Here is a 72,089-nt window from a genome sequence, read left to right on the forward strand (position 1 = left end):
GTTCACATACAATGTTCAGCCAGAGGTGCTTGGCTGAGAACAGTTGATGAACCAGATTCCTAAGAAAAAACCAGAACATTCAAATACAGATTTAGGTATAGATGGCAGTGATATGAGCTTCCTTACATATCCTAGTGTGTTGAAAAATAAGGTTCCTACCCATAATCTCAGTACTTTTAGACATTAAGCTAATGCCTGTCTTGTTCAATGTTACTTGTTTTGATTTGGGATTTTTTTCTTAAAGACACAAAGAACTAAGTAATTAAGAATGCAGTTCCAATACAATTTTAAACATTGAATTATCTGTGTTAGACAAATATGGTAATACAAAGCCTGGCTAGAAGCCAGGTTTGCTGAAATTGAGCTATTTTACACCAAATGAACTATGAACAACGCTTCGTATTACAACAACCTGTCATATTAAAAAAAAAAAAGACTATAAATGTTTGCAGGTTGTTTTTTTTTTTTTAAAGCAAAGAAATTCCAGGTTTCTTCTGATTGTAAACATTCTTAAAGAGGTCACTACATCGCTGATTTTGAAATAGAGAGGTAGAAATCCATTATCAGATATTACTTGTTCACATCACTTATAATAAGGGCTCCGTCTGCTAAAATATTTCAAAATGAGGAATTCAATGCTTTCTCTATAAGACTGACATAAAATATCACAAAAACAGAACCAGATAAGTTCAGCTTCCATATTGGTAGAAATTCTAACCTTAGGTACACGATGCTTTGGAGCAAACTCCAGTAAGGGAGCAGACAGGTTTTGTGGTTTCATATTGAAGCCTGGGAACTTCTCTACATCTAAAAGTTTTTACATTATAATGGTGAAAAAACCCTATTTCAACAGAAGTTGCTTTGCAATGCTGGGTTGTTCAGCCATAACATTTAAATGGGAATTAGAGGCAATTGAAAGTAAATTCAAGAACAAATCCCGGGAAAACTATCCAAATGAGTGAGAAGAGAGGTAACCCTTCGCAAAAAGCTAAGTTTTGGATGGCATGTGTCCTGACAACAAATACGGTGTTGTGGTTTGGGCCAGACTGGCCACTGAGATAAATGACAGATGCTCTCCTCCACCTCTATGTCCAAGGAGAAGAGAGAGAGAGAGAAAGAGACTTATGAGTTTAGAAGAAACTAAACTACTTTAATGAAAATATCAATAAAATAATAAAAAGGAAATAATGAAATATATACAATACGTACAAAACTGTATCGGGCTCCCAGGATGACAATCACATCACCAGCAGGTACTGGGAAAGTGCCAGACTAGACTCAGCAACAGACGGGAACTGGATTCCAGATCTGGATTCAGGAATGCACAAGTTGGGATCAAAGGCAGATGAACAGACCAAGTCCTCCTCAGACGCCAGCCATCGAAGAAAGAGATCTGACCCTTTGATAGCTCAGCTTGTATATTGAGCATGGGGCAGATGGGATGGAATATGCTGTTGGTCAGTTTTAGGTCACCTGTCCTGTCCGCTCTGCCCCACAGGTGCAACGCCTCTACACTTTTCTGCTTACGACCCTCCAACAGGGAAAATAAAGTTAGCTGACCTTCGTTGTTATAGCAATAAGTATAAGCAAGAGCCTCTCTGCATACCATTCCTTGGCATAAGTTACAATTAATCAGGTCTTATCACTCTGAGAATGAACAGGGTCTCCACAATACGCTGTTAATTTCACAGAGTTCGATTAGTTAGAAAAGGCTTAGCTGCAAGGTAAAACTACTGAACAGAAAATTGGTTCTGTTTTACCTCAAATTAGGACATACAGAAAATTCCTGAACTCAGCAGTAGCAGAAAGAAGGATTTTTCTCTTTTGATGTAATATTCTTAAAAGGATATATTAGCTTCATACATCTTATAGTCTGTCCAATGTTCTTCTCAGTGAATTACTATTATCCCACGGTTTTATTGCTGCAGCAATCCAGAACTTTGTTATGCTTAGTGCTGTGCAAGCACAAAACAGAAGGAGAGCTCCTGCTCCAAAAGGTTTAGTTACCATGCAGATGGAGTCTCTGATGGAAGTCAGTTGGCCTTAGGAAAATAAATTTATAATCCTTCAAAACCAGGGTCATTTTCCTTCTTTAAAGAACAGTGAGGATTTTCCCTCCCACCCCAAAGACCCTCTGAGAATTAAAGCAATGACTCACTACTGGAGATGAGTGGTTATTGCTGTTAAATATATCTCCGAAAACACATATCTCTGTCCTATTTTAACAATTTATAGCCCTGCTACTTCATGTGGAATAACCCTGTAAACTGCTTCTAAATGAAGGACTTCTTCAATTATCTTATTGCTATCTGCATGTAAGTCGCATTTAAATTAATGAGAATGGCATTCATTAAAACAGCTTAAGGACATGTCTGGGAACATGTAGTGTGCAAACTCCAACTTTTATCACAGTTATTGTACTAGGTAAAGAAGGTCTCACTTAAACCCCCATCTCTACATATCTTACAGATGACCTTTCTATACATTTTCTATGGAATTAGGCGACAAATCTCTTCTGGGAGTTCTGGTGTGTTTTTTAATTTTAGGTAATTTTTTTGTTTCTGCCTTAGACATACCTTCCTTAAGGTCAATTGAAAAAGACTGCGTGCTAGGCAGGTTTTTCCAAGTTTTGTATCTCAGGCTAAAATTTACCCAACTCAGCCTCCAGCAGGGCTTGAATTCTAATTCTAATTAATCATTGGAGAATTCATTTTATAGAGATAAATTGCAAGAATATTTCATTAGGACATATATTGCTATATCACCATAGCTGGTTTTAAAGGATGAGATACTAACCCCAAAAAAATTGACTTTTGCATTTCTATTCTAAACCATATTAGAGGTGACATCTACTTTCACCCCTTCAAATTTAGACTGTGTGTTTCAGGGGTAAATGTTAACAAGGGTTTCACAGGAAAGAATATCCTGTGCAGCATTTTCTGATACTTATTCCCCGAAAAATAAATACCAGTGTCTTCTGACATGATACAGTCACTGTGATTAGGAAGAAGCGTCTTTCAGCAGTGACACGTTGAGGCAATAAATAATTTATCATTAATGAGTTACAACATTCATTCTTAAAAAAAAAGACCCCCATTACAGTAAAACACAATTCATTAATCAAAATATACAGTGTATATTTCATCAAATCCAGGCTGCTAAACAGGTAGCCCTTGCTTATTGCCCACGGAGTAGAGAAGGGCAATCTGTTTTAATGCCCTGCCTGGGGAGTCAGGCAGTCTGGATTCTGTTTCTAGCTCAGACCTAAACCATTAGGCAAGTCACTTCATTGCTCTGCTCTTCATCCCACATTCTTAAATGAGATAATAACATTTCTCTTATTATTTGGTCCCTTTAAAATATATATCCTTCATGGCAGAAGCACTTTCTTACTATATAAGTCTAGCTCCTCTGTGGCTTAGATTTTGTTTGGGTTTTCTAAATCATTGCTTGTTTGACTAATAACAATGGAAATATTCATCACTGTATCCATTTTTAAGGCTAAAATCTACAGCATATAAAGTTCCTAAATCCTTATTGAACCACCTAGATAAGGAAGAAGTAGAGACCCATATAAGAGGTAAGCAAAGAAGAAGACAATTCAAAATTAGAGGAAAATTACCCTCTCATCATCAAAATAAATCACTGCCAGTTGCAACTTGACAGTTAGAAGCATCAAAGAGGAGGGGAGTAAATCAGTCTAAATTATATTCTGGTTCTTCAGAACAATAAGGAAACAGAGATTTACTTTTAAATCGCTATTATTAAATTTTAAAACGTTTAAACAAACTTAATTTTTTTCTTTTTCCAAGTTCTGCACCTGCTTACCCTTTGTTTCTTAGTTTGTTTTAGTTCTTTAGTTGTTTTTTCCTATTCTGCAGTGAGTTTTGCTTTTCTGAACAATAGTTCTCATTCAGGCACTCCCTTTTATCCCTTCATGTTTACACATATTGCAAACAAACATTGAATCAAATTGACTCAAGAATGCATCTCAGAATTGTCTTCATTATTTGCTTTTCTTCAGAGCATGTCTACTTTTGCTTCATGTGAGCCCTAGACAAGACCTTCCTGCCTACACTGAAAACCTGTAAAGGATTATGGACACCTCAGACTTACTATTGATACATAGGAATCCTGCTTGCTGTTAACATATTTACATTACGGATCCAGTCAGTAGCCTTAAGAAACGTTAGAATGAGTGCATTAAAAATATGTCTTCTGGGGCAAGCACTCCCAAAGCATTAAAATTAATGGACTTTCCAATTAACATCTTTCATTAAATACTTGCTCAGGAAATTAATAGAGGTGTAAACACCACTTTTTCTTACAATTGACATACTATTTGCAACAAAAGCCAAAGCAGTGGAGTGTTACCTAATATTTTCTCTGGCCCAGATATTCCCATTAAGGACTAGCCTTGCAGAGGTTCAGCACAAAGCCACTTCTGCCTTGGAAGTACTTTGGCTTTCAGGCAGGAGGCTCATTTTGGTCCCTCTGTATTAATAGAATGTTGACTCAATTTTCTTAGACTGCAAAAGCATGAAGGCAAGAGTTTTTCTTTTATGCTGACTCAGAGACAAAGAAAATAGGGTCAATCCTCATTCACAACAGGGATTCTCAGGTTGCAGTTAGACTAATCTTTGCATCACTTCCCCAGTCCTACTCACCACACCGTTCCAGATACAGGCCAGGATGCTCTAGGCCTTCCTGGCCACCTGGGCACACTGTTGGCTCTTATTCAGCCAGCAGTTGACCAACACCCCCAGGTCTTTTTATGCCAGGCAGCTCTAGAGCCACTCCTCCCTAATCAAGCGCGCCCTCAGTCAGTTTGCAGATAGCACCAAGTTGGGTGAGAGTGTTGACCTGCCTGAGGGTAGGAAGGCTCTGCAGAGGGATCTGGACAGGCTGGATCCATGGGCCAAGGCCAATTGTATGAGGTTCAACAAGGCCAAGCGCCGGGTCCTGCACTTGAGTCACAACAACCCCATGCAATGCTACACGCTTGGGGAAGAGTGGCTGGAAAACTGCCTGGCAGAAAAGGACCCAGGACTATTGGTTGACAATCAGCTGAATATGAACCAGCAGTGTGCCCAGGTGGCCAAGAAGGCCAATAGCATCCTGGCTTGTACCATAAATAGTGTGGCCAGCAGGACTAGGGAAGTGATTGTGCCCTTGTACTCAGCACCGGTGAGGCCGCACCTTGAGTACTGTGTCCAGTTTTGGACCCCTCACTACAAGACAGACATTGAGGTGCTGGACCGTGTCCAATGAGGGGCAACAAAGCTGGTGAGGGGTTTCAAGCATAAGTCTTATGAGGAGCGGCTGAGGGAATTGGGGTTGTTTAGCCTGGAAAAAAAAGGAAGCTGAGAGGAGACCTTATTGCTCTCTACAACTAACTTAGAGGAGGTTGTAGAGAAGTGGGTGTTGGACTCTTCTCCCAAGTAACAAGCCATAGGACAAGAAGAAATGGCCTCAAGTTGTGCCAGGGGAGGTTTAGGTTTGGATATTAGAAAAGATTTCTTCACCAAAAGGGTTATTAAGCATTGGAACAGGCTGCCCAGAGAAGTGGTGGACTCGCCATCTCAGGAGGTATTTAAAAGACATGTAGATGTGATGCTTAGGGACATGATTTAGTGGTGGACTTTGTCAGTGCTAGGCTAAAGGTTGGACTTCATGATCTTAAAGGTCTTTTTCAACCTAAACGACTCTATGATTTTATGTTTTAATGGAACATTACAGTATCTTAATGTGAAACACATTATGTTATTTTTAAGGCTGTAGGACACGGTAAACACACTTAATTCACTGACAATAAAACAACATAATACAAAATTCTGAATGAAACAGATTTCCTTTTGTTTTAGTCACAGTCAACCTAAACCTGCATCCTATGAAAGCTGTATTTATTTTGAGTAAGTTCATTAATATCAAGAAATTTTACTCAAATACTAGTATTTTCAAAATAGGAAAAACACTGTCAAATATTGCTATACTTTCACATAGTTTCCTGCCATAAATATGTTTGTTTAGCCACATTTTTTCATGATTATTAATATCCACAATGCCTTCAACATTGAAATGACACAAAGACTCAAATGAAGTCCTAATAAACCTATGGAAACTTTATATTGCTAATAAGTAACTTATAACAATAGAAAAAAGAGGTTTTCTAAAACAAGAGTTCAAAGTAATTCTCTGTAGATCAATGGAGTTTTGTGGGAGAAATATTTCTTCCCCTTTTTTTAGCACAAGCTGTCTACCTACTTTGGACAATCTCAAAAATTATTCTTTGACAATAATTTATGGTAAAGTAGTAGCAGCATGGAAAACTATGCTTCTTTTTATGTATGAATTAAAAAAAAAGATAATAAGCATTTTAAGCAGGGGCAAATCATGTATGGAGGAGGTGGAAAAAGAGGGAGCATGGAGCAGGTACAGAAGAACGTTGCTTGAGGAATTACTTGAAAAATAAGTTTTTAACTAAAGAAACTCAGTATATTTCAAACTCACGCATGTCCTGAATCAAATGTACCTGAGCTTAACAAGAAGCCAGATTTAAGTCCAGATTTAATAACAAATGCTAGAAACAGAGGAATAAAAAATCCCGGGAAGCGGCTATGAAAAATCCTAATGGTGGTGCAATCCAGTAAACACAGGGAATTGTTAATACCACTGAAAGAGTACTGAAAGAGAAATACAACTGAAACTTCAGGAAAGGAATTGGCACATGATGAAAATAAATCAAAGGCTAAACAAAACCTCTACATAAAAAAAAAAATTAATCTAGAAGCTGTCAAGGAACTTGGAGAGTGTAATGTACTGAATGAGGCAATGCCACAAGGAAACAAATGTGTAAAGAGATAAGAAAAGTGATGAGAATGCAATAGGAAAAGCGTCAAAGAATGACATAACTGATGAGGTAAAACAAGAACACATGGGCAATAGGATAAGACATATGTCACTTGTGAGATCATCAGTGAAGGCTACAGATCCTTTATATATCGATGTGGAACCCGTCAAAACAAAAGCCCAAAACCTTATAATCAAAAGCAAAGAACATTTCCATTGCTTTGCAACTCAATGTTAGATAGTCACATGCATTTTATCTATTTGACAAAATATCTGAAAAGTGGTGTTCCTCAGTTCCGTGACAATCGTAGGCTCTTTATGGAAGTCTCCGCATTCTGAATAAACAGATAAGTTAATTAGAATCAGAAATAACAAGGGGGAGGAAAGGTTTAGGATCTGATTTGGGATAAAGAGGTGATATGAAAGTATTATAAAGCTGGGAACAAATCAAATAATGATGCAGAATATTATAGTTTCTTTGCCATTTAAAGATTAATATTTATCAGCATATGAAAGGATTGTGATGGGAGGAGACAGAGGAATCTGTTCAAGGAATTATTTAAAAGTGAAGTACTCCATTGTCCTGAATTGTACCTGTCCCTGGAATTAAGTATCCCTCATACGACGTCTTTGCCTTTTTAGGACTGTATGATTACTTGGATGGAAAGCAAAAATTAATAAATAACTAAAGTGTTCTAGAGTCATACAAAGGATTAAGGCTGAGATCACAAAGGCTTAATGAACCCTGTAGAAGAACTGCGTGAAACGGAATGATTCAAATTTCTGACTGACATAACAAACACTCACTTTTGCTGCTGAAACTAGAGTGATTTGTGCATTGACACATGACAAATGTCTGTATCTGTCCAGCTCCAGAACATCCACAGTTCAGAGTAGCTTCCTGTTCGCTTCCAATGCAGTGCTCACCTAAACCCAATAAGGAATCAGAAATTAAATGCTTGTCCTCTACGTTTTGACATTTGATTCAGTCATTGGATTCAGAACATTGTCTAACATACACTAACAAGATACAAATCCTGCAAAATATGATTATTGCAACTTCTGTTTTCAATGAAGGAAATATGGAGGCGATCAAATATAGAGTTTGTGTAATAATCAACTCTCTCCTCCAACCACAGGAGCTCAAATATGCATCTCTTCCTTTCAGCTTTTAAAGCAGCTAGCACGTCTCTACCTCTCTTTCTGAGTACAAAAAATAGCAAGCAGGCCAAGGGTGGTCATCCTCCCCCTCTGCTCTGCCCTGGTGAGGCCGCACCTGGAGTACTGTGTCCAGTTCTGGGCTCCCCGGTTCAAGAGGGACAGGGAACTGCTGGAGAGGGTGCAGCAAAGGGCCACAAAGATGCTGAGGGGACTGGAACACCTCTCTTATGAGGAAAGGCTGAGGGATTTGAGTCTCTTCAGTCTGGAAAAAAGACGGCTGAGGGGGGATCTTATCAACACTTATAAATGCTTAAAGGGTGGGTGTCAGGAGGATGGGGCCAGGCTCTTTTCAGTGGTGCCCGGGGACAGGACAAGAGGTAACGGGCACAAACTTGAGCGTAGGAAGTTCCACCTAAACGTGAGGAGGAACTTCTTTACTTTGAGGGTGGCAGAGCCCTGGCACAGGTTGCCCAGAGAGGTGGTGGAGTCTCCAACTCTGGAGACATTCAAAACCCGCCTGGACGCGTTCCTGTGCAACCTGCTCGAGGTGACCCTGCTCGGGCAGGGGGGTTGGACTAGATGATCTCCAGAGGTCCCTCCCATCGCCTATCATTCTGTGATTCTCTGTTTCACATGGTGGAATAAGATGATAGCCAATTGGTTGCTACAGCCTACTTAAATAAACCTTTCATTCTGACCCTTCTTCAAGATGTGTGTATTTTAAGGTAAATTATCCTTATGTCTAGAGTCTACTTTGAAGACTTAATTCTTAGACAAAACTAGATCAGTCTAGCCCTTACACATGTAGCTAACATTAAAAGGGAAAAAACCTAAATATTTTATACCTTCTCAGAAATACCAATGTAAATTTTTGCTTTGAGCTGTACAGACTGATGTAGAGATGGGAATACTTGCATTTGGGGCTTTTATTTCCAGTAGGATTAACTTTGCTGTGCATATGCATATATATAATCCTGCAGGATATAACTTCAGGTTAAGTTTGAAGCTTTCCTACTGCATACAAGAAATATACTGATACAATTTTGGTAGCCGAAAGGCTACCGCTTGGCTTTGTTTAAAAGTTAGAATTAATACCAGACAATTGCCATTGTCTCTAAAGCAAGGAAAGTCCCTTCAGGCAAAAAAGAAAGTTATGAATAGTAGATAATAAAGACAGATGAATTGAAAATCAGTAAAAAATGCAAAATAATGAAAAAAGTATTTAAAATGTGCAAGGCAGGTACAACAGCAAATCCTTTCATATCACAGAAAACATTTTTTTGGTAATTATTATTTTATACATTAAGTATAAAAATAATAGTCTGAACTGAATTCAGTAAAGTATACTATTTTTTTTTAGTGCATGGAACTGCCTTGAAATTGTCTTGACAACATGTGCCAGTGACACAGACATTCAAGTTGTGTGGTTTACTGGTGAAAACAACACAGCTTTTATCCCATGACTGCTAACCCTGCAAACACCACTAGATACAAATTTTGAGCCGTGTCCTGTCTCACTTGTTTTGGCAGGAGTAAAGGTGCTGAAGGTAAAAGTCTTTCTCCTAGTCTCTCCAGTGTGTTCTGATTATCCCGTGACTTGAAAACACGGTAGATTTCAATGAAAACAGCAAAACCACAAAAGCAACTGTCAGCTAAAATTTGGCATTAGAGTAAGATACACTGGATCAAAGATCACATTTGCTCCACCTTGTATTACCTTGGATATACAGGACAGACATCTCCGGATGAAACCAAGGAAAAGCCACGACACAGACGACACAGGCAAAGGTTTGATTTTTCATGCTTGTGCAACATCATTATTTTGCGTAGGTTACAGTAGAGAAGGCATAATGGGTAAATCTGAAGGTCTGAGATGTCAAGTTAAATAAGTCTTTTAAAAGTATAATTACTCTTATTCTGTGATCTTCAAGGGATGTGGGAGGAGGTCCTAGTGTTAGATTACCAGAGGATGTCATCTTAGATATTTCCACTGATTTACACCAGCAGAGAATCTATCACATAGACTTTGAAGCACTGGTCTGACAAATAAGCCTTATAGAAATGTCTTTATGCAAGAAACATACTCTAAGTATGTGTCTTTGGAATAGAATATATCTTAACTAATGATTAAAAGAAAAACCAAGTATTTTACTACATATATCATAATTTATGCTAGAGAATAAATAATTACACAGCATCTAAGGGAACGTGTGATACTGGTGAAGAGACCAACAAAGTTAAAACTGACAAACCTTAGTAAAGATTTTTAGTAAAGTTTAAAGAAAGGGGCTTGAAAGCTTCACATTCAGTGACTCATTTAAATGCCAGCATAATTTGCTTCAAGTTAAATGTACAAACAATCAATATGATCTGAAAGTTACTGGATAGAAGTAGATACAAAAAATGAAAGTAATATTCTCATATTCACTCCCACACACTTCAATACCTTTCTGAACTGAAATAACATTAAAAATATTTTATATTTGCAAATTGAATCAGATACAGATTTAATTGTATTACAATGGGCATAATAACTAAAATCCATATATTATCTAATTTTATAGTAAGCTTAAGTGTGCAATAATGAAATAAAATGCTAAGATGACCAAAGAAATCTGTAAGAAATCCAATTCCAAGATTCCCATCAGCAATTTTAGTACCATTTCCTGTTCCTTGTCTGAGCAAGAACTATTATTCCTGTAACAGTAGCTCTAAGCGTTGTACTGGGTAAGTTACAAAGTTACAAAGCATATATTTCTACATGCCATTTCTATCTTCAAAGCTTCACAGGGTTCAAAATGGGTTTTATTAAGTCATAACCAAGTGCATGATTATGCAGACTTGCCAGTGCTTCACTTCTTGCTGTCTGAAACTATAGTCTGGCAGAACAGCTGTGTGTCAGAGGCCTGTAAAACACACATCCTCTTAGCTATCTAGTCGCATAAAGACTTAACAAAAGGTTATACAACTTTTCTTTTTCAAAAACAGTAAGTACATCTTACTGCCTGAATAAATTTAGTCTTTTTTATTTCAGTACAAAGCCACAAAGCCAATGGAATTGTCATTAAGGACATGGGAAGAGTATCTGACCACTATATATTAAGGACAGTATCCTTTTTTTTCACTGCATAGATGCAATAAAACAAAATGGAACTAAATAATCAGGGGATAGAATAACTATTCTGACTAGAACCAAAGCATATTTCAATAAGGCAAGATTTTTAAAAAAGATGTACCACCTACAAGAAACTTGAAGGACATACTTTTCTGTAACGCATGCAATAATATCATTTGCATTTAGTTCATAGAAACAATGAATTATTTTTGATCTCCAACGGTACTCAAATGAACTCTCTCTGCATTTTCTAGGAAAAATAACTGTGCCAGTAGCGAGAGACCAAATTTCAAATACTTGGTCAGCTTTCCACTTTAAGAATGTTTTGCGATTAGTGTCAGACGTTTTAAGACTCCTTTTTGTCTATATGTCTGAACTTCTAAATGTGGCTGCCACAAATTAACAGGTTACCTAGTAATGATATTATATTAACCTCTTTGGTGAGTCTAAGATTTAGGACAGGGATAGTGTATTAGTAGCTCTGAGTTTTAGGCCATAAAATATTACTTTTTCAACAGAAATGTAATCTATACGTCTAGTTAAAAAGAAATATGGCTGAATCTTGTGAATGGGAACTGGTTGCAAACAAAATCTGCAATTTCATCTTCATCAAAAAAATAAGTATACTACAATATTTACTAGGTGTGTCCCACAGGGAAAACAGAGCAATACAATACATTCCTTCCTCATCCTTAAGTTTACATCTGAAAACATAAAAATGTTCTTGCATTCATTGTCCCATTGTATCTCTACTAGATCAGATAAAGCGGGTGTGTTCTTGCTCTCTTTGAAGTTGTATCGCTCACTTCAGTGATAGTGAGATTTGAGCTGTGTATTTAAACAGCATGTAAACAAAAAGATTGAAAGGCATTGTATGTAGTTTATGCAGTAATATCCACCCATCTTTTATAAGTACAAGATATCTTGTTCTGTTACGAAAGTACGTGAAGTATTGGAATGATCACTGAAAAGCTCACAATCATAAGATCTTTACCATTAGACTACATTGTTTCTTATCAGTACTTTTTTCCTGTCCCATGGAAACACTGTTTAAATTTAAACAACTAGCCATTGAATAGCAGGAGTAGTTTTTGGGTTTTTTGAGATACGCTAGAATTCCGTTTCTTCCTAAACATGGTAAAATTTTTCTGAGACACAGCACCCTGGAAAACAAATCTGAATTATTTTATTAAAGAAAAGGCAAGATTTCAGTGGCTCAATGAGTTACCTATCCCTAGTATCAACTGGTTCTCAAGGTTTCTTCAAAAAATATAACACAATTATGGTCAAAAATAATGTGTGGGAACTCACTCATTTCATAAATATAAGGAAATGAACTATTTTGTTGTGTACTTCCTAGAGTTTCCCCTTTCTTTCTCCATTTCATTTGTGCCTCCACCTCTTGCACCACCGCCTAAAATAACTTTCCTATCTCTCCACATGCATTATGTTGAAAGTCCAATGATGGAAAAATTGTAGGGCTCAAGCACCAGGTGTTGATGCTATCAGGACATGAAAAAAAATAAATATTGCACATCCAGGTGAAGAACAGCGGGAGAACTGTTCCTTGATTAACACAAATTTGGACATTCTGTCAAATCTACTTCTGAACAGTGCAAAGAGCCTTGGTGTACAAGAAGTGATCTCGCAAAGTCCTCACCAAATTCTGATTTTTTTAATAAAAATTTAAGTGAAAGACCTAAGGATTTAGAATGTGCCTGTTGCCTAAATTACACTCCTGGATTTCTTGTATTTCAGACAAGCTTGTACATACTAATGGGAAGTTTAAAAAATAGAAATGATAAAATGATCAGTATAACTGCTGATATACTCTATCCTGTCATGAAATGCATGAGGGGATAATTATGTTTCTTCTCTTTAATAATGTTTATCATTCTAGCTTGAAATAGGTTTGGGCTCCCAAAGCATTTGAAATGCTGAATTTTGACTGTGTGCTTGTTAAGTACATTCCAAATATAACTCTATATTGCTGTTAAAGGAGGGAGGAGGGGAGAGGAAAGCTTACAACATAAACCAATAAAAACAATTAAAAAAAAATTAGTACATTATAACCTACTTTGAAAAGCTAAGCTATCCAACAAAACCATCCACAAAAATTGAAGAAAAATCTCCGCATAGTCTGAGATAATATGAAATGCACCTGTATCCATTTTTAAGGATGTGTTTATTGTCACTATAAGAATGGCTATGTTCATTATAAGCAGTCTAAGGAAACTGTACGGAAACTAAAACTAGCTCTCTGGATTTGGTCCTCATCTGACTTGGACTTGTATAAACAGAAAAAACTGTAATACATCTCTACTATCTTAGGATTGTAAAGTCTTTAAATCACACGTTCCTCTTGCCTTAGACTAAGGATTCTAATTTAACAAAAAATAAGATTTCTCTTATTTTACATGGAGGTCTCGGGAGAGGGAGCATTGGGAAAAAAATATAATCTCTCTTTCCTCCCGTTTCCTTTGAAATATTGGAAAATAATGGTATAATTTGAGTGAAATTGGCATGCCTTGCTATCAAGGACTATCTATACTTTCATCTTTATGAGTAAAGCAATTTACAGTAATAAATGAGAAAGTGTAGACCGTAACCTAAAAAAAATGGAAGAAAACTTGGAGACACGCTTTAGGAATCCTGACATCTGGCAACAGTTTGTGTAACCTAATTTTATCCTGTGTGAATAAGTACCCTTCCTTTAAAGTATTAACAAACAAAACCATTCTCAAATATGAATTTTTGAAGAACATGGGTTAGAAGGCAGTTGTCAGGAGACATTTTCGTTGTTCAGTTGTGCATTTCAGAAAATGCTACACCATTATAAACATATATCCTGGTTACACCCATTGCAGTTCTATATTTAAAAGCATCTTTAAGTTCTGGTTTTGTGTCTCTGAGCTTTGCTTGTGAATAGGACATCTGTGATGGCCTATATGTGTCACTGTATAACTACAGTGAATATACAGAATTTGGTCTCTGTGCTAGCTTTGTACAATCCACTCTGTACATTATTTTGGTTTCTTTTCACCCTTCACAGTTTTACATGGAATAGGAACATAACGACCCACTCCACCCGAGCCAAGTATTTCCTGGTAATTAATTAATGGCAGTTAAGGGATTTTAGATTTGCTGTTGGCACTCAACTCAATGAATTGTCAACCATCAGGAAATACCCTCCCTACTTGTCATATCTGCCAAATTACTAATTAAGCATCTAATACCGAAAAGCAAGCAACATTTTAATGTTATTAGTTTCATCCATTTCAATGAAATTAATCAATTAAATCTTGTACTGCCTAAAATCTGAAAAATAGGCAATTTGCATTGTATACCAGTGACTATTTTTATTGATGGAAATTGACTATAAAATAATAAAACAAAATAAAGAAAAAAATATAAATGAAGTAATAAAAGAGATAGGCAACTCTGCCTATAAACCCTATCCTCCTTAAATCAATATAACTATTGGGTATGGGTATGTATAATATACCCATAAGTGTTGCTTATATCCAGATTCTCATGGTAATTTTATAACTGAGCACAAATGTTGGAAAGCAAAAAATTTAACTGAAAATAATAATGTATTTGATCTTTATTTGCTAAATGGGAAGAAAGATGTAGATAAAAGCGGTGAAAAGGAAGAAAGGAGGAGAGGAGAGGAGAGGAGAGGAGAGGAGAGGAGAGGAGAGGAGAGGAGAGGAGAGGAGAGGAGAGGAGAGGAGAGGAGAGGAGAGGAGAGGAGAGGAGAGGAGAGGAGAGGAGAGGAGAGGAGAGGAGAGGAGAGGAGAGGAGAGGAGAGGAGGAGTGGGGGCAAAGTGTTGAAATAGGTCTTACTTTGAAGGACTAAATTCAGAAAACCAGTTAATAATAATAATAAAAAAGCAAAGTGTTGCTGTTCACTTTCCACCTTATAATTCAGAGCTCAAATGGCACGGCCGGGATATTTGGGAATTAGGGTCAATGACTATCTGTGCATGAATCAGAAAAAATATTTCAATCAAATGGTCCTCTTGATTCCATGGTCTCCTACGGGACATTCTTATACTCTACAGTACCTATAAAAAAGCAATCCCTCCTGCAGAAATTATTCTATTTTAGATAAAATAGAAAAGCATTAATTACACCAAAGAATGAAAGCGTGAGTTCTAACAAAGGCACTGAATCTTAGGTGCCCCAACCATCCCATCACCTGCTTATTTGCAATGTTGCAGACAAAAGGAAATGCCCCTGCCTGGTTGGTTTCGAGTAACCTCTTCATTTTTATTACAGCTGGCTGAAACTGGCATTAAGAAAAATATAAAAGTTGAACAAATCATTAAGATTTGACCAGAAACAAATTTGCCTCTTTTGTTGCATATTAAAGTAAATTGTTTTCATATCGACTGTTAAGGAAAGAAATCAGTCTGTGTATGAGCTGAATAAATAAATCATATTCATACAGCCCACTCACTTAAAGGAAATTACTCTCAGGTTCTGCTGTTGTAAATGTCCAGCCCACTTTTCTTAGACTGTGTATTTATGTCTTCTGCAGAGATCAACCATAGTTTTAATTCTTAAAATTCTCACACAGGAGATGTGCTCAGCCATGCTCAGGGATTGGGTAAGAAGATACTCAAAACTTTTTTTGACTTTCTTCTTGCCTTTCAGTCTGTTTCACAAATGTAGGACTCGGAAACATTTAGCATGAGAAGCATTACTGCCCATTATTACCTTACATCATCAGAAGCAGTCAGAACAAGAACAATGGGAACTGTTTCCAGGAATGGTGAGGAAGGCTTTGTTTGGATTATCCCTTGGTACAGAGATTACCATTGGATAGCATCATAAGCAGTAAGTAATTACTCATTTTTTAGCCTCTTCTGTAATACCATTACAAGAAGTGAAGCTTTCATCTCCTTAAAACAGATACTGTCTCTTGCTCCGGCATAAACTTGACTTACACCAAATCATGTTTTAAAAGAAGTTAAAGAAAGAGGTGTATTTTTCACATTCGTTTTGCAAAAATGAAAAAAGAATAAGATTTATCAAACATGACTTATTTCCCTTAGTTACCTAGCACTTCAAAAAGTAAGATCTCCTGCTAGAAAAATTACACATTTTTATTAGATTGCTGTAATTAATCATAAGAAAATACTTTCTAAGCACAAATCATGTGTTCTTTGCATGCTTAATTAGTAGGAACCTGCATCAGTGCCTAAGGGAATCAGTGGAAGACCTTGAACAGATAGCAGTTAATGAGACATGTTTGTTGTTGTTAGTCAGGTTTAATAGGTTTTTCAAGTTGCAAAGGAAGCAACGAAGTGTTGACAGAACATACAATTCCATTTCTTTTAAATAATTTTCTTTTCATCTTTTCAGAGATGTTTTCAAAAGCTGTTGACAAGGCACTTGCTGTGTTTCAGCTGAAATAGAAGACAAACTTCTCCTTAACTTTAGTAGCAGCATATTTTTATAAATCCTAAGTTCTCTTCAAAATTCTTCTGGCAATTTTATATTTGTGCTTTAGCTATAAGGTGAAAGATTGTTTCACCACTGAGGTAATTAAACCTCTGAGTCAGTGGAATTGAATCTGGAATTGAATATTTTGGGGACAGAAGGTACTTAACACATGTACTCTAATAAAAGCCAACATTATTTTAAGAAAAATGGTTGAAAAATACAATATACTAATATTTAACAATTTGTCAGTGTAAAGGCTGACAAGCATAAATGTTAGGTCTGACTGCAGTTCCTTATCCTGTTAGCATGAATCCTCTGAGAAACTTAAAAACCATGTTTCGTTCCAAAGTAATTGACCACAGAACAATCCTTCTCACAGCCCTAGTTATTAGCATCAAAAGCCTGCATTCATCTACTTCTTCTAAGAAAGAGAAGACACATGTCCCTCTAGAAAAGAAGTATTACTTTTCCAACCACCACATGAAAGTCAAGGTACAATTAACAGAAGCGATATTTTAAATTACGCTGGAGTTCCACATGCTTTCATATATACTTGAATTCACGGCAGGGGCGGGGGGGGAGGAACATACCTTTTTTTACAAACACTGAGCAGCAAGGGTTTATTCAAAGGAATTTTATGATTACGTACTCTAATATTCATGTTATTATGATTCAAAGTATTGTTGCCAATAGAAAGCCACACAGAATAAACAAATGTTTGCATCCCTGTACCTTGTGGCCACCGTCCTTCTACTTCAACCCCAAGACTGTTCTGATTTACAGCAGCAGTCACTGGCTCCAAAGAACTGAAGCTGCACAAAGAGGTGCTGAAACACCCTGGCCACTTTCCTTCTGCAGATGGGCCGGGCAAGCAAGAGGAGATATGGAAAGCAAGCACCATTGGTAAATAGAAAGAAGTCTAATTCCAACCCTCTGAGGCTTGGATACCAAATAAAGAGGACATTTAGCTCCAAGAACCCTCCCATTTACATGACGCCTCTGCATCTAGTAGAGGATTTTTACTAGATGCCTCTGCATCTAATAGAGGGTTTTACAATAAAATACATCAACATCAGAATTGACAGGCTTAAATACCTATAGTAAGGCATCCTGTATTCAAACGTAGGCATCTGGATGAATCCAGATTTTCCATCTGCTAATTTTCTTTCATCTCTTCCACCTTTAGGGAGATCTGTAAGAACCCAATGCACCCATGCATCAGACCACTAAAGGTTATACCTCATACTAGGCCCCAACGTTAAAAATTGTAACCTAAAGACAATGCTCTTATAAGGCTTGTAACTTCTATACACCGAATGCTCATACCTCAGCTCTCAGTCCCTTTCAGGGAGCGATAAATGCATGTTGACATGACTGCGTACGGACAATCGTGTATCCGCTCCACCCAGCTCACCAGGTCTGAGAAAGCTCCAATCCGGAAGCCATGCAGCAGCATGAACTGGATGCTAAGAGGCAAGGTATGTTAACTCAGGCTCGGTGCCACACAAATTAGGTTACACAACTCCTGTCCAGAAGTGCCTCACATCCGGCCCACTTAGACTACAGGGAGGACAGTTCTATAACAATTTGTTCTTGTACTCTTACACAGGTAGACATACTTCATATTTTCTCAAAACATAGCGTACAATTTCTTACTTTTTTGGCTCTGAACCTGGTAGGAAGATGGTTTTAGATGGGAAGGAAGTAGTTTTAATAAGTAATAACCCATTTCCTCATCAATAAAGGATCGCAATACTTTTTAAACTACTTGAGTATCAATTGAAAGCGTGTACAGGGAACTTGTGAATAAAACATGTAATAAATCCAACAATCAAAATAAGATACCTATTCAAGGGTATCTAAATGTGGCAAAGCACATAAAAAGGTGTATAGGTATACTTTTAATTCAGTTTATTGCCTATAGCATAAGTTCAACACATGATCTAATTTGTTTGTGGCTGCAATAAACCGACATGAGTTAAAGCCACTACAACTGCATGATTTTTAAACAAGCAGAAACACAGACAGTCAGTATAGAAACAAGCAGCAAAGCAGTGGGACTGAAAACCTGTGAAATACAGACAAATACTTATGCAATATTAGTTGATTATCCAGTTTTTTATAAAACAGCCACATGTATACGAAATATAAAACATTTGTAAACAAGAACCGTTCAACACCAGAATTCATGAAGTTGCTACCCCGCTGCAAAAACAGTCTACAGCACTGATCCAAATATTATATGATAAATAAAGTAAAAGCTACACACACAGACAAAAACTTATTTGCCAAAAAATGTCCTAGTATTTCCAGCCTTTTCAGAAGGTAACTTAAAAACACAGCGCCTGATCTTTTGTATTGGCCTGTAGGACTCCGAGGTCACAGAAACAAGTCGCAATTAAAAAGGGTGTAATGAGGAAAGGTCATGAAAAATGAATAGGAACATGACCCAGCACTACACAGCAGTGAGGTACAAAAACAAGCGGGATGGGAAGGCGCCAGCCAGCATGCTTTCCTATCTAATCAGCTGTGTGTCTGATAAAGAAGGAAATAAGTTAAGGCAGGGAGTCTTCAGCACTTAAAACAATCCCCAAGACTCCATTTCTGCACTGGTAATGTAGTGTCTTTAGGATTCAGGCCAAGAGAATAACTAAAAGGAAGCTTAGCAGTCACTAATTGTCAGCTTCATATTTGTTCATGGGTAATGATGACCTGTTTGAACTAGGACAGCAGTTACTGCTTTTCACAAGTTACCTAGCACTGTCAACACAATGGTACGTATTTTGGTCTATGAAGCCGCACAAAACAAAGCCTGATACACATCTCTACCATGGCAAGGCTGTGCGGGTGCATTGCAAGTACCCAGACCCTATGCTGACTTTCACACTTCATTTCTCCTTCAACATCCCAATGGCGTTCCAAGCACACTGTTCTGATTCCTCACTTTTTGTAACAGTAACCGGATCGCTGTAGATGCTCTCTGGGAGAAATCTGGCTGAATCTGAGTTTTGAAGAAGTAATGTTTCATCGGATTTCTAAGATGCAATATAATGTGAAGACATTTCAGATTTCAGTAACTTAGGAATTCTGATTCATTAAAATAGCTTATTGCAGCTAAGAAGGTTAAACGAGACCTGCCATCCACCCTCCACAAGGGTGCACAGGCAGCAGAGTTCTACAAGAATCAGCTGTTCATTTGCTGTAGTTTATGGACTAGCACTTAAGGCAAACTGATCAGTAACTTATTTGCATAGTTGAATACCGTGCGGTTTTATTGTTGTAACAAGAAAAAAATTAATTGTGCCAGAAAAAACAAAACGACAAACCAGCAAGCCTTGAATTGAAGAGACTAGGAGAAATCATTACTTATATCCTAAGCTATTTCATCATCCCTTGCTGTTCATAATTTGCATTTAATTTCTCTTTTAATTTTTCCCTTGTCTGGTACCAGATGTTGGTTTTTGCTACAGTTTTCTCTGTTATTTTATAGAGTTTTTACCCTCCTGTGCTCCAGACCATCCATGAAGTAACTTGCGTACTGTAACCCAGGATATTGACTTTTATCTTCATTGGGCTTTCAGCAGCAAGCATAAATGATATTAAAAGGATGGCAAAGGTCCTCAAGATATTTGTTGTATTCTATTACCCATACAATTCATATTTATCTTGATCATTTCTTATTCCAGTTATAATATTGTAAATAGCACAATCTAGACAAGTCTGCCTATGTGCAACTGAGAAGCGGTGCTCATACAGCGCTTATACAAGAGCACTGAATGACAGAACAAGTTTGGGTATTTCAGAGGCTGAATCCTCTTGCTTGTGAACAACCTTGGTTTTTCTGTATAAGACTAGTTTTTATATTAGTTATCTCTGAATATTGCTTATAAATCTGAAAATTGCAACTAATTGCACACTGTTGTGTGTTAGTTGCTGAACTAGCTGTGTGCTTTGCGAGAGGTTGATTTCTGTTGTCAAGGAGTAAGTTGGTTTGTTTCCTCTATGGAGAAGCATAGCTTTCTATTGCTATAGAAATTAAACAGAGGTTTAAATAAAATGGCACAGAAACTTAAGCTGTAAAAATACGAGAGAAGAGCAGTGAAAAAGTCTGTTCAAGCTGTGTCCTCAGCCTTCTCTTCCTGTCATTTTGAAGAGACATATTTGTTAGGGTCCTCTGGAAATCACGTGGCTGGATCTGAAAAGCATCAATACCCAACTGATATCCACCCCTTAACAGCAATATTCTCCTGCCAAAGTTGTCTGAATTCAACACCTAAGATAATTTTACCTGAATTGTTGCAGTTTGCTCTGCATCCCATCTGAAGAAGCAGAATCATCAAATCGAGTAGGCAGCAGGAAGCTTTTCTAGCTGCATGGACCACCAGGATCTCTGCCTCAAGAAACTAAAGGTGACCACCAAAGGAATAACAGACCTTGCAAAGAAACGCACAACTCCTGCCCAAATGACCCTACGCCTATAAGGATTCTACAGGCAGTCTCCAAATTTTTTTTTTGAGAATTCATTCATAAATACGTTTCAGTGAATTGCTGCATTGACTCTGAACAGCACTCCAGAGCAGAACTGCAACATATTTGAAATGATTGCTTTGGCTTTGATTCAATAATTATTTTAATGAGAAAAGTGAGCTGTTTATATTAAGATATCTTGCTTGCACAAGACAAGCTGCTTCACCACAGCTAGAATTCATTAGTCATTATTAAATCTGGTATACAGAAAATTGCAGGCGTCAGCTTCCCAGGATTAGGCAGTTTTAAAAGGCTTTAAAGCACAGTAAGCTCATTCATTTGTATGCAGGCCGAACAACATGTTTATGATCACTGATTTGAAAAGGACTAATGGATTTGTATTTACCTCTTCAGCATCTAAAAACAAAAGTGATTGAACAAAGTATTTGAATATTCCAAATTAAATGGGAATGGTGGTTCTACTGAATATTCCACTCAATTCCAGATTATGCTCACAACCCAGTAAGCGTCTGCTCTTGCACTCTGCATAAAAATATTCTGAGATGAGTTCTGCAGTTTGCCCTATTCCTTGTGACCAATCATCATCATTTTATAGTCAAGGGTAAAACATCTGTTTTGAAAAACAACCAACCTAATAGTTTTCCACACTTCAAAATTACTTCAAAGATGCTAAAACAACAACAACAAAAACCTTCAAAAGGTTACAATGACAATGTGATAAATAAAAAAGTTGGAAAGAGTGCTACATAAATAATTTTATTAACCAATTTCAATACCTTCTCAGGTTTCCTAAGTCTCAGTCTGAATTTTGAGAAGACTTGTTTTAAATGTTGACCTAAAGTAAGTATTAAGACAATATTCATAGATTATTAGGCTGCATTTGTGGCTGATTAGCCTAGCATTTCTCTGGCTTTCAGCAAACTAGCCTCTCCTTTCACAGAGAGGATTATGATCTGGGAATTATCTTGGGAAAGGCTTGCTCATGTGGTTTTATTTATTTCTACAGTCACCTTTCTTTTTCTTCACCTTCCTGGACAAGCAAATGACTGCCTTTAAGTTCTCTGGACTATTTCACAAATAGAACACCTCAAAATACTTCAATAGCACCACTTTTTTTTTTCCTTCTTCATGTTATAGGGAATGGAGAAGTCCTTATATCCCTTAGGAACAAAATAAAAGTTTCATAAAATTGGAAGAGGAAATTTCAGACTGTAAGGACATGTGGTTTTGAACCAGACATGAAAGTCTCTACTGTTCTTATTCTGATCTCCTTATTATTTGAAACTAGGGTGGAAACCTCACAAGAAATAATAGCTTCTTTCAATGAAACATGATTCCTGGAAAGGGAAAATCAGCCATTGAAGAAAGCCAGCTATAATTTCTAAACTTCAAACACATGGCATAAATCAGCCCACATGCTGGAAAGCCAGCCTCCTCTCTCTGCTTGGGCAAGAAGAGGGACAGACAGCAGAACGAAAACTTGCCATAAAGCAGGAAATACGCTTGCTTTCTCCTTCTCAACGGATCAGAGGAGGGGGTTAACTGTCATCAGAAACTGTGTGGATTGTAAGTGAGGCACATCCTCCAGGCCTAAGAAGTTAAGGGAAGCAAAACAATTGAGTCTGCTTTTCTAGTGGCTGGCTTATAGCACATGTGAAAATGAACCCAGACCAAAAGAACAAAGTAGCCTGGGTTACTAACCAAATGACTGATGCTGGAAAAGCATTTTCACTCTGTTTTGTATTTACTGGAGCACCTCCTTCACCAGTTCCTGCTGCAGGGAGACGCTTTATTCCAGGAATGTTTTCACAGTTTCATCTTTATGTTATTTTCAACCAGATTCATTCATACCTACCAATCAACTACTCCTTAAATCATGGATTGCCCCAGACAAAATACATTTTAAAAAAATATGAATCATATTCTTGAGCAGTAGACACTGGTGTGGTGCTACAGACCACTTCTGAATTCCTTCCTTGATGAATTATTCCCAGTTTAAAACTTATTGTCACTGTATGAATAGATATATTTATTCCAAATGGCAGAAATAATGGCATCTCTTGGGATTATAATCTTCAGAAATTGTGCTCATTAAGTGGAGTTTTAATGCTTGCAATCAATGCATGGCTATGATAGCATTCCCCAGTATATGCATTTATATGCAATATTTGGAAAAGAAACAAAAACTACTGTCACTTGAGTTACTGCTTCCTTTGATAACCCATCACCTACACAATTAATCATCAATCATGAAACATTACCACAAACTGCAAATACTACGATGCATGCAATGCTCCAAGCATATGTCACTTTTCTAACAGTAATTTATTGCTTGATACCATGGTTTTGGGTTTTGCTGAATTAAGATAAAGAGAAAACAACAGGCACTTGACCTGCTGGCCAAGATGCCATGAAATCCTTGATTAGAGAAGCAAAGACGCAGCTGGTTAATTTGCTTTTCCTATCTTTGAAAACAAACTTACTAAAAGAACTTACTAAATAACAACAGTTTTGTGAGTCTTTTCTACATTATTTTTTCCCCATGTGACTTACTTATGAATCCAAAAGGAAACTTTTTTCTCAGCAAGAGTGCATCTGCTCCAGAGGCTTATTTTCCCATCAAAATAACAGCCCACTATGTGTAATATCACAATTAATTACTATGTAAATTATTCTGTTTTGACAACTATGATTTAGTGAGGGGAATAAGTAGTTCTCTAGAACTAATTACTTCTTTATAAACAGACACTACTTGCATTCAACCAAACGTGAAAAAAAAAAGAGGATTAAAACAGAATACCTAATTTTGATTTCATATCTAACTATGTAACTGCTTAGCAGTAGTTGTTCTACATCTGACATATCTTTCAGAGATGACAATTAGGCTCAGAGAAGCCATCCCAAGTTTAAATGATGTATAAATGAATTTTCAAAGTTTCTAAAAACTTGCAACAGCTTTTTACACGTTTGGGTCACTCAATATTGAAAATGTGCATTGGCAATGACTAGTGCGTTAAGATTTGGCATAATTTGGAAATTAAGAGGTTTACCTACATATAGAAAAGTAAACTGAAACTTTAGAGGGGCACAGCTTTTAAATCCAACCCCCACACCATCAGATTTTTTTAAAATTTGGATAATAATAACAATAAGAATAAGGAGGCTTTTAGTTTTTTCTCCTTTTTTCATCTTTGTAATTCCCACAAATTAAATCAAAGTTGGATTCTGAACAGCAACAGGCAAATTCTGAAAAGACCTGTGTAAAGAAAAATCAAAATACATACCAGAAGCTCTCCTAAATATTCACTTACCCAAGCATAAAGTTTCAGGTTGGATGAGCAGACTTCTCTTTTGAAATATCTAGGATTTTGTATTATAAATCAAGCTGGAAACAGAGTCAGTTATTCTATTGGGACCCTTCTTAGGGCATTACACAGGATGTGATGCTCTGTGATTATAAAAATCCAGTGCTAAGGATCAAATCCTGATAGGATGTTCTTGAACCACCATAATGGAAAGGTCATCCCAGTCCTGAAGGTCTGCACTGTCCCCTCTTCCTGCCCACCAGTCCTTTAAACAGCCCTTTTTATGTTCATCATATACAATTATGTATTGCAGACTGGCATCATATACAACCATGTAATGAGCCTTGTTAGTTATTACCATTAAGGGGTTTTCCTCATAATAAGAAAATTCCAGTTTGCTTATATATGAGACTTCTGGATTTTTTGCACTGCCAGGATGGAACAAGCATCTGTAAAATCCTAACTTGGCGTTGCACCCTTATCAGCATGTTTATAACCACCAAATACAACAGGTATTTTTCATTGTGTCATAAATCATCCACAATACCACATCTACCATTTGCAGCTAGAAGGCACTTCCATTTTATCATCTCCCATTTCAGTGTGACTGAAATGTGACTGTTACTTTCCAGGTGCTTTTTTGCAATTCACTTACATTGAAACAAAAAGCAGAACCCAACAAACCTTCTCAGTCACTGGCTTGTATATTTGCAAATGTGGGGCTTTGTAAACCTGATCTCATAGTGGCATAATTATTATAATACTGGTTTCATGACTCATTCAGTGATTACATGCTAACTGCTAACTGGCCACTCCTTGTCACTCACTATTTGCCAACACAGTGTTTATCGAAACCAGAATGTGCTGACCAAAAAGCACATGCCGTTAAAAATGCACTTAAATTAAATTATGAAGTTGCTCTCTATTTTTTTTAACGTTCCTGTGTAATTTTTGCACGCGTAACACAAAAACTGAAGCTGTGCATCGTTTAAATTGTAAAACCAAAGCAGTATTTTGTTTAATTTCAATTCTTCTCCGTTGTATTTATAGTGAGACTTAAGAACAAACCATAAAAAAGTCTTTTAGTGCCTTCAGATCTGTATTGACTTTGGGGCAAGAATATGTTCCTAAGCCCATTCCTGAAGTTTATTACCATACAACTGACCACAAGGGGTGAGCTGCTCCCTGTGACAAAAACCGGCATAAAACTCTACACGCTTGCAGTTGTACTGCTGAAGGAGAAGGGGGAGTTGAGAGGGGAGAGTGACAGATTGCTGTGCTCTTTATCAAATCACACCACCCTTGCTCTGCCAGATTTCTGTCTACCCCATGCCCAGTTCCCACAGGGAGGTCAGTGGGTTTTCTTTGCTGCTACAATCTTTCCGCAAGGTTGTACCACGCAAGTTAGAATGCACATTAGCAGTTTAATACTCTGCCCAGCATCTCTTCCTTCAACAACATTGAGATTGCTCAGTCTTTTCTTGAACAACGGAACCACACAAAGAAGTCCCAGGCTAAGTCTCACCCCTGTGGGGTTTCAGAGCCTTCCTTCTGCGTGAGGCCACACAAGGCAGCCCCACAGCATTTGCATATTATGGAGATCTTGAAGCTTTCAAAAACCCTGTTTCATGAAAAGGGCACAGAGCAGACATTTCAGAGGTTTTCTAAAAACGATGATCACCTTTATTTTTCTACTTTTAAGGTATTAATGAATAGGTGATGCTTTCCCAATTATAGAAAACTGGCTTATCCAAAGGTTTTGGAACTGATCTAAAAAACTTTCTCTCTATTCCTCTTTCAAACCCTGAAAATTATGTTAGTACATACATTTTATAAAATTAATCGCTATATAATCTCAAATTAATAATTCAGTGCTCAAGATCAATGTTATACCATAAGAAGCCAAAAATATTAAATCTTAAGCAATTCCATACAAGCCTATTCTCATTATGTTTACGGTAAAACTATCAAGTCTCAAGATACTTAGAAAGTTCGAATAATGACATGAAGTTCAAATAAACAGCAAAGATGGGTGTTTTTTGGAAATTAAATTCAACTTCCTGTAACTAATAAACCAAGGCCAAGCTGGAGAGACATGAAAAATTAAAAAATTCTAGAAATGTCATTCAAAAAATACTTAAATACTGAACTTTTTTACCATTGATGTAAACGGGGCACAAGAGGAATTTTAGCTGCTTTTAAGACCATTTAACTTAAGCAACATTTAACTTATGCAACTTACTGGTTGCATATAGTTGCCATACACACCATTTGATCTGCACAACAGTGTACAACTGCAAAACTAACAACACTTTTCTACAAATATACACTGATAGGTACAGAATTGACTTTCTTTTGTCAAAAGATACATAGATGGTAGACCAACTCTGAATATTTAATTTAGGTTTAGATACTCCTACTCAACCCACTGTGAGGGTGGTCGAACACTGGAATAGGTTTCCCAGAGAGGTTGCGGAGTCTCCATCCTCAGAGATAGTCAAAATGGAGATGGTCCTAACAACCTGCTCTAGTTGACACTGCTTTTGAGTAGGGGGATTTAACTAGACAATCTCATGAGGTCCCTTGCAACCTCAACCACCCTGTAATTCTAAAAGAAGAGCTCTCTGAAAGCCAATCCAGGGACAATGCAGACTTCTATGTTTTGATGACTTCTAAAGCTGATGTCAAAGAAATGACCCCTTTTTTCATTTTGCTTTGGTTCTAGAACTAGAACTTCTAGGGATGACTAAAAGTACTCTAGGGAGACCAACCTTTGTATTTGACATGCATATTATAATGATATTTTTATCTTCAGTTACAACCTTAGAATAAGCCTGACTTGCATTGCAGTATGCTTGAAAATAAATGAAAAAAAAAGAAATGCTGGATGTTTAGGAAAAAAAAACAAAAAACAAAAACCAAAAAACCAAACATGAGGGAAATGCTTCCTCTTACATTTCTATTTCTAGCACTAAGCTTGACATGACCTTGAATTTCCCATGATATAATCAGACATAACTATGCACATTTACTGATGAGGTTTTACTGATTACTGGGAAGGAGGGATCATGTACCTTTGTTCTCTGATTATACCCTTATAGTTTTCAAGTAACTTCTTTTTTTTAAATCCACAAAACTGATGCATTCCACACTTAAAATTACTCCACACTTAAAAGTACTCCTCATTTATATATATTCAATCTGCATTATATTTAGGATATTAAGGTTCATTTTTGTAAAAAATGCATTACAAGTGAAATATTAACCTATAACATGACATGACAGTGCAATAAATGGATAAGCGGATTGTCACTCTGACAGAAATATTTTGCAGCATATGTAACCTCTGATTTTTCTTCTTTGGTAGACATCAAGCAGACAATGAAATCACCATTCTTCTCTATATTGAGGTTTTCCTATGCTGAAGGAGCAAACATATAATTATGGCTTAAGAGTATTTATTATTAATGAAAATCAGAACAAACAAAACATTTCCATGCTATACAGTATGTGGAGCAAAATGACTGTAAATACTGGCAAAAACCTGGTGGTGTTCAAAGAATATTTTCCCTTTCACTACTTCAGCCTATAGCTGGGCTGAAGAATAAGACAAAAGTTCCTTATTCTTCAGCCCAGCTATAGGCATTTCTCAGCTTTGTATGTAAATAACATATATAAAGTAAGGACTTAAAGGCTCAAAAATGGAAACAAAACCCCAATTCTTCTCCATTGTAAATATCACCCACACGTGACTTAACTTTAAGAGTAATTAACTTTTGATCTGATCTAAAAATATTTTTTAAAAGTCAAAGGAAAGCTCTATTACCCAGCCTTCTTCACCAGTAAGCAAAGGTCATTGTACTAAAGAACAGCTCATCATCCAAAAGTCAAAAGCAATTTCAAGTAGTTACAGTAGCAAGAAACATTTAGGGATTATCTCAAAATATTTTTTGAATTCAAGTGTCTGGACTGCAAGCAGCTCATGGATCAGCAATTCAAAACTCAGTTTAGTAGCTGACAGTCTACTTTTATTAACATGACCCTAACCTTTCTGACACACTTATAGGAAACGTCCTGCAGCCTTCTTCCTCTGGTTTTGTGCATTCAGCTTCAGATATCTGTAGGGATTCATGTGTGGTTCTTACTGAGAGAGGCCAATTTTGCAAACAGGTAATTGTTTAAGCAACTGAAAACACTCAAACCAGAAAACTAATACATACAACTAAGCATGAATTAACACCACTCTCTATGACAAAGCACTTTTTGAAGTTACTTCTTCAGACCTTCTTATTGCCCAGTAACTGCCATTTTGTACTATCAAATGAGCACAACCTGAGGTACAGTACCTACTGCTCTTATGGTCTATCACAAAAGAAATGAGAAAGGAAATAAAAAGACTCCATTAATGGAGGTTAATTAAAATAATAATAACATTAATAATGTCTGTCTGCAGGAAGCTTATTCATGTACATTAAGAACAAAACACTTCTGATATTGTCAAAAATAGGATGCTGGGAGAATATTTCTCCAGGGACATTCACTTTCATTTGGACAAGTTATATGGAAGTAGAAAGCGGAAAGGTTGAGATTATTTATAAAACCACCTGGTCCTGTTTGTGAGTTGTCATGCAGGTTGGAAGAATCGCGCCACAACACCAAGAAATCACACATACCTCACCTAACTAAGGCTGCTTCAAACTTATAGAAGGAAAGGAGTGATAAAGGGTAATTCATCCTACTATGATGAGTCACCATCATGAATGTTGACATCAATCAAGCTCCAAGAGCCACATAAATGAATACCCAGACCACAGGAGCACCTGCAGCTGAAGATTTTACTGCAGTTCAGGATCAGAGGTTATTTAGAGACCAGTTCTGGAAGGAATGGTGGCATTGACTTCACATGCAACAAATAAATAATAAAACACTATTATCAAAATGCAAAGCTTAAACCACTCGGTTATTCTTAACAAATATTGAGATACTAGACTATGGTAGGTCTGCATGTTTAAAAGATGCAAAGAAATCTGACGAAAATAAATGTTTTCTCTCTCTCCCCTGCTGCATCTTGGTCCAACTGACCATTTTCAACTGATTGTTTCATTTTGAAATGTAGGTATTTTATATACCTCAAAGCGTATGTATTTCTGCTCTGAATTTCTGTTCTACAGGCATTGGATACATTGTACTTGTTTCAATTCTTTCCTTGATTGCCCACTTTCCTTAATTTAACAGGAAAAGGGAAAGAGATAGGATAAGTGCATTTGAAAACTGAATTATCCAGAAATCAGCAAAAAGTGTTGCTATTTTAAGCAACACAGAAGGGTAACAAAGCTCAAGCTGCCAGCCATTCCATTTTCTTTGCAGTTAAGCAATGGAAAGAAACCAACTCTGTTAATTTTTATTTCACAATTCTTGTCAGGTTTCAACAATTGCTATCAAACATATAGGAACCCACCCCATCTGGCTATGTATTTCGCTATAACCCCTGCCCTCCAAGTATCCTCATTTGCCTCATTATACTAATTTTGTATAAGGATACCAAAAGGATGTACTCAGAGTTCTACGTTCCACTGGGGGAGGCTGATCTGTAGAAAGATGTTATTGTTAGAGGTATTGCAGGAATGGCTTGCCTTTTCCCCACTCTCTTTAACTTCTGCCTCCTACCGCTCTACTATTGCTGGCAACAGCTAACATTTCCCTGAGCAAAGCCTTAGGCACTCCCTGGCAAACCTTCTTGGGCAAAGGTCTGAGCTTAATCTGTTGCAACAGGCTAGAAATTCTGTAGTAGCTTCTTTTAAATATATCTGCGTTTTTCATAGTTAATGAGTCATTCTGACAGAAATATAAGAGAAAAATTCAGAAACCGTTGAAAGAGAGGAGAAAGAAAGGTACCTCTTCCTAGCTTCCATATTTCAACTCCCTAGACTTTTCTCTTTCTAATTAGAAGACATATCTAATTTCTAATCCTGCTCTAGTCCTATACCACACCAGCTGGTCCATGGCTGTAGCAACTTAATCTTAGTCCAGAAACATCCTTTTTATCTAAGAATCAGTGCAAATCCTAACCCTTTAGTGGTGCAAACCTCTAACACAAACTCCAACCTAGAAACCCACACAAGATCCAGAAGTAAGATGGCTACAATAAGCACTAATCCTGCAAGTCCAGGCATCAAAAATAAATTCAAAACACATCTGAACAGTGTATTTTTCTTTCCTCATGAGTGCTGTTATAAGCTCCCATTTTGCCCTCAGTCTCATACTGAAGATACGAAATTTTGTAATGGGCAACTTTTAACGTCAGGAAAAAGAAAAAAAACACCCATGAAGTGCCTATTTCATATTTCAGTGGCACCTCTAGAAATGGAATCAGGAACAGTAAGTAAAATATAGTTGAAACTCAAGTCAGGCAAGCATTGTTTTAACAAAATTGTTAACTGTTCCAATTTTTTTTAAAGTATAATGTGTTTTGGAATACTGAAACTCAATATGAGAAATTGTCTAAAAAAGTAACTTTTTCAAATTCTAAAATACTCTGAAACAACAAAACACTGTCAGAACCATTCTTCTTTTTCCCTAAATTAACTTGACACCATGTAAGTCTTCCTTTTAATGCCCACTTAATTGACACACGCCGTTAAAGTGAACATTACCTAAAGAGATCATTTAAAATATCCCTGAGAATCCTGGAAAAGAATTGCCAAAGAGTAAAAATTACACCAGTGGCCTGAAAGACTCATTTACCTTGTTAAGGGATGTTAAAATGATTGCGATTAGCGACTAGCTAGAATCTGTCATTTCCCTCTTTCAGTTGTGTTTATACGGGTCATGCAGTTTCCACTGAGACATTTATCCAGTTTACAAGGTAACTGTCAAACTTGCAGTTACACAGCTCCTCAAGAAAAAAAAATTAATGGACTAACATTAAGACCTCAAATTTAAACATTATATTCAGACAACTTCAACAGTTGGGTGCTGTTCCATAAATTATATGTATCAACCTTTTTAGTTACATTCCTCCTCTTTTTAGCAGTAACTACTGAACAAAATGACACCAGTTATGAAAATTAATAAGTAACTCCCACTAATAGCACACTTTTGCTTTCCAAAACATTACTGAAAGACATATCCATTATTGCATTTTCCACAGTAATTTCTACAGGCTTTCCTAATAACTGTGCCTTTTTTATACAATGGTAAATCACTGATTATGATGTAAGTTTAGGGCGTATTTTAGATCCAAGGCTGAATATGTTAAAATAGGCCGTCTGTCAAACAGGTGTTGTGGACCTCATGCAAATATGACTGTGTTAAACAGCCTGTGTATGCAGAAGGCCACTCTTAGAGTATAACATTGACTTCTTACCTTAAATATCTTGGACTTTGAGAACTAGCAAAGGTAAAGAGGTTGGACAATAATATGTTATCATTCTCTATTAACAACTTACAATTCTTTTTACTTCTCTATCTTCATCACATTTCCTTTATGTATAACACCAGGTACACTGCAAAGATCACACGTCTAATTTCACATGTATTCTAGGTATTCTAGAGCTGTAGTGTGAAAGAGATATCCTTAATAGTTTGCTTGGTTTTTCAAGAGTGTAACTGCTAAATTAGATGCTAAGTTGGTTGAAACTTTAGGTCTTTGTTTAGATCTCTGAAGGATTTATCAGCTGCAAGTTCAACTTCACAGAGAAAAGAAACAAGCCAAGAGGATTAATTCAAACCAAATTCCCATGAGACTAAGTTTTGGGGCAGAAAAAATACATCCATATCTCATCCTTTTCTGCTCCTAATAATGTTCTCTACCTATCTATAGAAACCAGTTCTGTCTGAACAAGGCAGAGGACTTCACAAAAGTCACAAAGGTGCAGAAGTGCCACTGAGTGCTACTTTACTGTATTTTTTCCACTTGCTGAATACAAGCAGTATCAGCAGTGCAATGTCTTCAGAAAGGTGTTCTTTGGTGTATGTTTGATTTTGCCAGAAAAAAGAAATTCTAGAAATCCTGCTAAATTCCCAACCGGATCTACAGAACCACAGGTTCTCAATAGGTAGTTGTATGTATCTTGGATCTTAACCTGTGATTTAATATGCCTTTGACATTCATTCAACAACTCCGTATATGTAAAACAATTGTTTGGTTGTTATACAACAGTAATGCAAGAGTCACATCGTGAAACTGCTTCAGAGTACATTCGAATACAGATACTGTATTGTCAGCCATGCAGCCACAGATGAACTAGCTGACTACCAAGATATCTAGAAGGCTCATCACGACAGAACCATTTCTGACACTACAGAAACCTACGTTAAGACAGATCACAGACAAATATGCAACATTTAGTATCTCACTACAGCCCTGAATACAGCTTTAGGTCAGCACATGAACAGCTATCAGATAACACAAAATGAGCCAGTGACTTCAGTGTAACAGGTAACAGACATATGTGTTTTCAAACCCACAGTCAGAATGGGTATAAAACAAGATGTTGTGACAACCACAGTTAATAGAGTCATTTCATAAAACTTACACTGTCCTTTCAGTGAAATTCTCGAATTTAAAGCAAAAAATGCTCTGCTAAAAGACAGTAGTACTACTAAAAAAGACTCTTAGCATCACTGTTCATGTTCGACGTACAGGATGGAGAAATAAAGCATTTCAGTATTAACAACTTGTACGTATCAGGGGAATACTCTAGAAAAAAGGCAGACAAAAGAATCTATTTTCCTCCTGCTGTCTATTGTAAAGATTCCCATTAAAATATTTAATCAGAAGCAGCTTAAGAAACATTGCCCCTTTCATCCATCCCATGAAGACTTCTGTTTTCATTTGATGTGGAAAAGAAAGACTGTAAGTGAATATTTTTTGACAGACCTTTCTGATAAAATGAAACATAAGGCAAAGTGGTGCTGCAGGTCTGGCATGAAATGAACAAATGCGACTCAGCTGAGTTTACAGAAGCATGCTTTCTCTTTGATTAATCTTAAAGCTGGCCGTAAGAAAAAGTGCTTACCTTACTGATGGGTTTTGTATGAGAGGGAAGAATGCAAACTTGGGAAGAAAAGGCTTCCAATTTCAGAATAAATATTTCAGAAGAAATATTTCACAAATATATGTATTTCTTAGGAACAGAAAATTTCTGCCCTTTTTCATCCTGCAATCACCCTCACAGAGCCTGAATGAAAAGGCAGAGATTTCACCAATAAGCCTCAGGCTTATTCTGCCAGCAAAGCTCTACATTTGACATGCTATATTCTGACATTTTATTACTAGATGTGCTGACACAATAAAATGACATGGCTCAATCTGATTATTTCAATTCAGTGGAGGATTTGAATAGGATGCACCATTTCATATTTATATTAGTGTGAGGGGCATTAGAGTTCACAGCAGTGACATGAAAAAGATTTTTAAGGTGCCTATATTCAAAGTAATGCAGAGCAGTGGTAACGAAGAAAATAATGAATTTTAAGGCTGATCTCAATTACCTTTTTTCTGGAAAAGTTTTCTATATTCTTTCATTACACATTACATTTCCGCCAAGGAGGACAATGAGGAATTGAAGAGAATTCGCAGAAGATGTAGAAGCAGGTAGGGTTTTTAAAATTTTTTTACTATCTACACTTGTTTTCCAAAACAGTTACACATAAAATATGTTACCGTGGCAGTGGAGCTACGCTGTTAATGCCAAAGCTTTTATGCTTAACAAAAGAGGGAAGGGAAGCAAAGGTTTTCTTGTTATGTGCTTCTACAGTGCCTAACACAAAAGGTTTGGACCCATCATAACAGACCTCTATCTCTTGTGTTATGATTGTAAAAATATTGTATGTATACCAAGATATCACATACTTGAGGTACTATTTTGGTTTGATGAATAATCTTTGAAAAGGATTACAAACACTCTCAAGTCCACTGGATAGAATCACACTATTCACTGTCATGTTTTTCTACTACCCTCTCAAACATCTGCTATTAACTACCTTCAGAGAAAGGTACTGCATCAGGCAGACCTTTGGTCTGGCAATTGTAGCACTTTGTGTATTCATACTGAGAATATCATAAGCTCTGTATTAGCTTACCATTTTATTTTTCTTAGTTTTATTTGAAATACACATTTCAAAAATAGTGCCTGTCAGAACATTGTAAGATGTGCAGTGTTTTCAGAAAGTGTTCTTTTGCCATTTGAGGAGAGCCTTCTTAAGAAATAACTGTGTAATTATTTAAACTGCTTAGTACACACAACCACAGAGAACAGTCAGGTTGACAGCTCCTGAAATTACCATCAGGAACAGAGTTCAACCATTTGAAGCTCTGTGAATTATATTCTAATGGCCTGAATCTATTTGCCTCTTTTTGGTCAATTCTTACTCTCAATGAATCTACAAATACATCATGAAAACGCTTCAATTTATGAAGTCACAGATTAAAACCCATTCCTCTCTATGGAAAACAACTTGTGTTCTTATGCTACAATAATATCCCTGAATGCACTGAGGAAACAGACTGGGAAAAGCTTGAGATAAATGGGAATTGCTGTTATGTCAATGAAAACAGGATAAAGCCCTAAGGAAAATTTGCTTGTACTGATCAGTATAAACCCAAAGAGTAATTACGAGGAACCAAGTTATTATAAAGGACTTTTTTTATGCCCATAAAACTTTATTCTGAACGAAGCATGTTCCAAGACCTTCCATCTTGCTGACTCAACCTTTCTGGATGTTACTGCCTCCTCAGTTGCGTTGATTCAACAATTTGTGCAGCTACATCCTAAATTGAATAGGCAATTGATCTGGTTTAAAAATACATAAAACACACAAGCAAACATGTTTCAGAAAGAGTTTTTAGAAAAAGAGTTTTTTAAGCTCATTAAAGGCTCACTTCACTGATTATTCTCAGAGCATTTTCATGCTAACAGTCATTTACAGAACTGAGGGGACTATGACCTCCATCTTAGAAGGCAGGAATATAATGATCAGAAACAAGTGCTGAGAATGTTGTAAGATTGTCTTTTAAACTGAGTTTACCTCAAAAAAATAGAAATGTGTACCATAGCTTAACTCTGTAACATCACATTTTTTATATTTGTTAAATATATTTTGGGAAACGCAAACGTACAACTGAGAACAGAATTGTCACATTTTAAAAAGTACCAGTGAAGATTTCCAGTGTCAATTACATCTATTAATAACTGCCAAAACCTTACTTGAAAATAAACTTACTTTCATTTAAATAATTTCAATAATACTGTTACTATTCATATTTCACTAAAATATTAGTGAAGACTCCGTATGATTTAGGGATATTTCAAAAGAAATAGAGAAAGGCAAATAGCTGGACTTACAGGAACTTTTGTCCAGAGAATATGATCAGCTGTTTCTAATACATGCAATTTCTACAAACCCCTCTGAACAAAGCTAAATATTATATGAAAAAATAACAAACTTCATTTGCACAATGGTAATCCCTGCCAAGAATGCTTAGTACCTAGGGTTTAGAAACAGTGGGTGAGTTAAAAAAAAAAGTCACCTAACAAAGAAATGAGAGATATAAACTCAAAATACAACGTCTGTATAACTTTGTAATTAAGAGCTATTTCATAGCAGAACAGTCTGCATTTGAAAAGAGACAGAAGCAGTGGTAAGAGCTTAAAAAAAAAAATCAGTTAGAGTCTTTTATCACAAAATGAACACAACATTAAGTTTGTCCAAGCTCATTACTGAAACTTCAATAATTATGGGCTTTAGAATATGTAAAATTTACTTTGAAACTCAAATATCACACAAACTGGGTCAAGAGGAAGAAAAAAATATGTTGTTTGACTCCCAGAAAAACTAAAAACCTCAGAGCATAGCTCTCACCATGCTTTCATAAACAACAGATTTTAGTGCAGCCATTGATTTACAAAAGAATTTCCCAAGTAAGGCAAAACATGTATCTAGTGATTTATGACAATGGTAGGAAGTGCACTCAGAGCTGGGGCTGCTCCCAGAATTTTTGCAAGTATAGCACAAAAATATCTCTTTGATACAACTTGCCTATATGGGTGAGCATATAACAAACATAGAATGCTCTGTCTCAGTGAAAAGAGAACAATGAGCTGCTTAAATCAAACCAAAGTCATTTAAAAACTTTTCTACAGCTTCATTAAATACATAAAATATGCAAAATGACTTACAAGACTAGCTAACATTTCTATCAAAAATTAAATTATTCTTAAATGCCAACAGTTTCTGCCAGGGATTCATCTCTTATGTTATCATTTTCTTTCTGTTTTTCCTTTTTCCATGGTAAATGTAATTAGCTTGGCTTGCCTATGACTAAAAACTCCATATAATCATATTCAGCTTCCCCCTTTGCTTTTGCAAATCATGAAATAAAACAATCCTATGAATATAGCATTGAAAGACGACATTCAACTCGTGTGGATCTTGGTAGTTGCTATCGCTGTTGATCCTGAGATCATTACATCTAACATTTCTTAGGATCAGACTGCTAGCGACTGCAAGGGGACCAAAACTTATTTATTATTATTAAAAACAAACATTCAAGTATGACACAGAAATTAAATGGAAAGGATACCATAAACAATGCTTATTGAGTTTCCCAATAGGTTGAAGACCGTACTAGAAGACGGGTAGTTTTGGCACATACTGCACATGCAGCCCTACAGACAAGGTGTAGGAAGAATTCTGTGGGGGTAGAAGCTGTCCCTTTATTACATGATTACACTATCAAAGTGAATATGCAGTACCGATTCACAAACATAGATGTTATTACAATGCAACAAACAAGAAATAATGGCAATAGAAGTTTGACCAGACTATTTTTGAAAGATTATTTAGGAGAACTAATTGCAAAGGACACTGCAGCAAAAGCATAGAATTTGTAAGATACTTAGAAATATCCTCTTGTAAATCTGGTATTAAACAGTACACTTGTGTAGGTTTTGGTTAATATTAAGGATTTCTCCCCTGAGGTTCAAAGTGATATCAGCCAAAAGATGCATCAGAACTGTTCTAATGAAATTAACTTTCTCCAAGACACAGGTTTACAACTGAAAGAGCCAGTCCACAATTCTCTTTCAGGAAAGAAGAAACAGTAATAATATTTAACTAATTTAATTCTGATATCAAGTTTTGTAAGAGTTTTATAGTGTAATAATACAGAAGAAATTTAATCTTGGAGCTAAGACCTATTTCTTGACAGGTTACACAGCCTTTAAAAATAGCATTACAGAAATATAACATTATTCTTTCTAATGAATGGTCCCAACATGGATTAAGTAATTAAGTGCAGATTGCATAGCCAACAAAAAACCCCAATAAATTCTGTTAATGAAATTGTTATATGCAAGAAATCCTGTGGCACGTTGATTGCTCTAAATCCAAAGTGATGTTTCAAAAGCAAGTATAGTAGTCAGTTCTTTATTTTCCTGTCTCACATAATCCAAAGCAACGTGCTGAAAATAAATCAGTTGCATTGTAATTTCTCAATGCTACTGTCAGTGGCCAAAAGGCAATATATGCTCCTCCTCATAAATAGTTAAATCACTAGGTCTTTAGCAGTGGGAAGAGTAAAATTTTGAAAGTTTTTATCTCACAAATGATATTTTTAACAAAATACAGATTAGTCAATGGAAGCTGGATGCACAGATACCAGAAGATACACAGAAAAATGGTCTCCACTAGCTGTTATTTGATTTATCAAGCGTTGTTCGGTGGGTTCTGTATAAAAGTACATCCAGAAGCTGACTTAGCATAGAGGGCATGGAAGACTGCAGTTCTCCTCCACAAGCACTCATGCCTGGCCAGAAGACTGGAGTGCACTAACAATTGTACAACCCCATGCCTGTTCCTATACCAAAAATTCAGAACAAGCTGCTAGGCAACAAACTGTAGTAGATTTCATGTCTCTACAAAACACTGAATACAAGAGATGTCCAAACTTTGTACTTACATATTTAACTGTACAGAGTCTTGGTCTTGGAAGACAACCATGTGAGGTAAAGTAAAAGCAAGGAAACATGGCCCAACACTTGGTTTCTGTGATCTATTATTTGCCAACTGAGTCAAAAAGATGACTTTTGGTTTCAAAACTGCTGCTTTGGGAGACTAGAATAAACATGCAGAAAGGCAAAAGACCAGTCAGATGTTTTCCAATTCTTTCTAAATCATTCTGTAATTATTTCTTTCTTTCCGAGCCAAATGATTTTGTTCTGATTTTAATTAAGAGTTTCTGTCTTTTAGCTGAGCACTTAGGTCAGGAAAAGATGGTTTGGAGGTGCCAGAATCAGAGGCTAATAGGGCCTCCTTAGCACAAAATACTCTCAAGGAAGGACTGGTCCCATGAAATGTACATGGATCTACACGGAGAAGCAACTCAGACTGGGGCCACATATGCTTCTTTGACCAATATCCATAGTTCTACAGGCAGAGGAGAAATAGTACTACTACTAGGAGGAGAAACTGCTAAGAGCGTTTCATGCTTCCTTAACAAAATCCTATTTACAAAGATTGTTTCCCTGAAAAAAAACAACAGAAGATAGAGGATTTATTACTCAATGTTCACACCATCTTTTCAGCCTATTAATTTCCTGAAAAGCTGCCAGCTTTTCCACAAAATCAGAGCATACTGTCCCTGCACTATTTTCTTTTAATATGCTGTTGGTTTTTCCACTGACAAATATGTACCTCTCCAGAAAAATATTCTGAGCCATTTGCTGCAACTTTGGCTGTAACTTTGGCAGACTTCCAGGACAATGTATTCAGCAAGTTTCAAAGCAACCCAGAATCAGCAGGCAATTTGAAAAGTTCTCAGCCCCTCCTTGGGCTCACACATTGGCCTCAAACAGTTATACAAATGTAAACACAAAGGCAATTTTTTCCAGTGTGCTTCTGGAGCATGCTTTCCATTTTAATTTTGTTTGTTAGGCATTGGCTGCTCTGCAATACAAGCAATTACACAGTAAGGTTGCACAACAGGGAGATCCACTTCAAAATTGCACTCCTGATCTAAAGCAAAGACCTAGTGAAGATGCACTTTCTTCATATCTTATTACAGAGATTTAAATACTTATGCCAAGTTTTCCTGCTAGAGTTGAGAGGATACCTGGATTTTTACTTTAATATTCAGCGAAAGTGAAAATCACAAAAGATACTGGCTCCAAAAAGATACCACAGACCAGACAGACAGAGCGTTTAAACCCTTTTCTGGAGGTAGCCCTTCAGAGAAATCCCCAGGATTGCCAGATGCTGAAGTCAGGGACATCCTCACTGCAGAAAGGGAGCAGAGCATGGTAGCAACTGGTGAAAGAAAGATGTGATTTGAAAATAGGAATACAGACATAGGTAAAATCCTGTCTTTCCACAATAAACTTTTGCCATACTTTATTTGAAGTACAATGTTTTCTCCTCTTCCCTGAGAACAGTTTTATATTTCTGGGCACTTGTGCAACTCCGGTCAACTCGTCAAAACACTGAGATTCTATTTTTACAACATACAACAGATGAAATAATGATCTATTTTTAAAACATGGACCAAAATAAAAAGCTGAATAGCAGCAAAGTACACATCTTTTGATATTTCAAAGACCTGGTGATATTTACCGCAAGTTTTGTGGGTTGTTTTTTCTGACTAGTTGTTAGCAATGAAATTGGAAATATGTGCTTTATATTTAGCAAGTCTTAGGTACATTTATAACATTCAATCAAAGATTCCCTAGTTCATTCTCTAGTCTTAAAGTGTGGATACATTGGTAACAAACCTTATTCCTTACAACCACAACTTAAATAGACCATTAAGCCATTTAAAAGACTTAACTATATTGAGATTTCTTGCATTAAATTCTTGTTAATTCTACTGAATTTCCAAATTATTTGCATTACTTTTACTGTGGTCAGGATAACAGTCCTTAAGCAGTGGAAAGTAAAACAATCTGCCACCTAAAGTTATATGCATTCATTTTAAAGTTAAGATCTTCCAAACACAAACAAACAGTCAGATCCTATCATCATCTCCAACTGTACTGTGTTTTCATGTCCTGGGAAAGCTTCCTCTATTTCTGTCAGCATATAGCAACATTTGTTTTTCTGCAGTGCAATCTCTTTGTATTGTTTCTCCTCTGCACAATGAATAGAAATTATTATTCTGTTTCCTGGATATTTAAAGACAAGGAGTCTCTACGTAATCTTAAGGAGTAGATCAACCAATCTATCTTAAATTAAGCATACTCATCTTTGTTTCTAACATAACATTCTGATTTTTAGCTAATTTCATAGTTAATGTAATGAATTAAAACTTGGTAAGTGGAAGGTTTCCTGTCTGAAAAGAATTCTTGGATTACTTTGACTGTGTTCTTAGTTTTCTCAGAGGCTTTGCATCACGCATCTCACATGCTGAGACTTTGTTTTTTTTACTAGTTAAATTTGATCCAAAATCTCAATTCACAAAAGCTTGTAACAAGTGTTGCAAGACTGAGCAATAGTGAGAAGGTCTCTTGAATAGAGCAGGTCATATTAAGCAGGACTTAAGCAAGATTTTGTACTTGCCTTCATACACAAGTACACATATTTTACTAACAGATGCTGGATTGCCCAACCACCCTTTCTGCAAGAACAAACACAGATTCATATTCATTTTTGCAGGTGCAGTACTATAAATTTCAGCCAAATTAGAATTCAGGTTTCGTTATCTTCAACAAAAAATAAGGTTCTTCTAATATTATTGTGCCTATCATAAAATTAAAAATCAAAGTAACTGACTATCCTCAATCAAGTTAATATTTCTTAACTCTCCTCATAAAAACAAATGTTAGGTTACCAGCGTGTCTTTTAAGTATTATACAATAAAAATTTCTAGTGGCTTGGAAAACTCCTTATCTCAGCAAAACTTCGTTTCCTATTCTAAAAATTAACCCAACAAAATTTGTTTGGTTTTCTGTTCCAAATGTATGATTTTCCTTTAAAAAGAGACTCTAACAGCAGCGTATTTTTATCCTCTAAACAAAAGCTCAGCACTGTAATACAAATATTTTAGATATAAAAGCTAAGCAGAATAATCCAGTTTTAATAACAATGCTTAAATCCCACCCATTTTAAAAGCTTTTTTTTAGACTTTTACAAACTTAATACTTTGTGCACAAATCGCCTTTTCTCTTTAAGTGACAGAAACTCATCTTTTTTCAGAATAATAATTCACAATAGCCGAGTTCCTGGAACTCAAGAGACACTTTTAAAAGTGCTGTCCAAGCTTTCACCACTTTGCTCTGAGCTTTATTTTACTATAAACCACAACAAACGATAGAGAAGTACTTGGAGAACACATGCACAGGGACACACACATGCGCAACAACCTTCCACTGAACTTGCTAAGGAAGCTTCTAATGAAACAGTTAAAAACAGTGACAAAGATGGTGACGATGATATACATTTTATCACTTAAAAAAAATAAGTGATAAAAGTGATATTTTTTTAAGACCCCTACTGAGGTAGGGGTCTTGATTCTTTGGCCCCGCTACAAGTGTCCCTCCCCTTCTCAGTTTATGCAATAAGTGAGTGAATGTTATGAAAGCTCCGCCCATGGTAGGCTGCGAGACTGAGGTCATACCACTATACTGAATCCACACGCTTCCCTGTAAAACGCATTGCAAACAATGAGAACATGCTGATCATTAGCAAGTTACTCCCTTCACACAGCAGAGCTAATACATGAAGGTGAGTAGTTTATGACCTTCAACAGTTTTTTAAAAAAACGCCAGAAATTTCTGTGAATCACAGTCACATGAAGAATGTTTTAAGAAAAGTACCATTTCTGGCACACGCAGCCTCCCCACCAACAATAGTTCTAGTTTTGGCTCTTCTTACTCATGACTTTCTCAGAGCAATGCTGTATTAAGTAGGCCAACCGAAAGAGCGACACTAAACTGTAAAAGAAGCATTTCATGTCTGTTTGGGTCTGTGATGGAAAACAAGACTTGCCTGCACTCCATGGCCAATAGAAAATATTGGCAAAATAAATAGCTTGAAGTTTTCCTAGCTGTACGGCAGCATGCTTAAAACAAAGAAGTTCCGCATCTTCTCACATAATTTCACTTTTTTTTTTAGTATTGCGAATTTGCTATCTCTGACTGAGAAGTCTTTTTCTCTTTTCTGTTTGCCCCAAATGAATTACAGTAGCTAAATAAAATCATCCATCTTCAACCATCTTGCTCACCGCACACATCCATCAAAGCAAGATCTGAATGTGAATTAATCCCATGCCGGATTAGCAGAAAAACAACCACAGATGTTCTTAGGACACACGATACAATAAACAATATGTCTGGATACCTGTCTAGTATCAGAGATGTTTGGAAGCATTCTGGAACAGAAGTGAACATGGGGCTGAGACAGCTCACAAGGCCTCACCAAGGAACCTAGATTAATTCACAGCAATTGTGATTTTTTCTCTTAAAGAATCCACAGTGCCTCCATGGAGTATTTCTCAAGCCATGCAACATTTCCTAGCCTTTCTTATCCTTTCATGGCAATTTATCATGCTGTAGCTATAGATTTAAACTGAGTAAAGACAAAACAACAATGAAAAGACAAACCCACAAACAAACAATTTAACCTTGATATTAAAGTTTTTATAGCTTGTGTCTCTAAAATCATAGTCTATGATTGTTTCTTTTTTAAACTTCATCTTTCCTAGATAATGAATTCCATGGTAAAAACTATCCTGTTGGTGTACTACAATACAAGTATAATTGGAAAGCTAACTGTTAATACATTCATCACGGGAGGGATTAATGTATTAACGGGAGGGAAAAAAAGCTCTGCAGAAGTAGGAAATACTTGACTACAGAGTAAAAGTGGCAATTTGTGAAACATGATCAATTTTAAAAATAATTTTGTCCTTTCCATACATTGTGCAATCACCAGTGGAAAATTCCTACTATTTGTGAGGTTATAAGGCTATAAATCAAACAAAATAGGAAACGTCTCCTCAAGCCCTCAACAAATAGGGTACAGCTGCAATAATAGTATTGTGGAATGAAAGGTTTGGTATGTTCATTTTACAAACACCTTAAATCATTAACAGTCATTATTCTAATTGTGTTTTATTGTGCAATAATAAAGTACTGTTCTACTTGGCAGCTCCCGAGTTTAAGTTGAGAATTATTCAGTATATTTTAGCATTGTTTACATTTAATTTTAGACTAGCTAAGATTGGTCGTGTGAACCTAGTCCCAGGTCAAATAACAGACCTTTTACCATATTATGTGATTTAAAGTAAAGTACCATCTGAGCTAAAATAAGGAAGCTGAAAAGGAAAGAGGAAGCAAGTTCAGGCACCCTCCAACACGGTGGATTGTAATAAATCAGCTGAACAGAAAAGTGAAAAAAAATTCTTCATAAGATACAGGCAGGATGTTTTTGCAGTTTTGCAAAATGATGCTCAGTTACCGCATTAGTTTTACCCTCGTGTGATGTAATTCTTACTTTTATTGCATTTATACTTCGCAAAACCAGCAGATGATTACATCTTTTCCACCAGTGACTGAAGTTAAAGATCAAAGCCCAAGTGACATGCTTTTGTCATTTGAAACTTATCCCAGGAATCAACAGTGCTCAGCTGCCACACAGAGAACAAGGTCCCATGCCAAAGCCAAACTAAGATTTCCTAGTGAATTAACTGGGGAAAGAATGAATGGTTAGTTAGTTCCACAGAGATTTCACCTGGAATGGGGAATAAACAAACGAGGAGAGAGAGAAGAGGAGAAAGAGGAGAGTGAGACTCCAGCTACAGTATAAGTCTCGTGGCCAAGACTTTAATAATATTATTGTATCCTTTATGTCAAAAAAGAGAAGTGCTGTGGGTATGCTAGTTGGGAGACATTTTCCTTCTCCCTTTTTTTAACTTTAAAGTTTATTTGCAATTGAAAACTTCTCCATGCCAGAGAAGCTTCTTTCCGCTTATGATGACCAAAGCCATAAACCTAAAATCTGGAGCTAAGATTTCAAGCCCTCTAATGCCACTTCTTTTTTCTCAAAATTAGATACAGAATTTTTATACAGGCCCATCTTGAACATCAGGCTGTCACAATATGCTTCTGTTTTCATAAGTCTCCTGAAATCTACTATAGGAGTATTAAAAAATAACGCAATTTTTCAACAGGACACAGTTCAAGACTGAACAAGTTATTCAATTCTATGTTGGAATGACCTAATAAGAAGCAAGCTACAAAGCACATTGTGCCATGAAGCATATAAATCAATTAGCATCTTTTTTTTTGACACTGTAATTACCATTCACTTCTACATTGATTACATCTATGACTCTAGCAATATTATTTATATTCATTTTTTTGCTAATGACATCTCATATGAGACAATATGGACTAAAAAATAGCAAAAGATGATACTTCAGAAATTACTGAATCAAAAAAATAAGTGTGTGAATAAAATATGCTGACAGACACACAATGCTTAAAGCACAGTTTACATTTTTACTACAGGTCTGTAGAGTATTCAAAATGTTCTGAAATGCATGAGCCATGTAAGTTACTGTCTAGGAAATGGTTGCTAGGTGAGTTGTATATATACCTATGTGCATTCATCTTTCATGTATCACAGCTATCTATGATTTTATAAATGCTGTAAATCTCTACAAAGTAGGTGCAGTTTTCTATAGTCAGAAGATTGCCACCTTCAGGGTAGATATCCAAAGTAAATGCATGTGGAAAACTGTCAATCAGGGGAGGCTAATGCATATGGGGGGTGCCTGATGGCTCAAAGTCAAAGCAGGAGGGAGTCACAAGTAGCGGCCTTCAGGGGTCATTATTGGGGTCTGATAGTATTGAATAACTTTATAAATGATTGGGATGATGGAACTGAATGCACACTCACCAAGTCTGGGGATGACACCAAGCTAGAAGGAGAGGCAGATATAGCAGATACAAGAGCCACCTTAGGAAGAGAGACCTTAGAAGGCTGGAACACTGGACTAACAAGAAATGCATGAGGTTTAACAAAGATAAATGTAAAGCCCTGCACATGGGATGGAATAAACCCAAGCACCAACATAGGCTGTGATCTCACTAACTAGAGCGTGGCTTTGGAAGTATTGGTGGACAGAAAGCTGAACATGAGTCGGCAGTTGTCCTGTTGCAACAATGAAGGGAAACCATGTCCTGGGCTGCATCAGTAAAAGTATAGTCAGCAGATCAAGGGATGTCATGATTTCACTTTACCACACCTGAAGCACTGGGTCCCATTTGAGTTCCCCCATTTCAAGAGAGATATTGACAAAATAAGAGGCCCATAGAGGGCCATCAAGATGATCAGACGGTTGGAGAACTTAAGGCATGAAGAAAGGCTGAAGGAAATGGGTTTCGCTCAGCCAAAATAAGAGAAGGTTTTCAGCCTTGCAATAGGCTGAATAGGTAGTTACAGAGAAGATACAAATACTCTCTTCAGAAGGATAAATGGTGACATGACAAGAGGAAACGGACACAAGTAACTTCAGGAGGATATCTATGCGAGTATAAGAAAAAAATTCTGCACCATAAGAATAATTCAACATTGCTATAGATTGCATAAAAAAGTGGGGGAATCCCTTCAATTCAAGCCATAACCTATAGAAAGCCTTTATCTTGTTCCAATTCTTGCCCTTAACAAAATTCTAGATATTTTTAGAAAAAAACTACCAAACTTGGAAAAGGTAATTTCTAAATATTTCTTTACAATTTTCTGTGTCTACCTAGACTTTTGGTGAGAATAGAACCGTTAGCTAATTCTGTATTTATGTGTTTAAAATGTAACCTTCTTCCTTCATGTGAACAACTACTGTACAGTTTGATTCCATTAATTCTGTGAAGATCTAAATTGCAATTGAAACATGACATTCAAAAGTTTCACTAATAAACTTTCCCAAATGGTTTCTATAAGAAACAGTCATGTGAAATTCACTCAACAAAGAGTTCAAACTCTAAACTGAACATTATTTTTTTTCCCCAACATGCACTCCTAGGCTTTTTAGATGTTTACGAGCTATCTGTGTTTTTTTGTTAAAGAAAAATTATTTATGTGCTGGCAAAACTGAGCTATTTAAGCAGTCAGGCTCACAAATTGAACTACATGTCATAGAGTCCATCTATTTTTGTCAGCATCCATTAAAATAACATTTATTTAAATCATATAGTAGTGGCTTAACAAGCTGAAATAAATTCATGTCAAATCAGAGCCAAACTCTGCTGGAAGCATTCCAAACACTCTGTTTGGACATGCATATAAAGAGTTCCCTTTGTACTGTGTGTGTGGGGGAGTCCATTACTAAGATGACTTCTGCAGCACTGGCCTGACCTACAGCTTATTTGAATCAGTAGAAATCCTTCTATTGACACCTTGGGCTTTGGATTAGTCCTGTATGTATTTCTGTTTACTTTGTCAAACACTCCAGTTTCTCCCTACCTTACCAAGCATCTGGGAGGTACTCAAGGAAATTCTATTCAATGTAAAGAAATACTCTGTTTGCAACATTTTCCAGGATAGCCAGTATGAAAGAATTATCAAATCTGATAATTTGCCTTCTTACGTAAAACAGCCCCTAGCATGATCTTTTACTGTATTATAAACAACTTAGAAGTTCAAGAAATACGAGTAGATATTCATCTAGGGAAGACTAGTGTTCTAATTAGTATTATATTAGTTAATGCTTCAATACTGTTTTTCATATTTCTCTTTGATAATTATCACATTGCATTCTTGACTTTGTCTCTAATATCCATAACAAGTTCACTACTGGAGGCTGAGATTCTTCAAATTTCATTTAACCAGGCTCTGAACTCACAATGATAGCAAGCAACATTTTGCCAATTCTTTAATTAGGTTTTCCAGAAACTATTTTTGGACCGTCATATTCATGCCATTTCTAGATTTAGTTTCTATCCAATTCAAATATGCAAAATACAAGAGCAGAAATACAGACTGAAAACAAAGGTGAAAAAAGATGATTTCCAGTGACTAACCACACATCAAAATATGCCATTGATTTAAAATGATACGATCTATCCACCTGTAAAGTTCATCTAATATTATTGTTAAGTAGCATGAAAGTTCAAAGCTCTGCATTTAGCAAGACAGGGATTCATCATATCACTGAGATACAGAGATTCATCAGGTCACTGAGTCTTGCCTCATGTAACCAATCCTGAATATATCCCTATTCACAAAGTTTTCATGGTCCATCTTAAAAGCAGGTTGGGAGTTTTTCTCTCCATTATTTAGACGATAGCTAAAAACCTTCTAATTTAGAGCCTAAATTTATTCCTGGCTAATTAATACCGTTATTTTACTTTGTACCAACATGTAATTTTGCTTAGATGATATTACTCTCAAAAGCTCCGTGAAGGGAGAAAGAGATGTAGAGTAACAGGGAAAGAGAAACTTCAGCATGCATTTTTTTCTAGGCTTAAGCATTGCTGGTGTCCCTTTGTAAGCTAAAAAATTACAGACACCATAAAACTGAACCCTTAAATCAATTTTTCAAACCCATTTAAAAATTAGTAATGCTATCACATGGTTTGTAGCTATGAAATGTATGACCAAAAAACCTGAGTAGCAACCCAAAGGATGGGAAACACCAATATCTGTAGGAGCAAAATGCAACTAGTCAGGGAAGGGCTTTGTCTAATAAATATGAAGAACTAATTTCTCTGATGACAGAAGTGGGTCCAGTCCCCATATATTTTTACCAACAGAATATATAGGCCAGAAGTTTTACATCAGTAAAATACAAGGACTCTTATTTGCAGAATTGAGACCTTCAAGCCTTAATTTACTGAGCAGGCCTTTAAGAGTTCAGCAATGCACAGTGAACTAATACTCCAGGCTATCAAATATACAATTTTGGATCGATAAGTGATATTGCTGGTGATTATAATCACCATTATTTGCAAGGTTCTCCTTCTGCCACATCTTACCTTGGTAAGAACCTCTTAATGTAGCTAATTGCCTCCACACGTACTCCTTCAGAGTTACTCTGATATTTGCATTATCCAAGTTCCTCATCATATCACCAAGTAAGCTCTAAATTCTTAACTAATGTACTAGATGTCCCCCTTTTCCCCAAGCAATTGGGAGCAGCTTGGGGATGAATTTAATCTGTAGTTAAACCTGTGGAGCTAAATGTGGATCTACCACTTAACTTAAGGCATGCTGACAATATAGGAGAGTATCTTTTAGGTCAAATGGTAGATGTCAGTTATTTGATATCAAGAAAACGATCAGTCATAATGTTAAATACCCAACTGCAAAAAGGAAACAACATCATACCTAAATATTTCAAGATTTAACTCTGCTGACAAGCTGTGGAAGAAACTGTATTCTTGCAAATGAGAGGAAAAAGCCTAGGCTTTTATTCGAATGAAAACACAAAACAGCAAGTTTAGACATTCTTCACATGAAAAGCTTGTTCTATATTTTGACATGTGCAGACTGATTAATGTGAAAAAGGTGCTGCCTTTATTAACCTATATTTCTAACGATTACTTGGATTTGAAACAGTAGAAGAAACAGTATTTCAGTAGCAAGGTCATGATCTAACCAGCACTATCGAATCCAACATAGAGGCTCTGTTTTGCTATTACAAGGCAGAGTCAACAATCAAAAGACAGGAAGGTAATTAAAGATTTGGCTTAAGACCAGGCCTACAGCAGTTTTAGGAGACTCAAAGTATTGTTTTCTTAAGACTCTATTAAATAAAAATAAAACTATACACATATGACCAAGAAGATCCAAACTGAGGCAAACCATGTAAAAACCCTGCTATAGTGACTTGACGTGATGGTCCTTCTGCTTTTATGGAACTGACATCCAACAGTTCTCTTAGAAAAGTATCCAAGTGAAGAAGCCCCAGTTTCACAGCTTTCCCCCAGCTCCCTGGGAACCAGCTTAAATTCGTCTGGTAGGGTTCATCAAGGTCTTCCTTTAGTGTTTATTCTGGAATGGGGGAGGCATGTTGATCCATGTACCAATTGTTCTGCATTGCAGCTGACCAAGAGGATATTGAGGAGAATATCTTATCAGGACTTACTGCAGCCTGAAACAGTGCTAATGCCTGCTGGGCTCCTCCCTGTCTGCTACTTTGCAGGCAGAGCGATCTCACTCAGTATAGCACTATTGCTTGTAATAAAGCAGGAAAAGGTAGAGGTGGGAGCACAAAAGCAAAATGGAAATAGCACTAGAAAATTCCTTTTCCTACAAATTCTCAGAATTTGCCATTAGCATCTCTTTTCCTACTTCTGCTGTCTGCCACCCCCTTGAACAGAGAGAAGCCAAACAAAATTCCTCCCCCCTGCAGATAGTTACCTGTAGTTTTTAGACAGGTGAAAGAATTCCCTTTCCTCCCTACTGTGACTTCCTTCCAGAAAGAAGTAACCAAACATGTGATTTGAAAGTTGTCATGAAAAGAAGGCACACAAGGCGTAGCATTGATTGGAGAGGTGGGGAAAAAATGTCGGGAAAAAATGTCAGGAAAAAAAAATTACTGGGAAAGTAAAAACAGGAATACAAAAAGGGATGAGAGAGACAATAAACAAGCAAAGGGAGGTGAAACCTAAGACAGATATAGGAGAGTAGGCAATAAACTGTGTAAAAGTAAATGAAAGAAGCAAAGAGAAGAATACACAGTAAGAGAGAAACAAATGCATGCAGGAGTACTAAATGAGGTTCCCCAGTTCTAGAGAAAAGAGGGAAAACCCTTCCATGCTCATTGGTAAAGCCTAGTATACAGATACAAACTAAAAAATATATGCAACCTAAATACCTAAATTTGAACCCTAAACTAGTAAAAATAACTTCACATCCTTCAAAAACAAAGCTTTAATCTTGAAAAATAGTTATTTTCCATACACATCTGAATTAAACGTTCTTCAGTCACTGCATTTTCCCATCTTGTTATATCACGCACTTCTTTTTTTTCCCAAGCAAAAATAAATGCTCTCTCAGTGATGTGCTACAATGTGATACATCTTCAAAACTGTCAAAACGAAATAGTTAAAATTACCTAGCGTTGGAAAAAATAAGGCAGCATATACAAAGTGGTGTCAGAGACAAAAAGTATACAAACAGGGTGTAAGGATTTTTAGGTTTCTTTATTTGTTACTAACTTTAGTTCTTTTATGGTATTGTTACTTATTAAAGTAATAAGTTAATGTAATATTTTGAGGCAAGAAGACATAATTTCAAATTTTCATTCTGTTAATATTGATGAAGGAATCAATCCAGAGAAAAAGAACAAAACCAACCTCGAGTCAAAATATGAACACATTTTGTTTGACAATTATGCTTCCTAATCAATTTCTTAGCCCCTCTGTCCTATTTCTACTGGGATTAACTCTATAAACAGGGAAACCTGCCTCAGATTTCACAGAAACTAACAGCGGCTTTTCTTTTATGCTTCATTCATGAAGGCACTTACACTTGTAAGTAACCATTTTAATCAAGGGATCCCATTAGATTATCTGCATGCTGGATTTCACCTAACTACACACTTCATAGCTAATGTAATAAAGTTATCACTTCCTCCAGATAGCTAGGTAGGGAGTAAACTTACTAATAAAAAGGAATGCCATGTCAACTTTTCAAAAATACTGTTTTGTTTTGAATCTCCATTTTTGATGCTGAAGTGCCAATATGGAATCCACTACTCATAATGGCAATCTGTTTATGAGGATGTCTGCTTCCAAGTGTTCACAGTCTGACAGAGAAAAAGTGAGCTACGGTGCAGCCCGCAAATACTGAGAATATAAATATTCATGCCAAGAAAGATACTGCTCCCTACTGGCTTATCTAGATAAGAACAGAGAGCATTTTCCCTTCATATTTCTCAAAGTAACAAATTATTTTTCCACAGATAAACCACAGTTTTGAACTATAAAACAAATATCCAAAAATCAGTAGCCAGAAATTTATTTAAAAAGTTGATTAGTTGAAGCACACAAACCGTTATGCTTTCTAAAGGGAAGTGAAGTGAGGAAAACGTCAACTATCTCCAAATTCTCCTTTACCTCTAACTTTATAAAGGGAATATTAAAAAACAAAACTAAAAACAACCAAACAACCAAAAAAACCCCTATACAAATAAACAAACTAACTAGGATATAGTACTGATTACCGTTAAGAGTAAAGATACCTAAATTCTTAGGAATTGCTAGAATTATTTTACTTATTTTTAATCTGGCAGCTTTGTCTACATGTAACATTTCTCTACCCTCCCTAATTTCAACTGAGATCTGAAAGTGGAAACCTGGAATACTGCCACTGCGCATTAGCACTGATTTGACTATATTTCAAAGACATTGGATAGAAAAACAACAACAACAATTTCATGGACTTGACAGTTTGCAAAACCTAACAAGATCCGTACCTTGATTCCAGCACATCAAAACAATCTCATATAAGGGTTTTCTAGCCAGGGAAATGCAAAACAAGCTAGAATGTCAATCTTAAGCCTAATTGCTGTTCTCTACTAACTTCCCACAAGGTCACTTACTGAGAGGTAATGGGTCATTTTGTGGTTTAGTTTAAACCATTTCCAAAGGCACTGGCATTCAACCGCATGAAAATGCTTGTACTTAATCACTGCTAAGAAGCTAGTACAAGATACCAGCCTTTCATTACAAATTTTGTGCTATTTTCTTACATAGACTCTACATTGATTTAAACTTTGGAAAAAAAAATAGAACTTCTGAACATTTACCCAAACCAGGCTTGAGACATTTTCGATGTCTGGCTTGAAAAGGCCTCTTACCGCTGGAGCTCTGAGTAAGGCCTGATTTTTCCCTGTCTGCACAGATAGAAAGGTGGATTTTTCTCTTTGTTTGTGATCTGCTTCTGACTGTACATCTTCTGGTTTTTGCAAAAAATCTGATCTGTGAACTCTGTGTTAAATTTTCATAGCCATCCAGAACCTGGGTTTAGCTCTTTGCATTGAAACTATGAATTAACCCTAATCCCTAAAAGACATGCAAATTCAATTCTAAACTGTACTTCACGCTAACAGTTTAGTTACCTAGAGATACATTCTCCATAGTAAACCAGAAAACAGAATTGTTCTTTATTTGCTATTTTCAATGGTATGCAGCTGAAAAGATTTGAGTTGTGTTTTATTCTGTGCAATATGATAGCAGATATTCCTCTCCAGTATGTTTTGGACATATACATAGGCTACCAACTGCATAACAGTTCAGCGGTGTTTTCAAGCTGCTAAGCAGAACTGGGATAAGGAATGGCTGGGCATCAGATATCCATCTTGACAAGGTGGCAGCTGTAGTAAATTTAAATCTTACCACGTGGCCATCGAAGTAGAAGTTACAGAATGGGTGTGCAGGAGAATGGGAGTAAGATTCTGCTTTCTACACTTCTATGAATGGAGACATATATTCAAATTCTTTTTGCTCAGCTGGCTGTCCAGTTTAATATGCTGCTGTAAAATTCCATGATTGATGAAGATGTCACTGCTTATCACAGCTCCCCTCCCTCTGGCAACAAATCAGGTAACAAAGGCAATCAAGAGTTCCAGGATCCTGCCTTTTCCCAGCCATACACGTATCTTCTTCAGCTTAAGGTAGAACAATTGCAGGAAATGGTGGAATTATAGCTCTTTTTTTTTTTCCTAGAAGGGGACTTTGAAACTTAGAAAAGAAACGCCTATCAGTGCTCTACTTACACAACCATGAATTGGAGGAAACTGGCCGCATCAAGTGGATTTAAGCTGACTGACATGACATAGAACTAGATTGTCACTTCCTAAAAGGGATGGGCAAATACACTCCCCGGATGCACCTTCCTCTAACATTTCCTGTGCCTTTCCCTATTAACCCACTGCCAGTATTCCACAGAAAAGTTTGGTATGCAAACACTAAAAAAGGCACACAAAAATCCCATTCCTCCAAACACATCCAGGGTAACAGCTAACAGCTCTTGCATTGAAATGCTATGAATACAGGAAGAACAGACTTCGAAGGGAGATAGATAAGACATCCATCATGAAAATCAGCTGAACTCCTAACAAGCTCGCTGCCTGATGTTGCAAACATACTACTGAAAACCTCAGTGTGGGGCCAAACCCTTTGGAGTTAACGCAGCCCTTCAACTTCACAAATAATACGTAACTTGAAGCTCATTACGCGCAAAAGACTCAGGGGGGAAATACTATATTTTACTGAAGCCATTAGTTCCTATGGAAAATTAATTATTAACAAGATCTTAAGACACAGTTGAAACCCTAGCAAGAGCAGTTTCAGATAAGGAGTAAGATTGAAGCGCAAGGCATTTCCTGGGGATTAATGACAGGCTGGTGAGAGCTGATGGCACCTGGCTGAGCTTCAGATTCTGAATCCAGCTGATCTCTAAGTCCCAGGAAATGTCTTGAACTTCAAAATGTACACACACGTGTGCACACAGGTCTATCGTGTTTTAATAGAGGACTTGCTGTTTCAGTTGGTATTCTCCAGGACGTTCTCCAGGACAGAATTAGAGCTCTGTAAATCAGACAGCTTGAATCATTTCTCAACATGCCATTCATCTTATAACAGATTACATATGGTATTGCCACTTGCCAGGCTAGAGCATGGACATTTTACATCTATTTCTACACATCCTCCTGTTTTAAATGTCTGCTCAGAGAAATAAAATCTCTGGATCAAAACTAGATTTCCTCCTTTAATCACATTCAGCCAGACATACCAGTTCTGAATTTAGCCTGAAAGTTTAGCTGTATGTTTTACCTCTCAAATAGTTGCTTTAAATACAAATATTTTCTTGTTTTCTTTTTAAACTTATGCTGGTCAAGAATAAAATCCTATGCTCCTAATCTTAATACTTTGCCTTTCAAAACTACAGTGACTGACGTTGCTGTGCAGACAACCCTCTATGCCCACAATATGTAATAAGACACCATTTTGGACATGTATCCTGAACGTGGCTTAAGCATACCCTGATTTAAGGTCAGATGAACCGATCCAAATCCAGGAGTGATAAAGCTAACTACCTCTCTTCAGGTGTCCCAGGCTCAGTGTTATGCCGATTTGGCTTCATGATAGAAGCTAGTGTCACAGCAGTGCTTTGCACATGCTACGTAAGGGACAAATTTAATGTTGCACAGTATTATACCATAGAGACGCCTCTGCGTTCAAGCTCACAAGTGGCCCTGAGGGACATGAGGGGATAGGGACGCACAGACCTTCAGTGCTGCCACTTTTAACCCGATAGGATCACCCTAAATGAAGCAGAATAAAGCAAGTCACTTCCTTAAATTTATACAGAAATTTTCTTCTTGAAACAGCCACAGAAAATGATGCAATAGTAGACTTCCACCTCATCAATAAACTTCAGGGAGTCAGCAGCAGCATTTCTCCAAAGCTTTCATGTAGCACAGTCATGCTCAGCACCAAAATGACTATTTGACTACCGCTGTTTTATACGCGGCAGGCAATTAACAGGTGAGCTCAGTTTAGTTATTAATGTTGTGGGGTTTTTTAAAATTACAAAGGCATTGGCAAATTCAGCATATTTATCAACAAAGTCACTTTGTATTTTAGCAGTGCTTTTTCATTTCAGTCTCAGGATGCACTCTCATATCAAGAACAGCCCAGAGGAAATCTAATTTTTATGCTCATTCTAAAGAATTTTAGGCTGAGATGCAGAGGTTAAGTCTCAGACAAGGCCACACATTAAGTTAGCAGAAGAACTGGCAACAGAGGTCAACAGTTCTGATTTTCAGTCCCCTTAGCCTAAACACACAGCTCCTTGAGAACAGCTAGTTCCACAGGAATTCTCTCAGCAGCGACCAACCATAAACTGCCTTTAAAATAAGATTCACAATCTACTAGTTCATTATTAATATGTAAACAATGGGGAACTGAAAAAAGACCACAACATGAAGACATCTTTGCGAGTTTATGGTGAAGTTTAATAACAAAAGTGTTCCTCCCACATAGTTAATGCTAAAATTATATCAGTAATCCAGCTATTTTTTCTCCTCAATAGTTTTTCACATCACAATAAACACACACTACTGTGGAACTCCTAACATTCATATTCTTGCAGAGAGAAGAGGCATCAGCTACACATACTGTTCTATACGGGTAGCACATTACTCTTCAAGTCCGTTAGCAATGCTAGGGCACCTGCGAAACATGGCTCCAGCTACATGCCATTTCCCAAAATGCAGGCTGTTTCTTTCCTCCAGTGAATTGCTTTTTTTTCCCTCCTCTTAGCAAGAGCTTCATAGCCATACATAGAGTAACTGTTGCACCAGGTGTGACCCTGAATACTGAAAAAACATCTGCAGACAAGATTTGCCTCCTTTTTATGCCATGAGCAATGAAGTGAAATTTTGCCTTTTTGCTCTCATGAGGAGAGCTCTGGGACTAATTCAGTTGCAGATTTTTCCTTTTTCTCCTGCCTAAGACAGATCCTCTTCTAAACTAATGACTAATCCTAGGGCCAGAAAAGGAACAAGTTTATCCCAGCAGGAACAAAAACCCAGGATGAAATAAAGGAGCTATTTTGTGCAGTGCTAAGTAACTGAGGATTCAATAAAAAAACCCCAACAAAACGATCATATTAGCATCAGTTACTTCATACACTGTAGTACTGCTTTATTTCTGTCCTACCATACTGTATTATTTTCCCATGTGTAAAAAGAATCTGGTTGGAAATTCCATATGAATTTCGCTTGCCAAACTTCTGATCTGCTAGTATCTCAAATATGATAAAACTACAGTAACCTTAAAAAATGCTGTACTTCAAAGAAATTTGAAGAAAATTATTAGATAGGAGAAAATGAAAGAAGAAATGTGAAAACTGAAGGATACCAGAAACAAAATTTTATGGCATCACACCATTTGTCTCTTCTTCATAATCAAGCAATCAAACCAAACTCTTTGGGGATATTCCAGTCCAGATTCGACTTATCTCAGTGTGAAATTCAAAACAGACCCAAACTAAAAAGGAACTAAGAATCAGAGATAGAGTATTACTGTTGTAGATGGATTTGTCCAGGATTTTATCCCACTCCCTCAGGTTTAAGAGACAGAAGTGAGACCATTTTGCTGCCAGAAACAGCAACTGCCAAACCGACAAGAATAATGAACTGCACTTTATAGAGAAGGTGATGGTTGTCACCTGTTGTACGCTTAGATATTGGATAATGCAAAACCAGATAGAGTGGCGCCTGTGCAATCTAAGTAGTAAAGGATGGTCAGAGCTATCTTGGAAAAGAGCTTGGTGGTATTAGAACACATTTGGGTTTTGTTTCATCATTAAGTCTTTGCACAACCACTACTGCCTATAAATTCTTGGAATAAAGTTTTCAGTACTATAGCACTATGCTCTCTGTAAACACTAGGAACAGTACATACAAATACTCTAGCCAAAAGGAGCCGCTAAACTGCTATTAAGAGGGCAGTTTACCCAGAAACCTCACCAGATACAGACATCTATCACCCAGGTGGTAATTACGGGGTTTTACATGCCAGCCATCAGCTTGGAAATCTGTGAAACAACAATTGAAGGCAACTGCGTGCACACTAACACCCAAAAATTTTCTGAGTCACCAGGACTTCTATTTAAGGATTCATTGAGTACTATAAGGCCTTCCCAATTATTCAGTAAAAATAATAAAGAACAAAGTAGGTTGCTCTCTTGTGTGCTTTTTACATTGTAACCACATCCTCTGCCATTCAAGAACAACAGTATAATGCTCCACAGTTTGTTTTCATATAGCTCTTCCAAAGAACCAGGTATTATATTTTTCTATCACACAAATCTCACTTCACAGTTCAGTTGTTGAATTTAATCTTTACGCTGAAAGAGAAAGTTAATCCATTTTATGGGGCATGCAAGCAGCTGTTTAACAAAGCCACCAACAGTTACCTTTTATGAAGGAATATAAATAGATGGAATGGATTCTATTTATAAGCCTCCAGTTCTGAGCCAACATTCCTTTCAATTCCTTCTGCCAGACTCAGAAAGGAGACACAAAAATTGAACCAACAAGAGACAAAAGTTGACTTTAAACAGTTGGGGGAAGTTGGGATGCAGGTCTGAATTTGAATGACAGAGCTTTGGGGATTTTATTTTTTTTTAATCTGATTCACAACTTGCAGCTTGAGATCACTTCTCAGAATAAGGAAGACCTTCAGTTAACAACCTATGATAGAGCTACGGATTTTGAATACTAGCAGAGAACTCTGGATATTCACTCACATTCATGCCAAAGGGTGGCAACAACATGATGATTCTGTGACTATACCTTTTGTCCTTCTGTGAAATCCAACATTAAGACATTATTCATCCATGAAATTGCATTAATTAGAGTGTAAACTGGGATATTCAGTCTGAACAGAATACTCTCTGAATCAGTTCTACAACTGATTTCTTAACACTGCATATTTTGAGTACTGTTAATTAAAAATAAAGCATTCGTTTTCCTGATCAAACCATTCTTCAGTACTGTGAAGTTCAAGCAAAAAAACCCAACCAAACTTGAAATGATAAACCATACATCAACAACCTTTACAGACTAAGGAACTCATTATGGTTCTAAAACAAGGGCTGTATTTACTGAAAATTAACCATGCTCCAGGTGAGACATCCTATGAACACCAGGTCGTGTACCTTTCCTAAAGAAAGGGGACAAATAACAAAGTATACAAATTACAGATGACAAAACAACTAAAAAAGCAGCTAGGACTAGACAGAAGGGAAAATAATGACACCTTGTGTATCAGTAAATAATTTATGCAAGAAAGATTAGCTATATGACCTCTTTTTTTTTTAATTCTGTGAAAAAGAGAACTAGGTTCTAACCAGGAGCAGATAACCTGGCTCTTACCACGAGCCTGAGTGTCTGAAGAAACTAACTCTTGATATTTTTCTCCATTTATTATTAACTGCAGTGTTCCGACCAGCTGATGTTTTCTGAATCCAGAAGGCAGACACGTCAGCAGGAGATGAACTACAGTACCCCCGGTTATGTCAGTATTCTGCATGGCTTTTATCACTGGGCGTGAACAGTTACTTCCAGGCGTGTGAAACTCAGAATTAGACACATTTCTCAGACAATCACAGTAAGAGAAATTCCTCATATTTAAAAAGTAATGTGTACATGGGGGGTTATTGCTTTTTTTTCTCTTTTTGCCTTTTTTCCTTCTTTTTTTTTTTTCTTTAAGGAAAGCGCAGTGCATAAAATCAACCGTTATTGCAAGAGAATTCTTTTACGCTTCCTTGCTAAAAACAGAAATGTTCTATCATGTTTCCCATTGTGTGTTCAGGGAAGTTTTATAAAATGAAGTAACCTTGATTTTTTACTGTTATAATTCTGAATACATCCTACGGTCCAATGAAAAGATATTTTCAAATTATGGATTTCTGCAATTATTCATAATTTTATTAGAAGTAAATATTGTAAATTTAAGTTTAAACAATAGATATCGATGTTTCAAGATTATTCTTATTTCAGTTTTCACAAAATTATTATCTAAGTGAGAAGATTTATATTTTTAAGATGGAATAGGCTCTATGGTATGCATATAGCATAACTAGGCTGTCCTTGGGCAACCTTAGCTGTTCTCAAGGATTTGAATTACAATCTCGGTCAATGATTCCCAGATTTCTTTCCTCCTCACTCACTTCCCTTTTGTTCACACTTGTAATTCAAACTGCTTCTACAGAATCTTCTCCAGATGTCCTCTTGCCAAATGAAAATCAGTATGTCAAAACCAGCTCCTCTTCTCTCCTCCCAGCTCCTTCCCTCTTGTATTGCTGTAACTGTCAACAAGTCCACCATCCTCCCTATCCCACAAGACCCTGCGTACTGGTATCATTTTCAGCTCTTCTCCACTTGCAAAGGTTCCATGCACCCAAGCACATAGTTAATGTCAATCCTACTGCCTGCCATATAATCCCTCTGCAGCAAAGTTTCAAAACAGACATCAAATAAACCTCAAGTGCCACAGACCGATTGAATGAAAGGAGGATTTACCAGCCACAGAAGGCCTCACCTAAGTCTGGCAGATAAGAAAATGGCAACTCTTACTCCTGCAATAAAAGTTGTATTTTCTTGTTCATATCAATTATTAATCATCTGGTTTTAAGCCCATCTTAATTCAACCCAAGCATGTGAAAATACTTCCCTCTGTTGAGATAACCAAAGTGATCCAATATATTCTTTATGATTTTAGAAATTCCCCAAATCAGGCTAGGGTAATGTATATTCTGCATTATCATGCTGAAGTATTAAATTTGAAAGAGAAACTTACCTATTGTAGTTTTCATAAATGTGTAAAATTTTCAATTACAAGAGACTGTGTTCTACATATATTTCAAATTAAAACCAAATGTTGCCTTAAGCTTCTTAAGCAAGTTGCCTGAAATAAGATGAATAGGGCTTGATACTCAGCAGGATTTTCACTTTATAAAGTCAGAATTTGCTCTCATCTTCTAACCTGTCTGCTGTATTTTTTCATGCAGCTGGACTGCATGAAGTGGTACACTGCAGAACAACAGCATGAAGCAGAAAGGGCTTTTATGAAATTAACAAAAAATAAAATATCAAGAACTCCAAACCCACTGATCAGGAAAGTGATAAAGACAAAGCAAAAGAATCCGTGTGAATACCTGGAGTTTACTGCAAGTTTTGTTCTGACAGTTACAGCTTATTTAGCTTCACGTAAGAACCATCAAGCTTATGCTGTGTTTGCCAGAATTCTTAGTTATATTTATGTAGAGCTAAATGTTATTCACTGTCTGGCAAGAAGGTTTGGGTATGTTATAGATATTTAACATTTATCTAGTATAAATGGGCAAAATGTTGCCTAATCTTGATATTTCTCAACCACTGAGTAATGGAATTCCCTCAGCACTGACTACAAAAAAAAATATCCATAACAATATTTTCAACTTACAGGATATCATCACTACTGACTGATGGACTTGACTTGTGAATTTTGATTAAGAAAATACTTTGCACAAATACCCAATTCACATAAAACCAAACTTCTGGGCAATATAGCACTTTTTTTGATGGGGAAAATATCTCAAGAGATTAAGTGTCGTTCCCATTGTCTTTGAACTTATAATTTCATAGTTAATGGATGTTTTCATTGTCTGCTGCTCACATCTTTATAAGTACCACCTGAGTTTCTCGTTTTGCATGCTGTCTTCCCATTTGTGACCCAATGATTTCTGTCTATCAGTTTAGCTCATAAACAGGGCAAGAAAGCAAGCACAGAGCCATATGGGAATGTAAGTACAACTAATTACTGACTTGTTTAGTTTCAGCCAAACTTGGACTTCATCCTAGAACTTTTTTCACATAAGCCATTATGTTACATGCTCAGGCAAAGTAAGGGATAAAGAAAATTCAACCTAGGTTAAGAAGTCAATAAAATGTTTGCAGAACATCTATTTCGTAGAGCTTAGAAGGGCCTACCAATGAGTCAGCTGTGCAGCTCCTCATATTGCACCACTGGTATTAACACCCAAATTTCCTACCAGGCAATCCGTTTGAAAAAAGCTCAATTATTTGTGATGTGGAGAGGTGATGGGAGAGCCAGTCCCAGCCCAAGCCTGTACACAGGCTCCATTTTTCTGGAAACAGGCAGTGGTTTGGATCAGAGCACGCTCCATGGCAGGATAGCCCTGGAACACAGGTCAGAAACTAGTCTTCCCTCAAGAAAGAAAAGTCTTCCACCAGCAGATTCCCACATAGATTTTGCAACAGAGAAGATACACCTGACCACGTAGTAACCCATCCTACAGAGGTGATATGCTTTAAAGTTCACCTGAAGGAAAGCCCTTATAATTACAGTTTAAAAAACCCTTTCTATGCTGTCTTCTGGTAATTCTTGAAAATTCAAAAGCTAGTTTTCTATTTATTTAGGGGTGAGGGGGTTGGGTGTTTCTTGCTGGTGGCGTGGGGATTTTTTCCTGTTGTTTTTGGTTCTTTTTTTTTTTAAACAGCTCTCTCTGTGTTGCTTTCCCTGCAGGAGATTAGTACAGAAGTTAAACAAAAGATTTTTAGAACCTTTGTGCATATAAAGATCATTTAAAGAAAACAACAAAATATCCAAAGACACATCTGTGAGGAATATGAAGATGCTGTACAGAAAAAAAACCCCAAACACCTGAGACAACATCAGGCAAAGTAAAAAGCAGAAGAATACCACAGAGAAAATATACAACTGGAAATTTTTATATTTGAGAAAAGACATGACAAGATGAAGAGTCACATGGAGTAATTATTCCTTTACTGCTTTATTCCTCTGGGAAGAGAATTTTATTTTTAAGAAAAGCTTAATTATGCTTGGTTTGCAGTGTTGAATTTTGGTTACTTCTGCAGGACATTCATATACTGACAGTTTTTTAGAGCCTCCAACTTAAATAATGGTCCTGTCATTCAAATGCATTTCATTTATCATATTTTCATGTTTTATATCCTAACAACACTAGCCCCCACTGTTCAGAGGTCACGTAACACTTTCATAAACAATATATCGGCACATAGTTTTCATAATACATGGATTAATTGAGGCTCAGAGTCTGTGTATTGAAGAATACAATGGCTAGAAGAAGTAGGAAACAAGCATTGTCCTAAATTTCAGACTCATACTCTTTTATTCAAAATCTCTTCAGTATTAGCACAAAGAAACAGCCCATCTTTCTCAACATGGCTCATCTGGACAAGGTTATGATTTCACTCAGCACAATAGCGTCAACATTAATGAAAAAAATTCAAATCCCTTCAAACTAAGTACATTACAAAATCAAGTTAAGGAAGAGAATAGCACTTGTGTAGAAACAAACAATTGAACACAATACTTGGCTTTTGTTCCCTTGCTAGATTTATTGAGAAGTTGGAAGCCAAAACTATTTTCTTTTTTTGTTTGTTTTTGGTTTTGTTTGATTTTAATGCCAATATCTAGAAAAAACATCTGGTTATTCTACACAATATTATAACTAAAATTGCCAGAGAACAGAACATCTCCTGCAGAGAGTACTCAATGTACCTCTCAACTTTCTCAGGTTTTATTTTCAAAATTATAAGGGCTATTTGCTGCTTTCTTTAATGTCTTCCTGTAGAGAGGCAATTCTTATAAAGGATTCAGTCTTGGGTCTAAGTCATCTACTCTTACCACCTACTCAGTGATATCAGAGACTCAGTTTTGTTTGAGGGATGAGATTGCTGCTAGTTTATCTGCACTATAGAGAATCATTTAAACGTCTAGTCTTTTAGAAACACTGAGATATGAAAAGTGGTTTTAACTGTGTTTTATTAGTAGCATATTGAAACACACATGTCACTGCGCAAGGATGAACAAAAAAATGGAAAAAGCCACAATTCTGCAACCTGGTTTTTCCTACAGGTTATGTTAATCATCAGGATCGGTCTACTTTTTAAATGTCAATTGAAGTCATCTGGAACATCGTGCAAGATTTTGCGTGTCTGTAACTCAATTCTTACATGATTTTATTATAAATTATGGCAAATAACTGACAACTTAATCTCAACTATACTATACAATAAACCTTAAAATTCCATATGAATTTAAAAAATCACATGCATGACCATATTTTTCTTTTTGTGGTTATGTCAACATAGATAGAGACGGCAGATGCTGTAACATGGAACTTGCAGCACAATTTTCAGAATTAGCATCAGACAAAAAAAGAGAGAAGAGACCTAGATAACTTCTATTTTATCCATTTTTTTTCAAAAAGATTCTGGGTTTTATTATTTTAAACAAATTTTAATCATATTTTGATATTTTTCCTGAGTAATTTTTTCATATATTTAACTCTCCTTCCTCAGAATGAATTTAAAAAAAAAAAAAAAGAACATCGGCTTTAAGAGTTCTTTTGCAGGTTACTTTGAATGTCTGAGTACAAGTAGTTTGATTCATGGGATCTATTCCCCAGCTTCCCCAGCTGGTATGCATCATTATATTACTACTGATTACACTGGAGCTATGCCATTAATATTTAACAAGTCCTTGAACTAGGAAAATCTATAACAAGTGAGAAAGCTACCAGATAAACAAGCAGAGTACTTCAGTCAAATATTCAAGAAAATCTGTAAAAATGGTCATGCTGTATTTATTTGCATTTTGGCAAAAAGTGTCCCAAGAACTTAGAAATATTTGAAAGCATAAGGTAGAGAAGGAGGGACAATTTTCCCTAACAAGTAAAACCACTATATTCTATAATAAGTTCTGCAATATTACAAGGACAGCAAAAGCTTTCTGTCCTTGTAAGCTGTTGCTCCAATGTAGCATATACCGAAAACATGCAAATATTCAGATAAAGATGAAATGGCAGCAAGCCAGGCAAATACAAAGTCAAAATAACCGACAAGAAAATTCAAGTAGCTACTGTGTATAGCATACAGTTTTGAAGTGAGTGCCTGTTTACACGCTATAATAACTTGGAATCTTGAAGATTGACCTGTTGACAAAGCTCATAAATAAAATAAAATAAAATAACTCTGATACCTGTTTAGTTTGTGGCTGTGGCAAAGTACAAGTCCAACTTTCTTGCAACCCAATATTACAAGCGTTCAGCTGTAAATACAAAAGCAAGTATTTGAAGAGTTAAGGTCTGTTACCGGTAGGACTTGTAGTGATTTTACAGTAACAGATGGGATTTTAAATTTGCTGAATATTGTTTTTGCTTGGCACTTTTTAAGTTTGGATTCTAAAGTGACAAGTTGATACATCAGATAACTTTAAAATCAAATATCAAATAATTTTGAGTGCTGCCTCCACAGAAATCTTAGCAAATAAGATGGAGCAGAAAATACATTCAATAAGCAAACATGAGTATGATCCCTGTTGGCTAGAATAGCAATAGGGCATGGGGAAAGACATCACTGTCCTCAGACTGATCTCCATGCCTTGGCTGCCATCCATCAGAGTCAGGGAGAGTATGATAGCAGTCTCTGCTAACACTGACAATCAAGGTGGTCGTTCCACTAAATGGCCAAACTTCTTTTAGTTTTAACAGGCTAACTTTTCATCTCTTACCTTATCTGTATACTGTTCCTATGATATATGACATAAATAATAAACTACAGTTTACTGTAATTCAACAAAAGACTCTGAATGAGAAAAGTTACATAAAAGGCACTTCCATCAAATGTTTTCTGCCTTTATTAAGAACTGTATATCATCATAGAGTTTTTACTTGACTGAGATTTGCTCCAAGTGTGGCAGGAAATTATATTCTCCATATCATGTTATAACTAGTTCTGTTAAACAAATTAATTCTACTGTGAGGAAAAAAAAATCCCCCCTAAAGATATCCTCTGACAGTCATATTCCGCTTTAGTCAGAAATACTTTTAGGAATGCATAAATTGTGTACTTCAAATAGTATGTCTTTAGGGTTTTTGCTTCTTTAATCATGTCTATGTGCTGCCTCTTCTGACAAAAATCAGAAGCAAAGCTTCGCTGTAATGATGAAATAGTAAATGCGTAATCCATTAAATTGTAGCTCTAGAAGTGGATACAATAACATATATCTGCAATTTGCATAGATCTTGCTTTATTTGGTTATATCATTAAAGAAATCAAGGAGTCACAGGCCTGGAGTCCTCTTCTATGGTCTTTTTCAAAGGCATCAAGCAAAGTATACAGACTAAGGGACGGTTATCAGGAGGGGAAGAGTCAGGAGTGTGCACAAGTGAGTGGGCAGGAAAAGGCAGCTTTATTCATCTTGATCACTGACATGGAGAAGGAAGAGAGTAATAAATCTCGCAGTCTGTGGATGATATCATGCTCTTTCAGGTAGTCAAATGCCATGCCCTAGCAAGTAACTCAAGTCACCAAACTCTGTGAGCAGGGAAAAACATGGCAGACGAACTTCCATGTAGATTAGTGTAAGAGAACGCACTGCGGAGGGAGAGACAGGGAAAATCTAAACCATGCCAGCATGACACTGAAATTGGGACTGGCAGTTACAGCTTAAGAAAATGACACTGGAATCATCACTGTCCGTTCTCTGAAATCAGTGACTCAAACGGGCAGTGGCAGCCAAAAAAGCCAAGAGATCATCAGATGGCATTCAGGAAGGGTATGAAAAACAAGATGTAGTGCTTCATTTTATGACTGTATAAAATCTTGCTGTATTCACATACTGAGTGCTGAATGCAGGTTTAATCACCTCAGAAAGGATGGATGTCTCTGAAAAGGATGTAATCAACTTAGAAAAGGCCCATGGAGGACAACTAAAAGTTCCAAGTAGATGGAATAGCTGCCTTGTAAAACAGGATGAGACTCTTCAAGGGGAGAGGGGAAGGCTGCAAGTGGACAACAAAATGAATGTTCAGAGAAAGCTTCAACAAATTCATGATCTGAAACCCACAAACAGGGCAGAGGCATAGCCCTCTAGGATGCCTAAAACAACAGTTCTGCATGCTGAGGAAGAAGGAAGGGCATGCTGTCACAGGCAACAAAACAGTTGGCGAATTCCAATCAATTTGATTGATTGAAATTAGCAATGGTTCTTTTTCTTTTGCTGCTCCTCGATTCTTACTCTACTATTCTGGTATGGGTTGCTCCACTGGCCACCCTCCCCTTGGGGGTTACACCTTCTTCTGTGCCTTCTCTTCAGTCCTGTTCAGGCAGCTCCTCATTCCTGACCCTGCTCAGGCACCCCGCCGGCCCTGGCATCTGTCCTGTTTCTCCTCCTTTCCTTCGGCATCTCTCTCTCTCTTTCTCTACTGTTCCTCCTGCCCGGGTATGCTTCTTGTTTATCCTTTTCCCCTGCTCAGGTGTCCCTCCTGCTCCGGCATTGTCTCTTGAACCTCCGCATTTCTTCTGCCTAGTGGCTACTGCCCTTTCTTACATATTTGTTTGCAGAGGCACCACAGATTCCCCTGACTGGTTCAGTTCTGGTGCACAGAGGGTCCATTGCAGAGCCAGGTGTCTCTGGCACAGGGACAGTCCCTGACCTACACACATAGATGTCTCCCTGCACTCCACCTGCTACCGAACTCCTGCCAATTATGCCCAATACACAAGGATAACAGGAGCCATCCAATCTCACATTCTTCCTGACTCGCCTGTCCTTTACACTGTTGGAGATGCTCATAGGCTAGACAGACCACTGGCTTTGCTCAGTATGGCATTTTTTTCATTTTGACTATGCTGTCAGCCATGAAATTCATCAAGACTCCTTTGCATAAAAACCATGACCTGAAGCAAATATGACTTGGATACACATACTTGTTCAGAGCTTTGATGAAATCTTGATTTCACGTATGAAACTTCTGCAAAACCAATTTATTTACAGATGTCTGTCTTAAATGTGTATGCTCAGCCAAGAAATAAATCTAAATGGCTGGGGAAATTAGCATTTTAAAATCCAAAAGAAATGGTCATCCAGGTGAAAATATAGAGAAACAATAGAGTAATAATATTCCTTATTATCCAGTACTAAGTCTCTGACATTTTAATTACTGTGCTCCTAAAAGGAAATGTCAGTCCCCATCTTTGCAATAAGATTTGAGTTTCCACCAGCATGCAACCTCTATTTGTACTCAAATTAAATAAAAATAGTTTTGTAAAATAGTTTAGCTAAACTCATGTTAGTTATTTGTTATGCCTTTTAACTAACAAATAGTTTAACAGAAAAACTCCTTTCATTCTCTATTTTAAAGATATATCAAAGCATTTGTGATAGAAGCTCCCCTAGCTACAAATTTCCTTAAGATATTATTTCAATAACCTTCTCATCTAAAAGAAAACTTGCAGCTGTTGTGTTTTGAAAAACTTTGGCAGGCACGTATTTGTATGTTGTGAATGATGTCACCATCTTGTGACAAGCTCAGAATGCTTTTGGCTGGGTCAGCTTTTGTCTAGGCCACAGTTATCTACATTTATTTTAAACACTTGATTAAAATGTATCTTTAAAATGTGCGTGCATGCAGACATACAGCAATGAAAAGCAATTCCTTTTGTTTGTTTCGAGTAGCTATTTCATGATACCAAACAATACCATATGTTCCTTCTCAACAGAAACATTTAATTAACACGTGATATCAGACAGATTTACATGGAAGCTGGGTATTCACCTTCACTTCTTGAGAAATATTCTCCCAGCACATGTGGCATCTCAAATAATTGTTTTCTATTAGGACAATATTCCTTATTACAGTGCTGATCCCATGCATCAGTTTTAACAGTCAGCAAAGAAGGCAGTTGCCTAAGGCCTCAAATGGGACAGCAAAAATCACCATAAAAGCAGAGGCCGTGTGAGAAGCTCAGGGGAAAAAGACCATGCAGCTGCTAGGCATCCCTCCAAAAGGGCTGGGCATAAAGAAGCAGCACACAGAAGGGGAGGCTGAAGATTGACCAGGCTGCCACCTCCACAGAATTGAATTTTGCCATCCCCAGGCCTGAGGACTAAATAAGTTAATTCAATTTGTTTAATGAGCTGGAAAGCTTCTAACTGGCTCTGCTTTTAAATGTCTGGTCAGGAATACAGAAGTCTTTCCAAAGCATTAAATCTACTACTTGCAGAGAAGGGGAAATGTTCCCTTGGGGTAACAAATAAGGGTGGTGAGGGACAGAAAAGGATACAGCCCTGTCAGAAACCTTAGCAAAGCAAAGTGTTTTTCATTGGAGCATACAGTCTTCTCAGAAATGTTAATTACCTTTCCTGTCTCCAAGACACTCTTTGCCCTATTTGGGAGAAATCCATGTAGGAGGCCGGAAACTGAGTTTCTATTTACAAGGGTGTCTGTGAATTTTTTTTATGAAGTTTTGATTTATTTTCTTAGAGAAGTAGATGAGGATTCTGCCTTCAGACTATTTTCTCCCTGAAAGATAACCACGAAGGAAAAAAATAAATAGATCTGATGTTATTATTGTGTACAAAATAACCCGCAGTACTTTTCCCAGGCAAAGTTTGCTTCCTACATTAAAAATGCAAATGTTTTCTACTTAAAAAGACATTTATGGTAGCTTTAAAACTTACTGAGGACACTGAGGGTATATGCTAATCACAGACTACTATTAGAAGCCTGGTTTCAACTATATTCCAATTATCCTATGAGCCTTGACAAATACAATTTTTGAAAGCACATAGAATGGTAATAAAATGTTCTCAAATGCATTTCCCTTACTTTTCTTTTTTTTGTTTGTTTGTTTTTGTTGGCTTTTTTTTTTCCTGCAGAAAGTGACATTTAGACAGTGTGTTTGACTCTCAGAAATTTCAACAAATTACAGTACCCCGAACAGAATATTAGATTTCTTTCTAACAGATTATGTTCCTCTCTGCGCATTATCTGCAACGACAAATATTCTTGAAGAACACATTTTAAAATATATTTGACCTTCAAAGTTCCAATTTTATTTGTACTGTGGATTCTTTCGACTTGGCATAATAAGAGGGAAAATGCAGACTCCACTATGTCATTCAAAATGAATTATCCATACAAAAGGAAAGCAATAATACAGAACATATTTAGTATTCCAACAAATAGTGAACATCTTTGAAACTTTTCTCCAAGATAGTTGAAGCTATTGGTATGGGTTCCGAGTGATGCAAACTAACTAAATTAAAGCTGAGACACCTTCCCCTTCCCTCCAAAGAAACCATTCCACAAAGCAAGTCCTATACATCAAACCAGCAAGTGCATTTCTTGTAACCGTATTCCATATCCCCCGATGCTTTGGATTGTTCCAATGAAAGAAGTCTCCCAAATAAAATTTTAAAAAATCAGCTTTCTCCTTTCTTTTACTTTTTTGTTTTTAAAAAATGTGTTATTTCTGATCTGCATGCACTTGACGAGAAGCAGGAAAAAAATCAAATCCAAGTCAAGTGGTTCTTAAGAAGGAGCTCCAAATACTGTGTTTCTAGGATGTCAGAATTATGGAAAAACAAACTTAACTAAAAGTTAAGCCAATTGATAAGACAGAACATCAGTTCTGAACATCAGTTCTTTATGCATGTCAAGTCTGTAGTTTTATCACTAACCCTAACCTCAGAGTTAGCATTTCCACTTTTGCAAATGTACAAACCACATTCAAAGCTGTTTGTTCTTCCTTTTCAACATTACTAAGCCTCTTCTCCTATGACATCTGAAATGCTATAATGGATAACAGAGTTGCTCTCGAGGCTTGTAAACAGCGTATATGATCTTTTTTATAAACGAATTTTCAATTTCCTCGACATTACTTTCCTGTGCAGCATACTATACCCAGCAACTGGAACACAGCAGGGGTTATAGCAGGACACTGCCAAATATTTGTCAGCTAATAGAAACTGGACCACTTGGTAAAATGCTCTTCTGACTGCTGATATAGCACACAGTCTGAGAGGAACGACAACAGGGAATTAAGAATACTGCATGGATATACCTTCTATTAGATACTAGCTGTAAAGATGAGTAGCTGATCTTCCCTGCCGAAAGGACAAGATGAAAATGCTCTACCTTTATATTAAATAGTTACTGGTATGATAACAGCCCTGACACAAACCACTGAAATGATAACAGCCCTTTTTTTTCCTGGTCAGACACAAGAGTGACCATTACAGTTACAGATACAGAATGAGGCTACCAACTACTCGTCCTTGTCGGTTCTCTAATATACCTGAATTAAAATAGGAATATTAGCTACAGTGGTAAAAGAAACACATTTCTTTACTAATTAGAGAAACAACAGCTATTGCTGTCAGTGCTATCAATGCCGTTCCACTCTAAGATTTGAGCTGCAGAGACTTCCAGAGAAAACAGAGAATACTGCCATCTCCACTAACTTTATTTGCTATTTTTTATTTGTTTTTGTAACTTTATTTGTTACTTTTTCAAGTTTGACTCCACTCTCTATTTTCCTGTAACCTACTGACTGAAACGACTCCTCGCCCCAATCATTTCCAACTTTTGTCTCATTAAGCTTTCATCAACCAGTATAAAAAAGGAAAATGCTACCTTATTCTATAAGCACCAGCAAGTTTTTGAAGGAAATGAAAGGTATCAGATACAACAGTTCAGAAACTTTCTTATCTTTTTCAATAGCCTACTAGTACCAAAATGCAGTGCTATCATAGTAAAACACTTGTGAATAAGAGCATCATTATGAATTACACCAGACTTGAATAGAGCCTTGCATGTAAAAGACAGGGAAGATCTGCTCTCAGCCACAATCAAAATCATAGAATTTTCTTTCGTCTGCTCCCCATCACGCACTGGTGTGCCTTTCTTTGAAAACAGAGAATAAAACTGAAATCAAAAAGGCATGTTATTTTGAGGAAAGATGTTTGAAAATGTTGGCTTTAGATCTATGAAACATAAGAGCTGAAATCTTAGCAACTCTAGTCACTGCATTAATTATCATCTCTCTTGAAATAAAAAAAAATAAATTAAAAGATATAAATTAAAAAAAATAAAAATCCCAAACAACCTATACAAAAAGACAAAATATCCATCAAAGCATAAATTCTGCTATTTCCCTACAAATTCTTCTGGGAGTGCGATAGCTCCTATCTTGGCAGAATCAAAATATGGATCTGAATTTTAGAATACATCTAAAAGCACAAATCGTTGTTGTTTGAAATGAAAGGACTAGTTAGCAAGAGAAGACCTATACTATCCTCTGTGGACTAGCAAAGAAATAGAAACTGAGGAAATGACTGTACACAGTTATTGTAGTTTCACGGATTTCCATGGAGCTTTCCTGTGAAGAAAGCCAGACAGATCTGTCTGTAGAGTAGCAGTTAAGACCTAGCAGAGACCCAGTTAAGTCATTATTCATTGGTACAGGTAAAGCTACTGTAAGCCAGAGATTTTGGAGCTGGACCCTCTGATGGCATATTTATAATTCCTTTCTTTCTATCTATTGACTATATTAGAAGCCTCAACAGATTAGCTGCTTAATTTACACACTTAATTATATGCCTATAAGTAAGTGGTGTGAATATCTCTCTCTGTGCCTTGTTCTTATACAAACTAACATTTTTTACTTCAGAGTACTTTACAAAATACATTGACTCTGCTTCAAATCCACTCCAACAACAGTAATAACTTACTGTGGAAAAATGACAACTTGATTCTATCATATCAAAGTGGACCCAACTCACAAAGTTCTCTTATGAATCTAATTCAGTTTTCTGACTGCGTCCCTTGACGTACAGATATCTGGATACTCTGGTTTTTGTGTTTTAACTGAAGACAGAAAGAACTGACCATTTGCGATTTACCACAGAAATTAATCTGTATGTATCAACTGCAACATTGAATTCAGTAGGTTGTCTCAGTTCACTATATTGCAGCATTAGTTTACCACAAGATTAATTTTCAGGGATTTCAAGCTACTTCACAAAGTTCATTAAAGTTATAATTGTACTGTCTTTTCTTAATGTCTGCCTAGCTCACTGTGGAAGAGCAAGATGTTCTATGTAATAACCTTCGGTATACCTCTGGCATTACTGCTTTAAATTTAAAAGACTAGGCAAGAAAACACAGATTTGAATTCCTTTCCTGTCATTCAAAAACCTAAGTTAATACAGAAAAAGAAAAGAAGCTAAACAGAGAATATTACAATTTTCCACCCGCAATGATTCCATGTGTTTGTTATGCTGTTATCATAGCACATGAGAAATGAGAACAATTTCCAAATTAAATTATTTACTACTATATGATCTCTTAAAAGTATCATGTAT

This window comes from Rissa tridactyla, chromosome 7, assembly GCF_028500815.1.
Source record: "Rissa tridactyla isolate bRisTri1 chromosome 7, bRisTri1.patW.cur.20221130, whole genome shotgun sequence".
Lineage (NCBI taxonomy): Eukaryota > Metazoa > Chordata > Aves > Charadriiformes > Laridae > Rissa > Rissa tridactyla.